General features: G+C 52.0%; 3 protein-coding genes and 1 long non-coding RNA gene across 5 annotated transcripts in view; all 4 read right to left on the reverse strand.

Moving 5' to 3' along the window:
• Nucleotides 1-987: 987 nt before the first annotated feature.
• On the reverse strand, nt 988-11800 carry Ms4a10 (membrane spanning 4-domains A10). The gene is made up of 8 exons (XM_026407579.2): nt 11766-11800; nt 11187-11349; nt 10668-10787; nt 9569-9625; nt 7726-7857; nt 6363-6473; nt 5882-5975; nt 988-1098 (listed from the first exon to the last, which is right to left on the reverse strand). The coding sequence occupies exons 1-8, from the start codon at nt 11798-11800 to the stop codon at nt 1088-1090; spliced, it is 723 nt and encodes a 240-aa protein (XP_026263364.2). The 3' UTR covers nt 988-1087.
• Nucleotides 11801-25088: 13288 nt separating this feature from the next.
• On the reverse strand, nt 25089-31780 carry Ms4a15 (membrane spanning 4-domains A15). 2 transcript variants are annotated; one of them, XM_026407640.2, is made up of 6 exons: nt 31556-31780; nt 30182-30304; nt 27762-27818; nt 27022-27114; nt 26612-26725; nt 25089-25738 (listed from the first exon to the last, which is right to left on the reverse strand). In XM_026407640.2, exons 1-6 carry the CDS (start codon nt 31778-31780, stop codon nt 25622-25624), a joined length of 729 nt encoding a protein of 242 aa, XP_026263425.2. In that variant the 3' UTR covers nt 25089-25621. The 2 variants fall into 2 exon arrangements, with proteins under 2 accessions (XP_026263425.2, XP_026263426.2); XM_026407641.2 differs by lacking the exon at nt 30182-30304.
• A 14088-nt stretch (nt 31781-45868) lies between these two features.
• Nucleotides 45869-58885, reverse strand: Ms4a18 (membrane spanning 4-domains A18). The gene is made up of 6 exons (XM_077797198.1): nt 58403-58885; nt 55910-56023; nt 50864-50920; nt 49176-49289; nt 46839-46952; nt 45869-46129 (listed from the first exon to the last, which is right to left on the reverse strand). Exons 1-6 carry the CDS (start codon nt 58883-58885, stop codon nt 45869-45871), a joined length of 1143 nt encoding a protein of 380 aa, XP_077653324.1.
• Nucleotides 58886-67818: 8933 nt separating this feature from the next.
• The window catches only part of LOC113195919 (uncharacterized), a 5339-nt gene continuing 3998 nt past the window's right edge, over nt 67819-69159 (reverse strand). Inside the window, exons 3-4 of the long non-coding RNA XR_003302482.2 lie at nt 68376-68459; nt 67819-68220 (exon numbers count right to left, since the gene is read on the reverse strand). This is a non-coding gene — a long non-coding RNA (uncharacterized LOC113195919). The remainder of the gene's footprint in view (nt 68221-68375; nt 68460-69159) is intronic.

Consider the following 69159-nt stretch of genomic DNA (forward strand, 5'->3'; position numbering starts at 1 on the left):
CGTAGGACCTGGTGGGACCAAATGGAAGACTATGTGCAAAGTGTCCCACACGGCCGTGGCACACAGAGGTGGCTCCGTACATGTTAGTGTCATTTTCCAGGCCAGATGCAAACCAGCTGGGGAGGGGCCCTCCTGAGGCCTGGGATGGTGTGCATCCTGGGTCCTGTAGACCATCTTGAGACCTTAGAGGAGGCCCCAGGAGAGGCTCCTTCAGAGGTCCCCAGCCATCCCCTGCAGAAAAGCCTGTGTGTCCCTACACAAAACCTGTGTGTCCTTTTACAAGTGGCACCTGCCAATCCTGACATCTTCCCCGGGCTGCCCTGAACCTGGGAGGGTGTGGCTGGGGCTGGCATCCTGGGGAGGGCCATGGTGACTGCCTCTGCTCCATGCCCTCCGTGCTCCTGGACCCTCTGACTCTTTCTGGATTTTTTTTAAAGGGATAGTTTTCCTAGACTTCTGCCACCTCTGTGGGTCACGACAGGGGCACAGAGCCACAGTTGGGAAGAGCTGGAGGGTGTTGCTATTGGGGTCGGGACCCCGTGTGGGAGTCGGCGAAGGGAGCAGGAATATTCCTCACTGTTTGGCAGGAGCTGGCTGCTGGCGTCAGGAGGAGGGGACTAACCGTAGAGGGAGGAGAGCTGGTTGCCTCTAAGGGTACAAGCTGGGGGACCTTGGAACATCCCTCCCCTCCTGGGTCTGTTTCCCCATCTGTCAAATGGAGATGCTGGACCAGATCATAACCTTCAAGGTCATTTCCAGTTCTATCATTCTTTGTCTTAAGGTTGGGAGCAATCATAAGATTCATTTATACTGTGATTTTATTTTTGTTTATTGAAATAGGAAAAGAAGATGTACCCCTTGTCCAAGAGTGTTCGACTCTTGGCCCCCTCTCCTCCCCAACCCCACCGAATTCCTCGTCAGGTTTCCATCATGTTCTCTGATAACCCTTCTTCTGTTTTCCTTGAGAGCGGGTTGACATTTGTGTGATGGTTTGACTCAGGCCGGGCTCACCCAACAGGGTCGACCTCGGGGGGCTGGGGACGTGTCGGGGTTTGACGTGGGGATCTGCCCCAGACGCGGCAGGAGCTCAGTTTTTTCCTGTGGGATGAAGGAAGCAGGGAATAAATGAGCCAGATGCTGACAAGCCCCGGGGACCTGCCTCCTCGGGAACCTTGGGGTTTCGCAGCGTGCTCCTGGGGTAGAGGTGGGGTTAGTTCACAGGGTTGTCTCACAGACTGGAGGAGACAGTAGGTTTGGGAGCCAGAGACTTAGGACGGGTCAGACACCGATGGGACTTATATTTCTTATGCTCTTGGGCTCCCAGGGAAGCAGGGGGTTGGGGCTAGGAGGGCCATGGGCAGAGGGGCAACGCAGAGGCTGCTGGTTATCTCCACTAAGCCCCTTCACCCACCGGGGCCTCAGTTTCTCCATCTGACACACGGGGGTGAAATGATCCACAGAGATTCTTCTAACGCAAAAGGTCAATGAGCGTAGAAAGTAGAATTCCAGGTTCAAGGCCACGGGGAAGTTCCAATCTCAACCACGAGTGCAAGTCCACTTTTTTTTTTTTTTTTTTTTTGCAAGCAGGGTGGGGTGAAAAGATCTCCTTTCTCTGTTTCCCAATCTTTCCAGTGCTACCTTCGAGATTCTTAACTATTTCTGTGTTTTGTATCATCATCATATTTATTTATTTAGTGGTACTGGGGATTGAACCCAGGAACACTCTGTCACCGAGCGACATCCTCAGCCCTTCTTAGTTTTTATTCTGAGACAGGCTCTCACTAAATTGCCCAGGCTGGCCTCAAACTTGTGATCCTCCTGCCTCAGCCTCCCGAGTTGCTGGGACTATGGGCGTGTGCCTTCATGCTCAGCTGTATCATTATTTATTTAATAAATTGCTTTAGATGGACTCATTGTTTTCCCCCTACAATTCAATAATTTTTAGAATATGTGAAATTTTGCAAGCAGGAGGAAGATAGGAGGTGGGGGAGCCCCAGGAGCTCTACCCACCCCCCTCCCCCCAGCCTCCTACAGCTTCTCTGACCCTGACCTCAACAGGGTAGCCTGTCTCTCCCGGGATCAAAGTTCACTGGGCGTTGTCTTCTCCAGGGAGTGGAAAAGCCCTGTCTGTGGGGACCCAGGCACCAGAGGCTTCTGGTCAATTTGCTCCCAGGCCCTTGAGCTGATATCTGACTGCAGGAGGTGTTGCTTAGAGACGTGGGCTATGGGGTCTTCCTTCTTTTGGCTCCTGGTTGTGGAAGCCTCCAGGGCCAGAGCAGGCAGAGAACCTGACTATCCTCCCCTTCAGCCTCCCGAGCCCCGTATGCAGACTTGCAGGTTCCCGGTGACTTGGCTGTGGCACTGGTAATCATATGTGCCCTCCAGGGAGAGCCCCAAAGGCTCTGCATTGTTGCATGCCTGTGATAAGGAGCGACTCTAAGTACAAAGAAAAGATATGGCGTTTAAGCCATTGCTTCCAACTGAGTGCTATAAAGTGAAGGCTAAATGCATTTGAAGTTTCCCTGTCGGGTGTGTTCACATATTTCAGAAGGACACATGGCAACATTCTCCTATTTGATGAGTGATGTGTGCTGTTTCATAAAATAAAAACTCTTGTAGGAAGAAGGAATAAAACTGTCTCCCTGGGCCCAGCATGGCTAATGGAGGAGGAGTGTCCCTCTCCCTGCAGCGCCCCAGTGGGGTACAGCATGAAGAATCCTCTCCAGAGTGTTCTTCTCAGCAGAGGTCCCTGCACGGGACCAAGCCCTAGACATTACTGCCAGGCTGCAGGGAGGGGGTGGGGGAGGAACAAGTGAGAGGACCCTACCAGGGGACCATCACACATTCCACAAACCAACGTGCCTCAAAAAGTCCATGTCATGAAACAAAGCAGAGAACTGTTCTAGGTAAAGGGAAAATAAAGTGGTGTAGGTGGTGGGGGGCCCCAGGTGCTCTGTCTACCCCCCACCACCCCAGCTGCCCTTGCCCCTGACCTCTACAGGGTGTATGAGCTCATTATTTCCGGAAGCCACTGCTCACCCAGCCTGTCCCTCCTGGATAATCAAATATAATACCTAAAATGTGATGAGACCCAGGCTAAAAGTTCATCACAATAAAGGCATTTTTGGTTTGGTGGGGGAAAATCTGAATACGGGCAGGATGTTAGAATTAGGGAATTATTTCTAATTTTTTTTTTTAGTGTGACAATTGAGATTCTGTAGAAGAAAAAATTCTTATCATTAGGAAATAATGCAGGTGAAAGAATTTAGGGACAAAGAGTCATTATTTCTACACCTTACTTTGAGGTAGTTTCACAAAATGGTACATAGATGTGAATTCTTGTATATGCGTGGGTATATACACAGATAAAAGAGATATAAGTACAGAAAGCGAGAAAGCAAACAGGCAAAATGTTAACCCTCTAATCTTGGTGGAGAGTTTTTAAGAGCATTTGTTGTATGATTCTTTTAACTTTTTGGTTTGTGTGAGTATTTTTCATAATAGGCCAAAATGACCTTGGGTTTAGTTTTCAGGCTGAATACCAAAGAAATATTGATTCAAAGCCGGCATGGTGGCACATGCCCGTAATTCCGGTGACTTGGGAAGCTGGGGCAGGAGATCACAAGTTCAAGGCCAGCCTGGACAAATAAGTGAGACCCTGTCTCAAAATAAAAAATAAAAATAAAAAGGACTGGGAATGCGGCTCAGTGATTGAGAGCCCCTGGGTTCAATCCCCAGTACTGCAAAAAAGGGGAAAAAAAAAAAAAAAAAGAAAAAGTTGACAAGTTGATTCAAACTCAACTCCATGGTCAAATCTGCTTGCGGTTTCCAACCTGGTGTTAGAAATTCTGCCTTCTCTGCTGAAGACACCAACGGCCCAGGTGACCGTCCTCCTCTCAGATCTGCTTATCCTGCTTGGCCTGTGGCAAAGGCCACATCCTTTGAAAGGGAGGTCATTTTGACAATCTCGTATCGACTGACCTTTAAAGAATATGAATCAAGTCACATGCCATTTCTACACCCTGCACCCCCCGCACCGCACTCTACCTCCCATACTGGGGGTTGAACCCAGGGCTTCTCATCTGCTTGGGCAAGGGCTCTACACCTGAGCTGTAGCCCAAGTCTTAGTCTTTTACTTTGAGACATGAAATCACTAATTTGTCCAGGCTGAACTTGAACTTGTCATTTTCCTGCTTCAGCCTCCTGAGCAGCTGGGTCCTTTCTATCTTCACTGACGCAAGCACCCATCTAGCACAATGTCACTTCTACAGCTGAGAAACTGGGGCCCAGAGAGGGAAAGGGGCTGAGTGGAGATCACACAGTAAGTCACTGGCAGAGCTGGAGTTAGCCCCTAGGTCTCCAGAGAGCCAAGCTGAGACTCGCTCCTTCCAGCTGCTCATCTGTAGAGAGATGGGGTTGGTCCTGGACATCCGCACGGCTTCCTCTCGCCGCGCGGTCAGGGAGACGTCAGCTTTACATTTTATTCTAAAGCCAGATGCAGCCCACAGAAACTGAGAAGCCGCAGATCAGAGTGGAGAGAAGAGGTGCTGAGTGAGCCCGTGACCACAGCCAGAGGTGACAGTCAGAAGTGGCAGTGAGGGAGGTGACAAAGCAGACAGCAGAATTCAGAGAACCCCGAACCCTGGAATATTCAGTGCAAGGGCAAATACTCCCAGGACATCCCCGCCCACAGACAGAGGCCTGCTATTCCGGACAACTAAAAATTGGGGGTGCCGTGGGCATTAAGCCCACTGGGTGGACGGGGCTTTTGTGGGCCATGAGGGCTGACTTTGCAGTGGAGCCCTGGGTGGTGGCTCCCCATAGGTGCAAATCCCCTCCCAAGTGAAAGCACCTCTTGAGGAGAGCAGGGACCATCCTGTGACTAATCTCGCATGTCAACAGTAGGTGGACTTCAGTTTGGAGCCAGGCTGCCACTGACTCACTGTGTGTCCTCGGACAACTTACTGAACTTCTCTGAGCCTGTGTGAAATGGATAGTCGCAGTGCCTGCATCCCAGGTGGACACAAAGGCCGGATGATGTCGACATTGGCTTAGAGTTGGTGGTCCAGTAAAGTGGAAAGAGTGGGCTCTGGGGGAGGAGAGTCCAGGCAGAGGAAGGCCAAGGGTGACAGCTCAGAGGCAGAGGCGTGCCTGACATGTCCAGGGAGCCTCAGGGGACCCCAGGGTGGCCAGAGCAGAGTTGAACAAGAGGACAAGGAGCAGTAGGTGAGATCTCGAGGTGGGGTGGGGAGTCACATTGTGTTTAATTTCACCTCCTCTGTGTTCTGCTGGGGTTTAGTGTCCACTTGTGGAAAGATACTGATTTCTCATTTGTCGCTGCTACAAAGCTGCCCCTTTAAAATAAGGGGCAAATATCAATTTAAGGAAACAGTAAGAACATCACACAGTCCACAAATAAGCCAGACCCATGAGCAGTTTCCCTGGATGACTGCAGCTGGGCCCTGGGGCGCGGCTCTCTCCCTGGCCTTCGCTATTCAGGACAGCCGGGTTTGGACCGAGGCTGGCGGGCCTCTGGCCGCCTCAGTCACCACCAGAACCTTGAATCCCACTCCTGACCCCCGGCCTCTGAGATCGGGAGAGGCTCCCGGATCACCTCCGCCCACTTTTCAGATGGAGACACTGAGGCTCAGGGAGGCAGAGAGCCACTGGGAGTTTGGAGGGAAGAACTGGTCACAGATTTCTGTCTGACTCACGGCCCCCTCTGCCTCCACCCCGAATCCAGACACTTGGACACACAGATTCCCCAGAAACCTCTCCTGCTGCCCGCCGCTCCGAGGAGCACAGGAGCCTGGGCCACGTGAGTTCTGAGGTCCAGGGCCGCCTGGGGCTGAGCCTCTTCACCCCCGAGTTTTCTCTTCACCTTGAGTCACATCCCCGTAGGCCGGTGGAGGCCCCAGGGACAGGCCCCTGAATTCCAGTGGCATGTCGGGAATGAGGGAGGCATCGTCCTTGTCCTGCAAAAGAGGAGTCACTGTCCCTGCTGCTGCTCATGTGGTGTGACTGGCTGTTCCCAGAGCCCTCCCCAGGGGCCATTTTGAAGATGAAAACTGAAGCTCTAGAGACTTCCGTGGGGCTGAGGTGACCGTTCCCAGCCTCCCTGGTCTTGAGGAAGGAGCTGGGGAAAGGCCTGCAGGGCTCAGTGGACAGGGCCCTCATTTCTGGTCCTGCTACCGGTGTCCTGGCCACCACAGGTAAGTCACTCGCCGTGTGCGCTGCTTACACAATGCTCAGGAAGGAGCGGCACGTGCCACTCCGGGAGCCCGGCCTTCTCTCTCCCCTTTCTGAGCCCGCTGCGGCCTCTTGTCCCCATCTCTTGAGGGCTTGCCTCCAGAAGGACTCACCTCTGCAGACTGGCGGTCTCCACTGTAGGCTACGACGGCTGTGGGTCCCGGCAGGAAGAGCTCCAGGAAGGTGAAGCAGAGCAGGCCCAGCTCCAGCCTCTGCATGTGGCTCTGGGAGGAGAGCAGAGGGGACACAGGACCAGGTCCTGCTGGGTCTCCGCATCTCCCATGTGGGCCAGGCAGGGCAGGAGTGGCAAGAGCCTCAGCCCCCGGGGGGTGTGCGGGGAGGGCAGGGCGGGGCTCTGGGGCTGGGGTGACCTTTACTGCTCCACATCTGGTTCTTGATGAGCCCTTGCTAAGGTCTGAGGGCTGGGGAATCTCAGGGGGTTCCTGGGAGAACTGAAGGTGGCCTTAGTCATCTGAGCCAACTTTTATTTATTTTTTTTAAGAGAGAATTTTTTTTAATATTTATTTTTTTTAGTTTTTGGCAGACACAACATCTTTGTCTGTATGTGGTGCTGAGGATCGAACCCAGGCCGCACGCATGCCAGGCGAGCGCGCTACCGCTTGAGCCACATCCCCAGCCCCTGAGCCAACTTTTCTTGACGGGTGGTGATACATGGGACAGAAGGAGCACCCTTTACAGTGGGGGAGGGGAGGAGTGGACTGAGGACCATGGTGCAGCTGGGTGACAGCTCCCAAGGCTGCTGACATTCAGTAGGGACCACGTGTGTGCATGTGTGTGTGCACATGCGTGTGGGTGTGAGTGTTGGGGGAGATAAGGAAGAGCGGGGGGCCATGGTGAGAACCTCTAGAACCTGGCCCAGAGGTACTGGCCTTGGAATGGCCAATCCACCTCCTGCTGCAGAGGCAGCTGTGGTGTGGCTAGCGGGGGCTTGGAGTCACGAACCCAGCTTTGAGCTGTCACTGCATCCTTGACTTGCTGTGGGGCCCTAGTCACCCAGTTTAGCATCTTGGGCCTCAGTGTTCACTCCTGTAAAGTGGGAGGAGCAAAGTAGACTTGGCCGATTCTCCAAGGCTGCTGGGAGGCTTGTAGGTGACGGATGTCACATTTAGAACACGGGGTGGGGAGCGGGCAGTTCTAGGTCCTGGCCTTGGCTTTGTAACTAACTCGCTCCTTGATCTCAGACAGCCCCCCTGGACCTCAGTTTGTCCATCTATACAAGAAGGGTCAGACTCCGTGACTTGGGGCCCTGTTCGGTTCCCTGATGCTGACACAGGAGAAGGCTGGCCATCCCCTTCCACTGTGCCTTGGGAGCCTGGGGGACGGAGCAGCTGAGGGCTCAGCTGCCTGCACCTGGGCTTCGGAGGAGATTTCCCAAGAGCTGGAAGCTCCCTCTCAGCCCAGCCCGGGGCAGCGGCTTCCTTGGGGTCAGAGGACATTTGGGGTCTGGGCACTCACTGTGGAGTTGGGGTACGGTTTCCAGATTGGCCACGGAAATGAATTCTCCAGAAATAAATCCTTGGCAATGACAAAGAGGCCAGCCAGCACGCAGAAGAAGCTGATGAGGTTGGCGGTCAGGCACAGCCCCTTCTGCAAGCCAAGAGAGAGGCCGGGCCAGTGTCCAGTGTCGGGAGACTCGGGTCTGGGCGCTCCTCCCAGGCCTGCTGGGAGCTTCCTCTGTGACTCCAGAGGGACTCGCCTGTCTCTGGGCCCGAAGCTGCTCACCACACAGGAGGCTTTGAGCTACTGACCCCTGAGAGGACCCAGCCAGCTTTCTCATGCTGAGAACCCAACAGCGGATACAGGTCCACAGAGCTTGGTTTGGAGGACTTCCCATTGCCACACCCCCTCAAAGCAAGCCCGGTCATCCTCTTCCAGATGGCCAGGGACTGGACCTGAACGGGCCACCCCCCAGGAAAGCACAGGAGTATCCCCGAAGGTGTCCCAGCCCCTCACACCTAGTGTCTGCACTCCCTCTCGGCCCGTCCCACAGTGGTCCTGTGTCCATCACCCTCTTGGGTCAAGCATTATTCCAAGAACATGATGCCAAATGCAAGCCCTTATTGAAGGAAAGACTGTGAACCCGGGGAATCTACAAACTTTCATATTAGAATGGATTTCTTGGCAGTAAGAGCTCCCTGTGTCGGAAGGGTTCTCAGTGCAGGCAGGCGAGGCCTGGGGAGGGGCAGGTCTTGCTGAGCAGCCTCTGCTGGGCTCACTGCACCAGCTGCCTCCTGATCTCTGTCTCTGAGGGAGGTAGGGAACAGCCACACCCCAGTCCAGGCTGAGGGGCACAGACGTGGCAGGACCAGGCCAGGGATTCCCGGGCAGAGGGCGGGGAGGGGCAGGAGGACCTGCCATGGGTTGAGGCCATGGAATACAATAGGCAGGTGTGGTCCTTCCATCCGTCATCTGTCCGTTTCCACCCACTCAGTCTGGTGTGGGATGCCTGCCCTGTGCCCGCCTGGACCAGTCTTGGCTACGGAGATACTCTTTCAGCCGCTGCCCATGCAGAATGTAGTGCTGACAGAGATGGGTAAGCGCAAAGAGCCGTGGGGACACAGAGGCTGGCAGGACGACCTCCAGGAGGACAGATGTAAAGCTGTCTCAGATGGGAAAGGACAGGGAGCCCGGGCAGCACAGGCAGGACGACGGTCCCATCTGCCTGGCAGAGGAAATCCAGGTGCGGGCTGGGGCCTGCTGACATTGGAGGCAAGCTGAGCGCGGGCCGGGGACCCGGGAAGGTTGACAGTAGTGGAGTGGCTTGGAGGGACTTGTATTCCACAGCAATCCCTCAGGCTGCTGTGTGGAGAGCAAGCTGGATGTCCCCTCCAGGACAGAGTGACAGGGCCAGCACTGGGGCTGAGGGAGGACAGGGGATGGCGAGAAAAGTGAGGAGCAAGGGGCGTCCAGATGCAAGCCCCAGGCTGGGGAAGGGAAGCAGACCAGGCGTGGTTCTCACACTTCCCGCTTGGGGGACTTTGGCTTCTGGGAGGATGGCCACATAGTGACCGAGATCAAAACTCCAGCAAAGCTCCCTTCTAGACTGGAGGACCAGGGTGCCGTTTCCGGATGCCTCACTTCATTGGGAGGATCAAAGCCTCTGGGCTCCTCTCCTCCCGGCCACCCTCACCTGCCTGCGTTTGGACCTTTCTGCTCAGGGGCCCTCTGCCGCTCTAGAGGCCCGTGACTGCTCCTAGCCAATCCTCCCGAGCTGCCTGTCCAGTTGCCACTGCACACAGGTGACCTTAGTTACCGCCTGCTTGGGAGGGGCGGGAATGATCTCAAGGTACCAACTCACCAGACAGGACTTGGGAAATGTCACCACCGTTAATGCCGAGATCCCTGAAATGAGAAACTGCAGGCCCCATTGGAAAGTCAAGGGAGGGAGAAGTTGGGCTTCTTGAACCCCACAAATTCCCCTCGCTCCCCTCTCCAAGAAAACCACCTGCTGGTGGCAGGCCAGGAAGAGAACCTCTCCCCAGATAAAGCCAGCTGCTCCCCAGATAAGGCCATTAGTGACCAACTCCTGCCATCTCTAGTGCACTATCACTTGCACTTGGAACGTCCTGCAGTGCCTCTGCTCCCCCTTCCCAAAGCCTCCCCTCCCCCTGGGACCAGGCCTTTTCTGGATCCCGCAGTTGGAGGTTACTAGCCTTCGGTGCTAAGGGCTCTGCGTATCTCTGTGCTCATTCCTTCAGATGTTTGCTGAGCACTTTTGTGCCAGTCCTCGGGAGCAAAGGACCAACAGGCACCGTGTGTATGGAAGGTTCTAGCATCACGTGATGAACTCCGAGGTGGGGCAATGGGGACACAGGACTGAAGTGGAAGTGGGGTGTCTGGGACGCGTGCTCAAGGGCGTCTTGTGGTGTTGAGACTCAGTGCGAAAGCTGTTCCCCCACAGGGGATTAGGGGATGGGGTGGGTGCCCTGGGGACCTGGAGATGCCCTGGGGAACCTCAGGGAGATGGCTCCTGTCTCTGTCACTGGTCTCCTCCCATCTCCCCATCGGGTCATGGCTTTGAGAGGACAGTGTCCATGTGCTGCATCCCGTGGGCTCCCGCAGAATGATCCTGACTTGGAAGTCGGGCTCCAGCAATGTGCTGTGGGGTCCAAAGGCAGCCTGGCCGTCGGAGGAGGGGAGCTGTCCCCAGTCACACAGGCCCCCCTCCCTGCTGAATGCACATGTTCCGTCAGGGGAGGGGCCGGGGAGCCCTGGAATGTTCTGGAACTCAGGAGCCATAGGGCCTTGGAAGGGAGCTAGGGCCAGTGTGGCTGATGGTGGAAGTCGAGATGGGGAGACTGGAGAAAGGGGAGGCCCGCCCCAGCCTCTAGCCTCCATGCTAGGCCTCCCAGCCCGCCCTGCCAACCCAGCCCCGGGCCGTGCTGGCTCCTACTCACAGAGGCAGCCCCCCAGAATGGGTACCAGCACTTGAGCACCACCAGGTGAAGATTCTTGACTCTGGTGATCATGTAACCCCCAAAGAACAGGTGAATCATAGCAATGGCGCAGTGGAAGACCTGGGCGGGAGGAGAGGGGGTGGCTGAGGTGGGGCGCTCGGCGGCGGACCCTGGGGGAGGCCGTCAGTGAGCAACTCCTGCCATCTCTCGTGCACTCTCAGGGTCCTAGTCTGCAAGGAAGGACACTCCCCAGCACCCGCTGCAGGGGCAGTCCAGGCTGCCAAGGCCCCATGCCGGCAGGGGCATCTGTCCCCCGGGGCTGGCTCTGATGGCCGCCACCCTGTGCCCTGCTCACACCTCACAGGGCAGCCGGTGTGGGCAAATTCTCCTCCTCCTGATTTTTAAATGTTAGGATGAGCATTAAGCTGAAGCTGCAGACCTCTTCCTCCCTGTCTCCCGGCACCTCTGATCCCCTCTCCTCCCCACCCTCCCCCAGGGGCCCAGGGGGTGGACACTCACGCCCAGTTCCTGGAGAAGGTCGTTCTTCCAGGGCTTCTCCTGGGGCCTGTTTGGAACCAGAAGCCTGGGCTGGGTGCTGGCCCCCCGTGGATCCCATGGTGGGAGCTCCTCCATGACAGAGCTGGGGACAACTGCTGCCGTGGACTCGGGCGGGGGACCCTGGCTGTGGGCCAAGGAGAAAGGCCGAATCAGCTGGTCTTGTTTCTGAGGTTTGTACTTGGGTGAGATGACACTGGTCAGTCCTGCCCTCTGACTGGGGCCGTTCAGAACAGTGCTGGTCCTGTCCGGTAGCCCCCGACCAACATCTGATCTGGAGTAGTCTGGCCCCTGGGGATGGAGGTTAGCAGCTGCTCCCAGTCTTTCTGGGTCACAAGGACACAGTCCCCATCTACTGGGCCAAGTTGGGCCAACTGGTGGCGGGGGGGGGGATTGAATTGGGGCCTTACTCCCCACAGCCATGCCCAGGCCTCCTAGGTTTGCAGGAATAGGGAAGAGAAGGAAAGAAAACTGCTGAGGACTTTGTGAGAGCTAACCCCGAGTCAGGAGGTCAATACTGGACGGTATCAACACCAACATCACCAGCGCTCGGTCTGTTCCAGGCCTGGGATGAGCATGGCGCATGCACCACCTGATTTTACCATCATTCCGGCCCTAGGAGGCAGATACTGTCTTCACTCTCATTGCACAAGAGACTCCGAGAAGTGAAGCCACTTGCCCACGTTTGCACAGCCCATAAATGACCAGGACTGGAAACATGGCAGGCTGACCAGAGCCTGTGGGCTTGAATTCTTCACGTACTGTCGGCTCAACAAATGGAAATGAATGTTCTGGATATTTTAATGGGTACCAGAAAGGGAGGGGGAAGCTGTGGAGAGGGCTAGAAGCTTGCCAATGTGGACCTGGCCACGGGGTGCATCAGCGCTTCAGGGGGCTGCCGGGGAGACAAGCTGAAGCCTTCCTTCCCCGGGAGAGCAGGGAGCTGGGAGGGGAGCAGGGAGCTGGGAGGGGAGCAGGGAGCTGGGAGGGGAGCAGGGAGCTGGGAGGGGAGCAGGGAGCTGGGAGGGGAGCCCGGGAGCCGGCTGGTGGGGATGGAGGTGGGAATGGGTTCTCCCTGACACGGGGCTCATGAGTGAATCCTTTACAGGCTGTGAGTGTTCTCAGGTTCTTTATCCTGGAAGAAATAAAATAACTGGGGGGCGGGGAGCGTTCTCCTTGATTTCCAGACTGACCTGTGAATTCAGGAGGTCCCGTGGGAACACCCCCATTTTTTAGGTTTGGTTTTGTTAGGTTTCCCACTGAGGTGCTGGAATTGATTCCTTTCCACAGAGGGGGAAAGAGCCTTGGAGGGTTGGGAGGGACTCGTAGCTCAGGTGACTGTCGTGGACAGGGAGGAGAGGAAGGGACATTACCCAAGGGACATGGCCAGCATGGCGGAGGAGGCAATTTTGCAGGCCAACCTCCTTCAATTCCCAGGAAGTGGGCCCCGTTACATAGAGGAGGAGCCCAAGGTTCAGAGAAGTCCAGTGCCTTGGCCCAGGTCACACAGTGGGGAAGTGCCTGGGATTGGAACCGTGTGTGGTCTGTACTCTATTGCCTGGGCTCTTGGACCTGGGCTGCTGGGTTGATACCTCCACGGACCAGCAGGGACCTTGTCGGGTAGTGAGTATCTGGGCTCTAGAGAGGACAACCATCTGGACATTCACTTATGGGCACTGTGGTAGGGAAAGTGGTTCAGATATCCAATAAGAATCCAATAAGATTATTTAAGAACACAGAGTGACCTTTCTCAACTATGTTCCATGGAGAATTGATCCCAACAGGTCTACAATAAAAGGGTTTCATGGTCAAATAACTTTGGGAAACCCTGGATATCATTTTCCTCTTTCACTTATTAATGGCTGTGAGGGTTCCTACAGGGGTGTACCCTTAGCATTAAGGGCATTTCCTGAACGGAACTGGCATACAACCCTTTTTCTCATGGTCCAATGATTCTATGCAGTTGGTATTCTGGAGGGTCTGCTTTTGGTCCAACTGACCTTAAACTTCCAAACCTCTGGTCCTGGAGGTTTTTATTTTTATTTTTTGACCTTCTTTGCTTTCTTTTTGGCTTTCTTGTGGGATATGTACCACGGTGGTGATGGGGATTGGCTCTGATCTCTCAGATTACTATCAACAGGAACTGTTTCTCTCCCGGGGTGGACGCTGCTCCAGGGCCTTCCTATAACAGGAGGAGAGGAGCTGCAAGCCTTTAGCAACCTCCCACCCCCACAGCTAGAGAATGCCAGGGGGAAGGCTTGGTGAAGTCTCACTGCCTCTGTGGAGACCCAGGGTGAACTGAGTCCTGCGATGTGCATATCCTGTGGCCCCGGCCCACTGCACCTGCAGGGCTGCTTTGGGGTGAAGGTCAGCTGGCAGAATGGGGGCAGGGGGGAGGAAATTCCTTAGCATTGTCCCCTCCCCAGGGACCACAGTCCAGCCAGCCTGGCATCCCAGGGATACCGAGCAGGGTTTTGGTGCTCAGTACAGGGCCTGTGAGCACCCTGGGTCCTGCACATTCCCCTTTGCTTCTGCAGCCCTGGGAGGGCAGGAACAGAGCTGGGCAGGAGCCTCTCGTCCCCCAGAAGAGCAGCAGAGTGGGCTGGACCACCAGCACTGAGAGGGGACAGGCCAGGGCCCCATCCTGGCTCTACTCCTGGGAGCTGTGACCTGGGTAGGTCTAGACATCTCAGTGTCTGTCTCTCCTCATCTGCACACAGGGAGCCTAGGGCCAGCCCTGGCGCATGGGCTGTGAGGGTTAGGAGAGAGAGGTCACAGATGCTGGGCCCGGCCCTTAGTCACCCATGTCAGCCAGCTTAGCGCCAATCTATCACATGCCTGGAATCCCGCCAGCTGGGCCCCACCTGGCCCTTGGTTGGCCCTCTGACAAGACGGGACACATCCCACCTCTGTCATTGGGAGTTGACAGTTTATTGCCTCCACCTGAATCCTGCCCACAGCAAGAGGGGCGGGGGAGCGGGGCTCCTGGGGGTGGGGGAGGTGGTGGGGAGGGACGGAGAGCTCCCAGCGGATCAAGCCAGTGTCCTGAGAACCCAGACTGCCATTCGCGGGTTTGTCTATGGAGTTCTGAACTGGACACCATAGCGCCCCTGCTGGAACCAGTGAGATCTGTCCCTGGCAGGTCTGCGGTCGGTCATGCAGGAGGAGAAAACCTGGGCATGAATAACGTGACCCTGGTCAGACTGTGCAGGGGAAGCCCAGGGGACAGGGAGAGCTTCTGGGTGTGTGTGTGTGCGCGTGTGGGCGTGTGCCCCAAGCAGACAGGTGGCAGTCAGAGGCCCCGAGTAGCACCATGTGATAGAGGCTGGTGGGGACCTTAGAGGATCGGGTTTCAGTGCTCACCAGTTAGAAAAAGGCCTGTGTATGTTCCAAGGCCACCCCCTTCAGTGCCTCAGGTTGGGGTCCTGGGGTAAAGGGGAGGTCACCTGCCAGGGGCCCCAGGGTCTGGGGGGAACAGAGTCCTCTGTTCTGGAAAGGGTGGTCCTGGACAGGTCCCTGTCCTCTGCTTTCTCCATATTGTCTCTGTGTGTGTCTCCAGGACTGGGTCAGAGCGGACGGAGGTTCCTCCCAGTTCTAAGGGCAGTGACTGGCCGCAGGATGGGGCTCTCCCTGGGGCAGAGGCTGATGGTGCACCCACTTTGCAGATCCTCCCCACAGCGTGGGACACCCATTCTCTAGCTGTGGGGGTGGTGGGTTGCGAAAGGCTGGCATCTGCTCCTTTTGGGGGACTTAAATGACACCCATCCACCTCCAACCTGACAGACAACCACTGACTCGATGGGTATGAAACTCGGTCCTCTTGCTCGCCCACCCACCAAGCCCACGAGGAGTCGCAGAGACATCCCCCTCTTTGTGAGGAGGGCCCACTCACCTGGTCTGGGGACCTCCTTTCTGAGCTTCTGCCATGTCCTGCACCCTGAGCTGCCTTGGCCCCACAGAGCGCTGGGAAATCAGAACATCTTTACAACGTTAGACTTTGGATCTCTTCCCTCCCGGACCCACCCCCTGCTTTACGCCCAGCTGCGTAAAGCTGTCAGAACTTCTCCCATCCCCAAACGTAGGCAGGGGAACACTTTAGGGCCCCTCGTGTCTTTTTTTGGTTGCAAAGACTACATGGACAGTGGATCCTGTTCATGGCACAGGACTCTTGGCGTCAAGGTGCTTGTGATCGTCACAGAGTCAGAGGCTGAGTGTTTTGAAAGGATCTTTTTAATTTTGGTAAATTTTAAGCATTCACAAAAATGGAGAGAATGATGTCACAATCCCCCCTCATCCTGTCCCCAGGCCAGGGCCGTCATTGGTTCTTGGCTGGCCTTGTTCTCCTGGCTGGTAAGCAAAACCCAGACATTCTGCCGTTCCGTTGGTAAGCACTTTGCTGTTTATTCTAAAGATTCGGACTCTTTAGAAGTAGGACCACGTGATCACCACTGTGTAACTTAAATGAAGTCCTGGAGTCCACCGAAGCATGCTCAGTGCAAAAGCCCAAAGCCCTGCAGGTCTCTGCTGTGCATTCAGAAACCGCTCGAGTCCAGGAAATACACTAGGGGTTAGAAACGCCTGTTCTCATCCCAGCTTTACTACTCACTAGGTGTAAAGTACCAAGTCCATGTTCAAGTTTATCTGATTGTCCCACAGTCGATTTGTTGGCATCAGGATCTGGGCATGGCTGGTGAATCGCATCAGGCAGCCCTGGGCAAGCTGTCTGGCTTTGCCCTGGCACCCTCTCCCACCCCTCCCCGCGCCCCTGGGCACAGTGCCAGCTCCGGGATCTGCAGGTCCTCTGTGAGCTTCTTCGGGTTCAGGAGGTGGGGAGCTGGGCTCCCTTTTCTGTCTGGCTTCTCTCTCCAGCTTCCCGTACTGAAGCAGGGAAGCACCAAGCAAGGCTTCTCAGACGGTCCCTCCCCAGTACCCGGGCACAGTGACTTCAACTTGCCGAGCACAGCCTAGCACGTCAGAGCTGGTGCAGGAATCCACCTGCCTGCATTCAAATCTCGATTCTACCACTTCACAGTCATGTGGTCTTGGGTGAGTCAGTTGAACTCTCCGGGACTCAATTTTCCCTTCGGTAAAATGTGCTAATAGTACCTGGGAGGAGTTACTGGAGGGTTAAAGGAGTTTGTGCATGGAAGATGCCCTGTGGACACCTTGACTTTAGGACTTTGGACCTCCGAACTGGAGGGCAGGAGATTTGTGTTGGGCCGAGCCACTACATCTGTGGTCACTTGTTGTTCAAGTCGCAGTAGGGGAAAAGCAGATCCGGGAGGTCAGCCTGGTTCTGGGTGGGTCAGTGGTGTGACACTGGGAAGGCGGGCATGGGGAGGGCTGGGCAGAGACCTGGAGGGGAGAGAGGACGAGGGCAGGGAAGGCCAATGGGTGGGAGTGGCCTCTAAACAGAGACCTGAAGGAGGATCGGGGGTTGAGCCGGGCAAGTGGGAGAGCAGGAGGCAGGCAGGGACAGCTTCCCAGGCAGACAGGCCTCACAGAGCTCCTTGGTGGCTGCCGGGTCAAGCGCAAGAGGAGGGTCAAGGCTGTGGGGCTGGGGGCTACCTCTCCGTGGCTCCAAGAGCTAGAGTTTGTACTTTAGCCTGAGGGCAAAGGAGAGTCTCGATGCTGTCTGGAGAGCAGTGAGTCAATTACTGTGGTGCTTTAGAAGCAGCCCCACGGCTGTGATCTTTCCAGAGATGGGTCGGACCAGCCTGGGCCAGGGGTTGGGTGGGGGGGCAGGGTCCTGAATGCCAGGATGCAGGTGACAGATAATGACCAGTGAGAGTCTCGGGGGAAGGTCGGAGGAGACTGGGCTGAGTGGAAACATCGAGAGCCAGGAAAATCCAGGGGGCAGAGGGCACGTGGGGCTGAGAGAGAAGGGACGCATGCTGGGCTTCTGGCCGGGGCAGCAAGGTCTGTCGTGACACCCGCTGTCATCAGGGACACGGGTGGGAAAGGGACTTGTGTGGATGATATAAATTCCTCCCCAGTGGGCCATGGAAGGAGGTGCTGGAGCTGCTCAGAGAAGAGATCTGGGGGGAGGCAGAGGGTGGGCACAGATGGCTAATGTGAACTCTGTGAGGGCAAGGACCTTGGCTAACATCCGCTGTCTCCGGAGCCAGGACTTATCATCGGCTTCCAAAGGCCGCTGCTGAGTAGATGGTTAGATGAAAGCAAAGCAGCTTGAGATCACACAGGGCTGTGTGCTGCGCACAGAGGGGCAGGCGACATTAAAGAAATGGCTAGAGTGATCGTGTTTAAAATCAGGGCTTTAAGGAGCTCACTGACTCTGGTGACCATGAGATCCATGACAGGGATTTCAGTGGGTCAGGAAGTGGGGACTGTGGTAAGGAGAGGACAGAAAACCCAGAGCTAGAGGGACGTAGGGGACAGGACGGTATTTTTAAAAAATGGGAGTGAGTTAAATACAACCCATATTCACACCTGCCAGGTATAAATGAGCAGAAACGTAACCGTGGTGGGTAGACTCTAAGGGCCCCCCACTCACCCTTCTCTTTGAGAGTGGGTGGGACCTGTGACTTGTGTCCACCAGAGAGCTTGGTACAAAGAGGTGGGCGGTGGCTTCCGTCATTTCATTACTTTGTTATGAGGACTGCCTCCTGCTAGAGAGGTTGATGGGGTCAGAGGTCGATGGGGCCCAAGAAGCCGGCCTCTGGGGCCACAGGCAACTGAACCTCAGAGCCAGAAAGAAGCGGGGGCCCTCAACCCCAAAGCTTCAAGGGAACGAATGCTGCCCTCAGCCTGAGTGAGCCTGGAAGCGATTCTTCACCATTTGAGCCTCCAGATGAGAGCGCAGCCCCGTGGCCACCTTGACTGCAGCCTGAGAGTCGCAAGGCAGAGGACCTCCCTGGGCTGTGCCCAGATCCGGACCACAGGCACCGCTTGACAGTGACTGTGTGTGCTTTTAAGCCATTAGGTTTGGGTTCTGCAGAAACCTGTCAGTAAGACGGTACCGCTTTCTAATTTTAGCTCCACCTTTTAAAGCAGAGGTGATAACATACAGTGGAGTGCTTAAGTGCATCCAGGTAATTTTTACTCCACCACATCCTCATCGCTCAGATCGGGACACAGAGATGCCCCACGCCCCGCTCAGTCAGCACTGCTGTTTCCTAGGGCACTCAGCGGTGCATTGTCAACATTCATTTTGGAGGCCCGTCCTCAAAATTCATATCAACAGAAGGATGCTCCCAAAGCTTGCCTTTTTTCAGTTAGATTCATCCATGTGTTAGATGTCGATTGGCGGTTCTTTCACATCGTTCCTTTTGAATATGTCTACTATAATTTAATTACCTGATCTAGGACTGATGGACATTTGAGAAGCTCAAGTTTTATTATGAGTAAAGGTGTCACCCAGAGCTCTTGCACCTGTCTTTTGGTGACATTCACTCATTTCTGTTGGGTATGTATCCAGGAATAGAATGTTGGGTTAGAACATGGGCATGGGGTTTGCTTTAGTAGATCTGGCCAGACTTTTTTTTTTCCCCAGTGTAGTCATTTTATTATCCTGTCACCAGCAATGCAGAAGAAGCTGAGTCCCCAAACCCACTGGTGTTAGAAGTCAGTCTTTTTAATGGTAGGCCTCCTGGCATATTGTGGAATCTCCCTGGAGTTTTAATTTATGCTTGTCTATTGACTAATGACATTGAACACATTTAATGGCTTTTTTTTTTTTGATACTGGGTTTTTTGAACCCAGGGGCGCTTCACCAGTAAGCCATATCCCCAGCCCTTTTTATTTTTTTCATTGTGAGACAGGGTCTCATTAAGTTGCTTAAGGCCTCACTAAGTTGTGATCCTCCTGTCTCAGCCTCCCAATCCAAGCCACTGGGATTACAGGTGTCTGTCACCGTGCCTAGCTTTAATTAATGCCCATTTGGATATCCTTCTTGGTGCAGTGGTGGCTCAAGTCCTTTGCCCACTTTAAATTAGGAGTCTGTCTTTTCCTTACTAATTCCTAGGACTTATTTACCTATCCCTGCATGTGAGATCTCTGTCAGATATTAGATATTTCAAAACATTTTCCCTTAATGGAAAATAACATTGATAACCAACAATGGGAGGTAGGACAGTAAAGGGGGGAAAGTAGTCAAAGAGGATAACAAATCAGGTTTAGTAACATCAATAAACAAATATGGATAGAAGAACAAACCATATCTCAATAATAACCCTAAATGTTAATGGCTTAAACTCACCAATTAAGAGACACAGGCTAGTAGAATGGATCACAAAACAAAACCCAACAATATGCTGTCTACAGGAGACGCATTTGATAGGAAAAGATGTACATAGACTGAAGGTGAAAGGTTGGGAAAAATCATATCACTCATATGGACCACGGAAACAAGCAGGAGTGTCCATACTCATATCTAATAAAATAGATTTCAAGCCAAAGCTAATCAAAAGGGATAAAGAAGGACACTTCATACTGCTCAAGGGAACCATACACCAACAAGACATAACACTCATAAATATATATGCCCCAAATAATGGTGCAGCCGTGTTCATCAAGCAAACTCTTCTCAAGTTCAAGAGTCTAATAGACCACCATACAGTAATCATGGGAGACTTCAACACACCTCTCTCACCACTGGACAGATCTTCCAAACAAAAGTTAAATAAGGAAACTATAGAACTCAATAACACAATTAACAACCTAGACTTAATTGACATATATAGACTATACCACCCAACATCAAGTAGCTACACTTTTTTCTCAGCAGCACATGGAACCTTCTCAAAAATAGACCATATACTATGTCACAGGGCAACTCTTAGACAATACAAAGAGGTAGAGATAATACCATGCATCTTGTCTGATCATAATGGAATGAAACTGAAAATCAATGATAAAAGAAGAAAGGAAAAATCAAGCATCACCTGGAGAATGAACAATAGGTTGCTGAGTGATCAATGGGTTTTAGAAGACATCAAGGAGGAAATTAAAAAATTCCTAGAGTTAAATGAAAACACAGACACAACATATCGGAATCTATGGGACACATTGAAAGCGGTTCTAAGAGGAAAATTCATTGCTTGGAGTTCATTCCTCAAAAAAAGAAAAAACCAACAAATAAATGATCTCATACTTCATCTCAAAATCCTAGAAAAAGAAGAGCAAAACAACAGCAAAAGAAGTAGAAGGCAAGAAATAATTAAAATCAGAGCTGAAATTAATGAAATTGAAACAAAAGAAACAATTGAAAAAATTGACAAAACTAAAAGCTGGTTCTTTGAAAAAATAAATAAAATTGACAGACCCTTAGCCATGCTAACGAAGAGAAGAAGAGAGAGAACCCAAATTACTAGCATACGGGATGAAAAAGGCAATATCACAACAGACACTTCAGAAATACAGAAGATAATCAGAAATTACTTTGAATCCTTATACTCCAATAAAATAGAAGATAGTGAAGGCATAGATAAATTCCTTGAGTCTTATGATCTGCCCAGATTGAGCCAGGAGGATATAGACAACCTAAACAGACCAATAACAATAGAGGAAATAGAAGAAACCATCAAAAGACTACCAACTAAGAAAAGTCCAGGACCGGATGGGTATACAGCAGAGTTTTACAAAACCTTTAAAGAGGAACTAACACCAATACTTTTCAAGCTATTTCAGGAAATATAAAAAGAGGGAGAACTTCCAAATTCGTTCTACGAGGCCAACATCACCCTGATTCCGAAACCAGACAAAGACACTTCAAAGAAAGAAAACTACAGACCAATATCTCTAATGAACCTTGATGCAAAAATCCTCAATAAAATTCTGGCGAATCGGATTCAAATACATATCAAAAAAATTATACACCATGATCAAGTAGGATTCATCCCTGGTATGCAAGGTTGGTTCAATATACGGAAATCAATAAATGTTATCCACCACATCAATAGACTTAAAAATAAGAACCATATGATCATCTTGATAGATGCAGAAAAAGCTTTCGACAAAGTACAGCATCCCTTTATGTTCAAAACTCTAGAAAAATTAGGGATAACTGGATCATACCTCAACATTGTAAAAGCAATCTATGATAAGCCACAGGCCAGCATCATTCTGAATGGAGAAAAATTGAAGGCATTCCCTCTAAGATCTGGTACAAGACAGGGATGCCCTCTCTCACCACTTCTGTTCAACATAGTCCTCGAAACACTGGCCAGAGCAATTAGACAGACGAAAGAAATTAAAGGCATAAAAATAGGAAAAGAAGAACTTAAATTATCACTATTTGCAGATGACATGATTCTATACCTAGCAGACCCAAAAGGGTCTACAAAGAAACTATTAGAGCTAATAAATGAATTCAGCAAAGTGGCAGGATATAAGATCAACACGCATAAATCAAAGGCATTCCTGTATATCAGCGACAAATCCTCTGAAACGGAAATGAGGACAACTACTCCATTCACAATATCCCCCCCAAAAATAAAATACTTGGGAATCAACCTAACAAAAGAGGTGAAAGATTTATACAATGAAAATTACAGAACCCTAAAGAAAGACATAGAAGAAGACCTTAGAAGATGGAAAAATATACCCTGCTCATGGATAGGCAGAACTAACATCATCAAAATGGCGATATTACCAAAAGTCCTATATAAGTTCAATGCAATGCCAATCAAAATCCCAACAGCATATCTTGTAGAAATAGATAAAAGAATCATGAAATTCATATGGAATAATAAAAGACCCAGAATAGCAAAAACAATACTAAGCAGGAAGTGTGAATCAGGCGGTATAGCGATACCAGACTTCAAACTATACTACAGAGCAATAGTAACAAAAACAGCATGGTACTGGTACCAAAACAGGCGGGTGGACCAATGGTACAGAATAGAGGACACAGTAACCAATCCACAAAACTACAACTATCTTATTTTTGATAAAGGGGCTAAAAGCATGCAATGGAGGAAGGATAGCATCTTCAACAAATGGTGCTGGGAAAACTGGAAATCCATTTGCACCAAAATGAATCTGAATCCCTATCTCTCGCCATGCACAAAAGTTAACTCAAAATGGATCAAGGAGCTTGATATTAAATCAGAGACATGGCATCTGATAGAAGAAAAAGTTGGTTATGATCTACACGCTGTGGGATCGGGCTCCAAATTCCTCAATAGGACACCCATAGTGCTAGAGTTAACAACTAGAATCAACAAATGGGACTTACTCAAACTAAAAAGTTTTTTCTCAGCAAAAGAAACAATAAGAGAGATAAACAGGGAGCCTACATCCTGGGAACAAATCTTTACTCCACACACTTCAGATAGAGCCCTAATAACCAGAATATACAAAGAACTCAAAAAATTAGACAATAAGATAACAAATAACCCAATCAATAAATGGGCCAAGGACCTGAACAGACACTTCTCAGAGGAGGACATACAATCAATCAACAAGTACATGAAAAAATGCTCACCATCGCTAGCAGTCAGAGAAATGCAAATCAAAACTACCCTAAGATACCATCTCACTCCAGTAAGACTGGCAGCCATTAGGAAGTCAAACAACAATAAGTGCTGGAGAGGATGCGGGGAAAAGGGCACTCTTGTTCATTGCTGGTGGGACTGCAAATTGGTGCAGCCAATTTGGAAAGCAGTATGGAGATTTCTTGGAAAGCTGGGAATGGAACCAGCATTCGACCCAGCTATTCCCCTTCTCGGTCTATTCCCTAAAGCCCTAACAAGAGCATGCTACAGGGACACTGCTACATCGATGTTCATAGTAGCTCAATTCACGATAGCAAGACTATGGAACCAGCCTAGATGCCCTTCAATAGATGAATGGATAAAAAAAATGTGGCATTTATATACTATGGAGTATTACTCTGCATTAAAAAATGACAAAATCATAGAATTTGGAGGGAAATGGATGGCATTAGAGCAGATTATGCTAAGTGAAGCTAGTCAATCTTTAAAAAACAAATACCAAATGACTCCTTTGATATAAGGGGAGTAAACAAGGACAGGGTAGGGACGAAGAGCTTGAGAAGAAGATTTACATTAAACAGGGATGAGAGGTGGGAGGGAAAGGGAGTGAGAAGGGAAATTGCATGGAAATGGAAGGCGATCCTCAGGGTTATACAAAATGTCATATAAGAGGAAAGGAGGGGTAAGACAAGATAATACAAATGGAAGAAATGATTTACAGTAGAAGGGGTAGAGAGAGAAAAGGGGAGGGGAGGGGAGGGGAGGGGAGGGGGGATAGTAGAGAATAGGACAGACATCAGAATACATCAGACACTAGAAAGGCAATATGTCAATCAATGGAAGGGAAACTGATGTGATACAGCAATTTGTATAAGGGGTAAAAGCAGGAGTTCATAATCCACGTGAATCAACCGTGTAATATGATGTATTAAGAACTATGTAATGTTATGAACGACCAATAAAAAAAAAAAGAAAAAAAACAAACAAACAAACAAAAAAAAACACATTTTCCCTTGTCTGTGGTTTGCATCTTCACACTCCTGATTTTTTGCTAAACTGGAGTTCTTAATTTTAATAAATTCCAACTTATCAGTCTTTTTGTTTATGAAAATTGTTTATTTTTGTGTGTGTCCAGTTTAAGAAATCTTTGCTTAACCCAAAGTAATAAAGATATTTTTCTTATCATTTTAGAATCTTGTTTTAATTTTAAAGTTTGGATCTAGGACTCATTTAGAATAAATTTCTATGTATGGTACAAGGAGGGAATTAAAGTTTATTTTCTTTTCTATACCAATATCCAATTTCCTCTGGAACCATCGATTGAAAAGAACATTCTTTCTCCACTGAACTGCATTTGGGCCTCTGTCATAGCTCAAGTGACTCAGTGAGGGTCTCTTTCTGGGCTTTGTTGTCCCCTTGGTCTGTTTGTTTATTTTTTGCATGAAAATTATGTTTTCCGAATTATTGTTTTACACCATGTCTTGAAGTCTGGTCATTTCAGTCCTCCAACTTTGCCTGTCTTTGAGTTTTTCTTGGGTGTACTAGGTCCTTTGAATTTCCACAGGAATGTTAGAATTAGCTGTCAATTTCCTCTCAAACAGACCACCGGAATTTTGAATGTGATTCTATTGACTCTCTGGATACATTTTGGAGAAGGATGACATTTTAACGAATCAAGCCATCCATGAACATAGTATATCTCTCTTCGTTTATGTAGACCTTCTTTAATTTCTTTTAATAGTTCTGTAGCTCCCAGCATTCTTCTTCTCCATGGACATTACCCCTCTACCTCCCTTTGCCTCTCAGAGCTAGAAAGATTAAACTTGCAAATTCAGGATGACCCAGTCACTTCCATGACTTCCAATTTACAAGTTCTGTTCTTGGTGACCTCTGCTGAAGTCTCTCAGTGGTGGACACTGTCCCTTTTATTTGCTGTAAAGTCTTCAAAAATCCACATTGCACATCTGGCCCTCCCTGGAATGCACGTGGGGGCACAGTCCCGGCACAGCTGCAGCCATCTTTACATTGTGGCTCCATGCTGTCGGGACAGGGGACATCTCTAGGGGACTTCCAGTCTCCTCAAGTTCCAGCCTGGGATTCGAGGGAGTATCCCAGCTCTTTAATTCCTCCTAACTAATCTGTGATATGTGGCCCCCACACAACCTTTGAGGGACTTGGTTAGCAGAGGACAGTGGGCTGGGCTGTGGTCTCAACTTGGGGCTAACCTCCCTCTTCCTTTAGTTTCTCCTTCTCTTTTCCTCCCTGATTCCTTCCCTTCTTCTCAGGACCTCTGATAAACCTAAGTCCACCCTTAGAAGTTCCTGAGGTTAAAAAAGTAAGTCATTGCCATGAGACAGACTTGAAATTTAAGCCACACAGTTTATTTTCCTCTGTGGTGTGGATGAGACAAACCACGCACCAGGACCTGTGGATACTGGGCTGAAGGTGTCGTCCACGTCCCTAGGAGACCCAGTCCAGGTCCCATGGACACCTTCAGGGACAGCCTTGTTCCTCAGGCAGTGGGGGTGGGGGAGGAGCAGGGAAAGGCACAGAAGGGTCCCCAGCCACCCTGGGAAGGGAGGACAGCTTCACTGTGTACCACAACATTCTGGAACATTCTGGGTTCTGAACTTAATGACCTTCCAAAGTCCTGTGGGCTAGGCTAGGTCTCAATCTGAGTCTCCACCGAGGTCGGGAGTTCCCCCAGGGAGCAGAGAGAAACCCTGAGCAGCACCAGGGGACATCCCTGGAAGGGTGGGCAGGGCTCAGGGACTGAAGGACATGAACCCTGGAAAGAAACCCCTGGGGAACACTTAGTGCCACCACGTGTGTGGCTTGGAGGGGACACCTGGGGAAGGGCTGCCCTCTATGAGCAAGGCGGGGGTGGGGAGAGTCGGAAGAGAGGGTAAAGGCTGGACTCCAACCTGTGTGAGTCACAGCTTGCTACTCGGAGGACTCCTTGGGCATATATGCCACATTGTCATAGGCAGGGGGCGGGGAGGCTGCTGGGCTGGGGATGTTGAAGTCTGTGCTGAAGGCATTTGGCAGGAAAATCACAGACTGCGAAGAAAAGGAACCCAGTCAAAGTCCTGGAGCCCTCTGAGGCCTTCGGGTGTGTTACAGTAGTGCCCTCTTGTGGGCACTCTGAGAGCAGCACCCTCCAGACGCATCCTGCAAGCGGGAACTGCAAGCTCGGAATTTGTCATTCATTCAGCCAATATTTAGGAAAACATTTGCTGGGTCCAACTACTACCCAGCCACTGGGAACACAGCAGTGAGCAAAGCAGACAAAAATCCCATTTCTCTAGGAGCTAATCCTCCCGTGTGATCTCTCCGGACTGTCCCTGTCCTGATTGAGGACTTCCATTCACAGGAACTGCTGGCCCATAGCTCTGGCCTCCAGTCCTCTGGACTGTTTTCCTGAACCCAGCTCACTCCCCTGCCCAAGACCTTCAGGAGCCCTCCCACCCCACCCCGGCAGCAATCTCCACCCCTTGCGCTTCATTTTCCTGCCCAGGCAGCTTTTGCTCTAAGTGGTTCCTCGACTTTGAATGCTCCCCATGGCCCCCCTTTTGATTTCCCTTTTCTCCATCTTCTCGGAAAATAAGCTCAATTTCCACCCCAGTCATGCTACCTCTTCCAATGTCCGTGTCTCCCTTATAGTGAATTCCTGGAGAGTCCCCCAATCCCAGCCCAGGCTTTGGCTCAGCCCGCAGGCTCAGCGCAGCGGCGCCCCCGCGTGGCCACGGGGTGAACAGTCTCATCTTCATGGATGTGCGAGGACTTGTTTGGGACTGGTGATGTCGCTGCACGGCAGTCCCTCCACGTGCTTTCCAGAGGGAAGTGGGAGGAGGCTGGAGGCAGGGAGCCTTCAATGCCCACAGCCCTCCCTAAAGGGCCATATATGACTTGGCGTAGGGTGGGAGTACTCACCGCGTTGGCTTGGGCACGTGTGGCTTGGCACCCAAAGTGGGTGGCAATGACTGCGATGAAGAATTCCAGGATGGTGAAGATGGTGAGCACTGCCAGATAGCCCCTGCCCACATCCTGGGGACCAAAGCCCACAGTCAAGGCAAGCCTGTGACAAGCACCTCCCACCCCAGTGGGAATACCCGGTGCCAGGTTGCCGCGGGGTGTCCCAGCTGTGCCTGCAACCACTCTTCCTGGGCCATCCTGCACCCCCTTCACCCTCCCAGGCTGCTTCCCGGTTCCCCTTGCTGCCCATTTGTGGGATCTATCAGGACTGACAGACCCTCAGTACTCTGGGGCTGCAAACTGTCACTTCCCGTCCCCTCCTGGGTGTGGCTCTACTGTTCTCCAAGTTGGGGGCACTGGCGACACACCCAGTTAGTGACACCAAAATCCATGAGCAGAATGGCCGTTCCAGCAAAGGCCGCCATGGCGCTGAGGATGTTGGTCCCCAGACTGCTCCGCACCTGCCGGACGGAGAGGGACATGAGGGAAAGGACCAGGGCAAAGAGACAGCGGAGAAAGGACAGGGGCGGCAGCTGGCCACGCCAGCCTCCTCCACCCCGCCTCAGGGACCGTGGGAGCAGTGGCCCTGCTCCCTGGGCCTGGCTGCTCTCCTGGATTGTTCTCCTCTCCTCTTCGTCCCTGGGGCCGCAGAAGGATGCCCTCTGCTTCCCTTTCCTTCTGGAAGCTGCTAGGGAGAAGGGCCTGGTCGCCTTCGTGGCCTCCCTGGGCAAGGTTGGCAGCAGGCCTCTGCCTCCCTCCTGCTGTGGAAAGAGCTCAGGTGGAGGCCTTTGTGAGAACCGCCTGCCCACCAGGCCCCGCAGGGCTGCCTGCTCTCCCAGGGCACCTCGTGTGTCTCCCTCTCTCTGGGTGACGGTGAGCGCTGCATCCCTGGTCGCCCCCTTTCTACCCTGGATTGTATTTGGAAGTGTGTCCTGTCTCCTCCTGTCCACGTGCACTTTATGTCTGGTTGCCCTGTCTCTGGCACTAAGCAGATGTCCAGGAAACGCTTGTCGAATGAGCCACATGAGGGAGTGGGCGGGTGGGGGGAGCGGAGTGGAATCCGCCTCGGCCCCCTCGGCCCCTGGTCCCCACGGCCATTCACACTTACCAGGCAGCTGGTGTGGTTCTTCTCGGCTGCCACAGAGAGGGACCCAGAGATGATGAACTGTGGGAAAGAGGGGTCCAGTGAGGCTTCGGCAGGGACGCTGTCCAGGGCACATCTTGCCAGGGCTCTGTGAAGAGGTCACGGGTACCAGGGACAGGGCAGCAGCTGCTTCCTGGCCACCAAGCTGTCTGCCTTCTGGCCAGGCACCTCGGGGTCTCTCTCAAGGGTCTAAAGGAGTCTGTGAGGGTCTGTGCAGGGAATTGGGGCCAGCGCTTCCAAGGTAGGTGTCCCACTGACATCATATCCTCACGGGGCTTCTGTCCTGCTGGGCAGCACAGACACTTCACAAACACTGGAGAAAGGTGGGGGTGTAGTGACCAGGAGCCGTGGGGGTACTTGAGGTTGGAGGATGGACAGGAGAGGCCTCTGAGCTGCAGGGAGAGGTGCAGAGTTTGTGGGGTGCAGAGGCCGGCTCCAGGGATGGCTCCCGAGGGACCTGCCTCATGGCGCCCATGGGCTGGGCAGTCGTCTCTAGGCTGGCTCTGTGACCGGCTGGACTGCGGGCAGGTGGCAGTGGCACTCAGCGGTTCTGGGCCCCGCACTCAGCAGGCCTGGCAGCTTGTGGTTCGCTGCTGCCATGCTGGAGAGGTGCAGGGACGGGTCACATGGAAAGGCCAGAGGGAGACGGTGAGGTCCCAGAGGCCCTGGGGACACAGGGGATGAGGACTAGGAGGGAGCCACCACAGCCGTCCAGGCAGTGAGCAGCAGGGTATGCGATAGCGGAGGAGAGGTGGGCCAGCGCAGCCTTGCTCTGGAGGCCAAGTCCGTGGCCCTGCTGGTGCGCTGATGTGGGAGTGGGAGGAGGAGTCCAGGATGACTCTTGGCATGCTTTTGGCTTTGGCAACTGGATGGATGGCCGTGTCTTTTGCCAAGATGAGGGAGGGGTAGGGTTGGAAACGGGGCGGGAACTGAGCTTAGTTTTGAGATGTGGAGTTGCCTCTTCAGCATCAACTGGCTGTGTCAAGATGGCACTGGATTTAGAGTCCAGCTCCCAGCGCTGGAGGCCAACAAGGAAGCTGAGCCTCAGAGAGGGGCAGTGACTGGCCCAGGGCTGCACAGAGGAGTCCCAGCTGGAGCCATGGCTCAGCTGTCCTGTCTCCTTCCTTCTGTGCCCGTGAGGACTCCCGTGAACCTCTGAGGAAAGCTATCCATGTGGACTTTCTGGGGTCCCCAGAGGCCAGCAGTGTGCAGACCCCATGGAATGATTAGGTGTTGAGGCTGGGGAAGTCCTGCCTGGGTCTCCCGACCCTGATGTCTCCTGAGCTTGAAGAGCAGGTTCTTACTTTGATTTTTCCCTTCCACCATGTTTGACGTCCCTCTGAGGCATGTTGTGTGACAGAGCCTGGCAGGAGGGAGCTCAGGAAAGAAGGGGACTCCTTTCTTTCTCCCTGTTGTGATTTTTTTTTCTTGTAAAGTGTCCAATTTGCCCACATTTTCCTCCAACTTTGGGTCACTCTGGACCATTAAGAGTTAGCGCCAGTCCCCAAGCATGGCCAAGTGACCATCCTTCTCTAGCCATGGCGTGTCAGCAATTTTGGCCTCTCTGGACCCCATTTTTTGGGGGTTTGGCCTCTTGCTGGAGGCCGCCTGGACAGGGGAAGAAAGATGCTGTGTCTGTGTTTGCCTCCCCAGGAGGCCCTCCTGCAAACCTGACTCTCTCCATCAGGGGAGTCCTCACAAACGGTAGTCGCCATTAGCTGCAGAACTTGAGGGCTAGTCACTGGCTCTGTTCTGTATCATCTCTTGATTTCCTCAGCAAACTGTGGAGTGGTCAGGGCTGTGGCTAGGAACCCAGTTCTTAGTGGAGGAAGCTGAGGCTTGAGTTTCAGTGACTTGCCTAAGGGACGTCATGATCATAAGTGGTGGGACTGGGATTCAGACCCCACTGGCCTGACCCCAAAGCTTTTGCAAAGGCGCGAACGGCGTTCACTTTGCAAACACTGAAATGCGCCTTTCTCACTGGAGATGATCAGGAGGCCCTCACCTGGTTGTCCAGCAAGGGTGGGCAGCTGGCCAGTGAGGTGTGGTCAGAGGAATGGGCGCAGGGCTTTCTGGGCTGGTCAGACTCCCTGGGGTAGAGTTCAGAGGGAGCCGAGGGGTTTGGAGGTGGGGTGAGCCTTAGGCTCAGGTGGTAGGCATGTGGCTGGGCCATCCTTTTTTGGCAGCCTGCTCCGGCTGTTTGCTGGAACCTTCCCTACCTAGGTCAGGCTCAGGTTGGGGGTCAGGAGTTGGACTTAGGCTCTGGTTCTCGTAGGAAGTGCTTTAGGTCCCAGCTAGGAGGAGAGGAGCCTAGGACAATGTGGGGGTGAGGCAGGGGGACAGGTGAGACTGGGTGGGGGCCCCTCAGATGGCCCGGCACTCACGCAGGCTCCTCCCCAGAAGGGGACGCCGCCTTCGATGAAGAGCATCCCCAGGTGGCCCCGGCGGACCATGAGCAGGACGCTGCCGAAGCCCAGGTGGATGAGGCCGATGAGGATCTGCGCCGTCTGCGGGAAGCAGCCAGGGCTCAGCCCGCGGGCCGCCGGCTCCACGCCGCCCCCTGCCGGCCCGGGAGGAGAGCGCGGCCGGCCAAGGAACTCAGATCCCATTCTTTGGAGGCGACATCATTATAACATCAGTAAGAGACAGTTTTAAGAGAAAGCCAGCTCCCCGCAGCCACGGGACCCACAGGGCAACGATCCCTGCGGGTTGCATCTGCTTTGTGGTCTGAGTCCGGGTTCTGCAGCATGGCTCTGTGGCTCTCTGGTTTTCCTGGTCCCAACACTCTGCACTGACCACCTCCCTGGCCCTTCCTGTCCCCTGCTGTCTGCAATAAACATGGCCTCGAGCATCCTTTTCATTTCGCAGTCTCTCCCTCATCCATCCCAGTTTGGGTGGGCATGTCCACAGAAGGCAAATGCCTCATCCCACCCCATCCAAACAAGCTGGCGCCTAGCTGCGGCCAATCAGGCGACATCGCCACCTGGCTCCTGGGTTCCCCTGGGGCCACTCCCGCTGCTGGGTGGACCTCCCTGAATGCCTTCTGGTTCTGACAGCTGCCCCATGTGTGAATCATTCTTCGCTCAAATAAACTGTTGAAGGTAATTTGTGTAAAGATTTTCTTCTAAGCAACACGCAAGGGCGTGTCCGTCTATCCAACCATCCAATATTTTATTCCCTCCAAGAGAATAATATCTCAACGCCACCGAGACTGGAATAGAGCGTGAAGGCCATCATTGCTGTGGATGACAGGAGCTGGCTCTTGGCTACACTGTCTTGGTCCCCTGGTCCCCTGTCCCTCCTTCCTCTGCTCATTACATCCCAGCCCTGACAACCTTCTGTCTCTGTTCTTGAACAAGCCACCTCCCTCCCACCCAGAGCCCTTTACACTTGCTGTCCCCTCCACTCTGAGGATCCTTCCCCTCACCCACCCTGGGTCCATCTTCCCTGACTGCCTTCAACCTGACATTTAGGTTTTAGCTTCAAGGTTAGCTCCCCAGGAGAACTTCCCGGCCCTAGCTGGTGTCGCCCCTCCCCCACCCTCACGTCCTCATCAGCCTCATTAGTTCTCTGAGTCATCTGTTCCCCGTGAGCTCCACGGGGCGGGGTCCTGGGCTCTCTGGTGCAGGACCCAGACCTCCTCAAGTATCTGACCACTGCCTGCTGCCCCTTCCCGGGGGTCCTGGATGCCCCGCGGCTGGGTGCTCACTACCTGCCCAGCACCTAGGCCTCCGACCTTCGGGAGTTGCTGCTCTTACCCCTAAAGCTTTGGGCTCTCCGGTCAGAAATGTCTCCACTGGACGCAGGTCGGACTGCGGGGTGGCCCTGGGCGCCTGCGCCCCCAGCGGTGGCTCCTCGAACTGCACGACCCCTGGAGGCTGGCACATGGAGGGGGGCAGAAGCGCGGGAGGCGGGCGGAGGCCGCTGGCGTTGCTGGGCGGGATGACCACGAATACCCCGTTGCTGGCGGGAGGCGCGGACATGGTGCTCAGGGGGCCTGGGAAACAAAGGCTCGGGGTAATAATGTACCGATGGAGGCTCCACGTTTGCATAAGGCTTCTTGTCTTTCCTTACCCAAGGCAGGATGTGGTCCAATCCTCTGATCCTACTGAGGAAGCCGAAAATTAAGGAATGGAGGTAGGTCCCAGGACAGGGGCTTTCAGGCAGATAAGCCTGAGACTTAACTCAGGTCTCTTTGATGTCAGAGGTCCTGACCTTAAACTCTTGTGCTGTATTATGTGAAAGGCACCCCCACCCCTTTATTTTTTGCTACACTGGAGATCAAACTGAGAGCCTTCTGTAGGCGAGGCAAGAGCTTCCCCACGCAGCTACAATCCCAGCCCAAGGGGGGACATTCTGAAGGAGCAGGTACTTAAACATACTCATTTCCCCCAGAGAGGGTAAGTGACTTTCCCAAGTACACACAGCTAGTGCAAGGTAGAGCTTAGCCAGAGAGCCAGCTTCTTTACCCTTAGTTCAGGACTTACTCTTCCCTTCCTGCCTCTCAGTCTGCAGCTGTTGAACTTGTGCAAATAATTCCCCTGGGTGGGTTCCTGCCGTGGGAGCCCTTCTCTTGGACAAATGTCATTATGTTGCCAAGATGACACGGGTTATGGAGACATTGGGTGTGGTTGGTCTGGGAAAACATTAGAGAGAAACCATCTAGTAGCCAGGTGTCGGAGATGAGTTAACCAGGAAAAAGCAGGGTGATCCGTCTGCTGGATTATATGACGTTAAACACGTCAACCTTCTTGTTGGCCTTCTAAGCCGAGTTCAGCATTTCAGGACACAGCTCCGGACCCTGGCAGATTTTGGTCACCTCCCCTTGCCTCAGTTCCCTGACCAGTAAAGTGGGGATAATAACACTGGTACCAGCCTCATAATACCCATCAAAGCCATCCCTTACCCTGCTTAGGCACAACACTCATTGCATGAAATATTTTCTTTCTTTTTTTTGGTATTAGGATTAAACCTAGGGACACTCAACGGCTGAGCCTCATCCCCAGCCCCAGCCCTTTTTATTTTTTATTTAGAGACAGGGTCTTGCTAAGTTGCTTAGGGCCTTGCTGAGTTGCTGAGGCTGGCTTTGAATTCCTCCTGCCTCTGCCCCTCCAGAACCACTGGGATTGCAGGCATGCGCCATTGTGCTCAGCTCCTGAAATAGTTTCTTAAACATAACACATGTATGTACATGTGCATCTGTGCGTGCATATATTCCACTGTATACACATGTGTGTGCCAGTCGCTTAAAATGAACAGCAAGTGTGTGTCTCTAGTGCCCTGAGAGCTATTGCGCATGTCCACGGGAGGCAGCTGGCTGCAGGCTGTGCGGCAAGTTCTCTGCAGTCCTGACGAGGCCTGGCGGACCTCGTCCTGGCGATGCTGGGGTCCTTGGGTTCGCCTCCTGTGTGTCTTCTGGGCAGCCTGTGCCGTTTGCTCTGGGACAGGTCTGAGCTCTGTTGGAGGACCTGCTAGGCAAGGGTCAGGGTGGACCTGCAAGAGTGAACCAGAGGGAGAGCAGCCTGGGCTGTTGGGCGAGGCCTGCAGGGACTGGGGACTCGGAGACACCGAGGACACGCTGGGTGACAATCTGCGGCCTCGAACATTATCTGTTCACTGTAAGTGACTGGTTTATATGTCTTAAATTTGAGGCCAGTGGTGTTATAACCAACCACATGGAGAACGAGGTGTAAGTCACTGTACATTCTGAAGGGCTGGCTCACAAGGCTTCCTCCAGCCAGGGTGCTGTGACAACACGTGACAGCCGGAACAGGTCTCCATGGGGATTATGCACTGACCTGCCACGCAGCGCTCACTCTGTTGGGGGCTCTCATCTGCATGAACTCACATTAAAATGATCATTAGCAGGCATGAACATTGATTAGAACAGGATTAACAAACTTTTTCTCAATCAGTGAATATTTGGGGCCTTATGGAACCACATAGCTTCTGTTGCAATTAGGAAACTCCTCTGCTTTAGCGCAGAGCAGACATAGGTGGCACACACACAAATGGGTGAGGCTGTTGTTGACAAGAGCAGGCGGTGGGCCATGTGTGATCAGTGGACTGCAGCGTGCCATCCCTGTTCTTAGAACACGGCCTGGCACATAGTAAGTGCTCAGTGAAATTCACCTACTGCTTTAAATAACTGCTGCGTACAGTGATTATATGCTGGGCAAGATGTGAATGTGCAGTGAGCTGCCCTACCTTTCTATATAATAAGGGGAATGACGGCTGCTGCTATAGTTTGGATCCCAATGCTCTTTTGTTAAATGCCTGGTCTCCAGCTTGGTGCTCTTGGGAGATGGTGGAAGCTTTAAGATGGCACTTGGCCAGGCGCAAGCTTACAATCCCAGCAGCTCAGGAGGCGGAGGCAGGAAGATTGCAAGTTCAAAGCCAGCTTCAGCAACTTAGTGAGGCCCTAAGCAACTTAGTGAGACCTTGTCTCAAAATAAAGAATAAAATGGGCTGGGGATATGGCTCGGTGGTTGAGTGTCCCTAGTTCAATCCTGGTACCAAAAAAAAAAAAAAAAAAAAAAAAAAAAAAAAGAAAAAAAAAGGAAAAGAAAGAAAGAAAAAAGAGAGAGAGGCGGACTTGGGGGATGTCCTTAGGTTATTGGGGGTGTGTCCATGAAGGAGATTGTGGGATCCTGGACCCTCCTCTTCCTCTTTCCTTCCTGACTCTAAGGGGCCTGGTCTTCCTTTGCCTCATGCTCCTGCCATGATGTGCTGCCTCATCACAGGCCCCAAAGCAACAGGGCCAACTGATGGATCATGGACTGGAACCTTCAAAACTGTGAGCCAGAATAAACCTTTTGTCTTTATAAGTTGATTGTCTCAGGCATTTGTTACAGTGATGGAGAGCTGGCTCATACAGCTGCCCTCTTGCCTCAAAGGTTGTTAGGATCACTGCAAAAATGGACAAGAATGTCCTTGAGGATAGGAAAGAGCAGTGAAGGGCTGTGCTCAGGGTGACTTGGCTAGTAAATGGCAGGGTGTGGAGTTAAGCTCACGCGTGTCCCAGCCAAAGGGGCTGCCTCCGGGGGCAGTCACGCTGTTCTTTGACCATTGGTCTGGCCCACATGTTCTGGTTGCCTTCAGGTCAACATGACTTGTTTTGGTTAAATGAGTGTCTGAGCCGAGGGTCTAGTGGTCAGTGCAGGAGCCCACAGAGCTCCTCTTCCCTGTGTCACAGTGACTAGCAAAGTTCCATGCAGAGGGCCTTCTATTTACCTGGGCCCCTGAGTAAGCAGGACGAGGAACCCAAGGAAGAGATCAATCTTTGTTATTTTAAGCCATTAAGATGTTTGTTACAGCAGCATAACCTGGCTTCTCCTGACTGCTACCTCCTCCAGAAATGAATATCTGTAACACACACACACACACCACAGTCCATGCCCTTGAGGAGCCTAGAGTCTGGAAGGAGGAGCAAGAGGAATTTGCAATTCAGTCCCACAAACAATTATTGAGCATTTACTGTGTGCACTGGGCTCAGGTCCTGGGAGTCCCTGTGAAGGAAAAGAGGCCACTTCCAGGAGAGAGAGGCTGGGGAGGCGTCCCGGATGGACCTCAGGGATGTCTTCAGGGGGGACAGGGCCTAAACCAGCGACCCTGAGACTGCTCTTCTTACCCCCTCCTGCAGGCTCCTTCCCTTCCTTCCGTCTGTCTGTCCTACCCACTGGGCTTTTCCCTCCCTGCCAGACATATTTGGGAAGATGAGGCAGTTTCTGGGGACATCAGTAAATAAAGACTGCCTGCCCTAAGAGTCCATGAAAATGGGATGAGAGAGACCGAGGGCAGGAAGATGGAGAATCTATTTGAGGATGACCCACCCCATCGACAGGCTTTTGACTTTCTCAGATGTGAATAATGGACAGTTACAGCCATCATCTCACTCTGAGAGAGAGTCCGGCATAGATTATTAGCTGTGCTTTAGAGAGGAAACAGATTCAGAGAGGGTGAGTGTCACCCTCCTGGTCACACAGCACCTCGGTGGCAGAACTGGGATGGATCTTAGAACACCACTTCTCAGTAGGAATGACAGTGATATTACGGGACATTATCATACACTTCTGGGTTAGAAGCAGGCTTTCTTGGAGTGAGGGGACTGATGCTTGAACTTGACTCCTTGGAGGAAGGGTTCTAAGATGCCAGGCCTTCCCAGATCATCAAGTTAAAAGCCAGTGAGTGCATCTGCCAGCTCCGCCTTCTCCGAGGAGGTTCATTAAGGCAAAGCCGTGTTCTCACTTTCATCTGGAAGGACATCTTCACGGCAGCAGGGCGGGAAGGACCCCAGTTAAAGGAGCAGACCTAACTCCTCCAGGCTCACCCCTGGGTGGATGCCATTTCCTGGGGACAGTTGAAATCTGCATCTGAGACCCACGGTGGGTGGGGGGTGCCCATGTGGACCTTCTCTGGGGCCAGGAGGGCTCTGGGATCGCCTCAGGCTGAGCCACCCAGAAGGAGACGCCTGGGGCGGGGGGGGGGGGGGGGGACGAGAAGACACCTGCAAAAATAGGCTCCCTGCCCCAGGCAGGTTACGTGGCAGTCACAAGCAGGAAGGTGTCACAGAGTTCCTGAGACTCAGGAGCCGCTCTCTCCCCACCCCCCGCAGCCCTGGGTGAGGGATGGGCCCATCTGCTGCTTCCGAGACCCGCCTGGTCTCTGTGCCATCCCAACCGACCGACCGCGGGCCCCAACACTGCTGCGTGCGTGCGTGGCAGGGACAGGCAGGTGGAAACGAGGGAAGGTCACAGCCCTCACCTCCAGGAGTTACGTGGCAGCCTCCGTCCTGTACAGAGACAAAGGAAACCCCCTGACCTAGGTAGACATGAGGGGTCAGCTCTGGTGACCGCTGTGACGGCCCCTTGTGGGCACAGCCCTTCACAGTTTACGAGCTCTCACAGAGACCCCTGTAACAACCCTGAGAGGCCGGTGGGCTGTGCCCACTCTGCAGTCTGGCAAGCTGAGGGTCCGAGGAGCAGTGTGGAGGGGGGCCAGGCTGTGGGCCTTGGAGGCTGAAGGTGTCAGAGACGTTCGCACTGAGGTTTCGGCTGAGACCCTGGGGTGAGCGGTGCCACCAACGGCCCAGAGGGAATTGCAGAGAGGAGGTGGCTGGGAACCTGCTAGGTGACTTTTACACCTTTCCCACAGGGTGGGAGTGGGGTGGAGAGCAGATTTGGGGAGAGAACATTTAGAGTGGGGGGGGAGGGGGACACACCCTCGTTCTCCTCAAGGGTGTAGGAGGCTGTGGGGCAGAATTCCTGTGTAGGCCCCGCGTCGGGACTCCAGAGTTGAGCGAGGAGGTTTGGGGTGGGTACCCAGGGGGGAGACCCTCAGTGATGGGCATCTCTGCAGAACCCGTGAGACACTCCTGAAACAGAACCCGTGAGACACCCCTGAAATAGAGCCCATGAGACACCCCGCAGAGAAGGGCCAGCCTCAGGGGGATTTGCCAGCTCAGAACAGCCCCCGGCGAGCCCATGAGATCGTCTTCTCCTTCCCCATCATCCAGCCTCTCAGTGCCACCCGAGCCAGCTGGGCCGCAGGGCAGGCCGGTGGGAAAGGGAGGGGGACCACGCAATGCCCTTCTCACCTGCCACACAGTATGGGACTGGACGCTCTGAGGCTCTGAGCCAGAGAAGCCTCAGGACTGCCCCGGTCCCTTCTCTAGTCACTTTGGCTGTCAAAAGAGGGGGATGCCCATCTGGTGCCTGAACCTGGCACGCAGGAGGCCTTGGATACCTGCCGGCTTCTGCTGGGTTGGCGACCTTGGGAGCAGATTCTGTTACTGTGCCCGAGGTCAGAGGCAGGCAGTGGGAGGCGGCCATGTCCTGGCCTTGCTGGTGCTGAGCAGCCAGGGATCCCCTTGGGGGCCCTCTCAGCTTCCTCTTTATGCCCAGGCTGGAGCTGCTGCCTAGGGAGGTGCTACAGCTGGGGACAGAGGCTCCAAGTGGGGAATCTTGGGTGAAATGCCCAGGAGCACAGCTCGGGGCGGCAGTGGTCAGGCCACAGGCCCTTGGTCAGCCTGGGGAGCATCCATACTACCCCACGTGGGCTTAGCCGGCTAAGTGACTTGGGCAAGAGGCTTCACCTCTCAGGGCCTCGGTTTCCCCGTCTGTCAGGTGGGTGGCTCTGGTGTCGGTCGGGGTGGGGTGCGCCAGGCTCCCGAGGATGCTGCTCGACTCCCCCACTGCCAGCCTCGCTCCCAGGACCCCACAGGACTTTGCTCCTTCTGCCCGAGTCCCACCCTGAGGCATTGGACTCCCAGGAGGCTCTCCTGGGCTCTTGGATGTCAGCCCTTCCGGGCGGGACAGACCTGGGGAGGAGGCCAGCACAGGCCACCTGGACGGGAGGCAGGCTCCACCCCAGGGACCGCACCACGCCCACCACGGTTCCATGCATCCAGAGGGGGGTGGCCAGGCAGCCCCTTCCTTCCCTGGGTCTCCATTTCCCCCTGAAAACCCCTGCTGAGCCCTCTCTTTCTCTAGGAGAAGGGCAGGGCAGGGTGCCTGTGTCTGGGTTAAGATGATTCCTCTGGCCAAATGGCGGATGGTTTGGGGTGGGGGTGAGGTTTCCCTGGAGGATGGCTAGGACCTGGGGTCTTGGGGGATACGTGAGTCATCTCAGTCCCTGGCTTTGAGCAGAAAAGGCAGATGCTCCTCCTCTGCCCCTACCTGCCCATGCAGGAGGGCCCCAGGCCCTGAGCTGAGGTCTCCGTCAGTGGGTGGCCCTGGGAACAGTCCTGTCCCCCTCAGTGCCAGGTGAGGGGGAGACCCGCGGGCCTCAGCCTTCTCTGTCCAGTGGTCTCTTCCTCTCCCCCCCTGGGGACCCCATGTATCCCCTTTCCCATGTCCCCCATCATGTCCAGGGTTGGGAGGCTGGGGCCAGCCTCAGGAGGCCGGCGGGTACTCACCGGGCTGCCGCGGCTGCTCTGCTGGCCGCCGGCTCCCTGCTGCCTCTGTTCTCCCGCATTCACACATAGCTTTGTGTGAGAGCTTTGCTATGTGCGTGGGGCTTGGAAATCACTCTGCTTGTGAGCCGCGCCTCTGGGGAGTGATCAAGTCCCTCCTGGTTCTGAGCACCCCCCTGCTCTGGGCCAGCAGAGTGGCTGAGGAAGTCGCTCGGGGGTCACTGGTCTCCCAGCCTCAAGGGCCCTGGGGGAGCATCAAGCCTTCCACCCACAGGACGCTGAAGCCCACAGAGGCCGGCGAACTGCTGGGGTTCCTCTGTTCATGTCATAGCTGGGAGGGGTCTCCATGTGGCCTTCACCTCCTCCCACCCAGGAGACTTGTGCAACCTTAGATCAGGGACCAGGTGGCCCACGGCGTTCCCGGCAGGAATGGAGGGTGTGTGTGTGAGGTGTGTGTGTGTGTGTGAGGTGTGTGTGCGTGTGCACAGTGTAGTCAAGCGGCAGAGGAGGATTTGCATATCAGTTTCTAGGTTCAGATTCTTGCCAAAGTACCTTTGCACAGGTGTCTCTGCACAAAGTCTGGGAGCCCACGCAGGATCCACAGGCTCAAGGTAGCCTTGGGGACAGGCCTGGGCCAACTCCCAGCTACTCAGAACAGGGCTGAGTGCCACACTGACCCTCACAGCTCTCCTCACCCGTGTGTATCCACACCTCTGGCGGCAGGGACTGAAGTCCATTTTCTCCAAACCCTTGACACTGGGCTGCCCTGGGGCTTCCTGTGCCCCCGGGAAGCAGGAGGGGGCATGTCCCTTCTGAGATGAGGCTCTGCAGGGCCTTGCTGGCCCCTGGCTCTCTGGGTACTGTGAGCAGCATGACGAGCCTGCCAAGCCCAGGTGGGATCCGCCAACCGATTGGCTGCAGGGAGAGCAAGTGCTCTCTGCGTGTGTGTGGGGCTTGGGGCTGTTTGCTCCGTGTGCAGTGCGTCTGTGGAGACAGCCGCGGGAAGCAATCTGTCCCTATGGTGGCCTCATCGCTCTCATATAAGCAACTCCACAGGCCAGGCACCAGATAAGGCAGCGTCGTGGATCATAAAAGGACACTTCCAGGTGTGGCGCTGTGGCCTCCCCATGCTTCCAGCAGGGGACCAAGGCCTCTCTGGCCTGGCCCTGCCTTCCCTCCCCCGCTTCTTATGGAGAGCAGGGAGGGGCTTTCTCTGAAGTCCCATCTGCCTCACAACAGACCCTCCAAAGCCCACACAATTGTCGTAAGCCCTCTCCCTCCATTTCATCAACCAGGAAAGACTTACTGTCACAGGAGACTGAAGGTCAATGTCACAGCTGTCACAGGCTGTCACTTAATCTCCTGTAGACAACTTTTATTACACACAGTGAACTTCATCTGCATAAGGAGGCACCGTGGTCTACACTGTTTCCACTGTGAGCTCTCCCTCCTCTCTTCTCAGCACAGAGCCTGCTGCCCGCTGCCCACCCCCAGAGCCCAGACCTGTGATTCTGCAGCACGGGAAGCGCCCAGCCGGGGGGCCCTGGCACCAGATGGGTTTTGTGAGATCCTGTGTGCGCACTCGTAATAAATTTGAATATCTTCTCTCCTGTGAATCTGTCCACTGTCAGTTTATTTTATAGTATCATGGGGGTGCCAGAGCAGTCCCCAAAGATGGGTAGTTTTATTTTTTTTTGGTCTGATGATGAAGCTGAGTGGTTCAGTCCATCAAAGATGTCACTGATGTTTTCATTGTTGCCGTTGTTAGTACTCTTGATGGTCCAGTTAGTCCCTTTTTGGCCTTAGCTGGATCACTGAGGACATCTACCGTGGAATCGTGTAGCATGGGATCTTCTGGGGTTGCCTTTTTCACCAGATGGTGGTGTGGACTGAAGGGAGGCCGTCACTCCCAATACACCTCTTTTTTTTTTTTTCCAAGAGGCTTTCTCCAATCTATTTCTTTGGGAAAGGAAAACAAAAAGTCTTTCCATCCTATATGGTAGAGATGTATATTTATATATAATTTCTTTTGTGGTTGGACATCCCAGAGCTGAGTCCAACTAGGCCTCTTGACATAAAGTTCCTTTTGAACTGAAGGCAACTGGGCAGCAGCCAACACCAGGAGGCGGGTTTTCCACCCTCCCCGCCCTTTTCTGCCTAGAGGCAGGAGGCAAATTCACCTTTACTGCAGATGCCTAGGACCTTCTCAGCGCAGAGATGGCAGGACTGCTGCCTTAGCAATCTCTGCGTTTGGAAGTCTAAACCTGCTTGTCCTGCCGGTTCCTCTAGGAATTCCTCATCTCTCCACCCTCCCCCACCCAGGACGCTGAGGCTGAGTCCTGCAGCTCCCTGAGCTTCTACCTCGGGCTGCGCCCCAGCCTGTTCTTTGCTGAAGATGCCCAGTTCCGAAGGCTGCCTTGAGTTACTTTATAGGAAGAGAACCCAGGAGTGAGGGTGCCTTGGCATGTGGTAAGTGCGTATTTTACTTTTTAATGATCAGCCAGAGTTTTTCCCAGAGTGGCAGCGCCATATGCAATCCCGACAGTAGCCTAAGGGACTCTGGTTGTTCTGAGTTTTCTCTAGCACTTGGTATTTGCCCGTTTTCAGTTTGAGCTATTCTGACAGGTGAAAGTGCTGTTTTGTCATAGGGTCATGGCTAATGACATTGAACTTCTTTGCATGTACTTATTTGCAATCCCACATTTTCTTTGTTAAACTAGTGAAGTCTTTATTCCATTTTGTTATTAGATTGAGTTTGGAGAGTTCTTTATAGTCTTTGTCAGATTTGCAAACATTTTCTCCTAATTTGTGACTTTTTATCATTTTTTTAGTACTAGGATTGGACTCAGGGGTGCTTAACCACTGATCCACATTCCCAGCCCTTCAAAAATTTTTCTTTTTACGTTTTGAGACAGGGCCTCTCTAAGCTTCTAAGGCTGGCTTTAAACTCATGATCCTCCTGCTCCAGCCTCCTGAGCCGCTGGGATGGCAGGTGTGAGCCACCGAACCTGGCAACTTTTAATCTTTTCTATGAGATGTTTTACAGAGCAAAAATTTGAATTTTAAGTTCAATTTATCGATGTGTTCTTGTTCAGTGAATTGTATCTTTGATGTTATATCTAAACACTCCAGGTCTCAAAGGTTTTCTCTTACATTTTTTTTCCTATAAACTTTATAGTTCTACATTTTGAGATTAGATCTACATTAATTTTGAGTTAATGTTTTGCATAAGGCCTGAGATTTAGATTGAGTTCCTTTTAATTTTTTGGCCAAGTGCCAAGTTGTTCCGATACCGTGGGTAGAAATGACCAATCTTCCTCTACTGATTTTTTTTTTGTGCCTTTGTCAACCTCAGTTCGTGTAGAAGAGTGGACCCAGACTCTCTGTTCTGCTGTGCTGACAGGTGCCAATGTCACACCGTCTTGATGAGCATAGTCATATAATACTTCTTAAAATTAAATACTGTGCTTCTTCCAGCTTATTCTTATTTTTCAAAATTGCTTTGGATATTTTAATTCCTTGGCCTTTTCCTGTAAATTTTAGACCCAATTTGCCTCTACATACAAAGGATCCAGCTGTTATTTTGATAGTAACTGCTTTACCTCTGTCCACCAACGTAGAGAGGGTTGTATATATATACACACACAATGTCTGTAAGAATATCTATTTATATTCATCTCTTTTCATACAAAAGTAGCGGACTATTTATATTATTCTGTGCATTTTTTCCACTTAAAAAGATATCCTGGAGATCATCTCAAGTAGATCTGGAGATCATGTGAACCCTTCTTTTTAAAAAGAATTATTTATTTTAATTAGGTATATATGTGCACTCCTCTTTACAGCTGCTAAGTTGTCCTTGTTGGACCATGTAGCTTTTGTAGTCCTCTAGTTCCTACCAAAGGACATTTTTTTTTTCGGGGGGGGGGTGGGTAGCCAGGATTGAACTCAGGGGCACTGAGTTCACTGAGTCACATCCCCAGCTCTATTTTGTATTTTATTTAGAGACAGGGTCTCACTGAGTTGCTTAGCACATCGCTTTTGCTGAGGCTGGCTTTGAACTTGTGATCCTCCTGCCTCAGCCTTCTGAGCCACTGGGATCACAGGTGTGCCCCACCACACCTGGTCAAAAGGACATTTTGGGGTGTGTGTGTGTGTGTGTGTGTGTGAGTGGTGCTGGGGATTGAACTCAGGGGTGCTTTGAGTCACATCCCCAGCCCTTTTTGTTGTTTATTTTTAGACAGGGTTTTGCTAAGTTGCTCAGGCTGGTCTCAAACATGCGATCCTTCTACCTCAACCTCCTGAATAGCTGGGATCTGGGATTACAGGCGTGTGCCAACACACCTGGCTATTGATGTTTCCAATTTTGTTTGATCATCAATAATGGTGCCATCAATGAGCTCAGTGGTTCTTAATGGCATGGGGTAGGTGATAGACCCAGCCTGATTTTCTCTTAAAATTGGGAGCCGTCTCCCCACAAAGCCATGAAAAGCTAATTTCGGCTTTACTATAAATTACTGCAAATTCTGCACCTGCTTGGAATGCCTGCCCGGGCCTTGAACTCACCCATGCCTGGCTCTCTGGCCAGATAGCAGCCCTCTCTGAAACTTTAGTGACGCCTCACAAATCTTGGCCTTCCCTGGCCAGACAACGACCCCTTCTGAGGCTCTAATGACCTTCATAAATTCTGATGTCGGGGCCAGCAAAAATGAAAACCTTTGTGTTATGCTCGTCAGAGTTTTGTTATCTGTAACCCGCCCCCCCCCTTGTGTAACTTTCTGGGCTATAAAGCTGGGCTGCAGGAAAGCTGGGGTGCTGTCTTGTTCCCGTGGTTTTGAGTGGGAGAGGCAGCCCGGCCGGTCGAAATGTTAAGCTTGCTTTAATTTGATTTTAATTGGAGTCAGTGGTCTTTTCTTGCATCCTGGTCTCACATAGAAAGGTCACCTCCTCTGGGTCCTCCACCAGCAGAGGGTGGCTGTATCAGCAGAGGGGGGGTGGGTGCATGTTGCTAAGTGGTTGCAGGTGACATTCCTCAGGGGAGTGTGTGTATGTGTGTGTGTGTGTGTGTGTGTGTGTGTGTCTAGGTTTGCACCACTGCCATCTCTTCACACCTCTCTGCTTGGCCTCTGCACTGGAGGGTGAGGTCCAGGGGTCAGGGCCGTGTTCAATTTATACCCTGGGCTGATATGTTGCTGGGAAACGCTGTCACAGAAGACTGGTTACTATAATATTAAAGGGCTCTCATTCCACTTATCCAAGCCCTGGAGACCCCCTACCCACCTTCCCAGTGCTCAGTCCCCTCCCCTGACATAGCTTCTCCTCTGCATGCTCCAGCAATGGAAGGGTTAATCCTGGGCTACCAGGGACCCGCCAGCGCCCTGCCCCAGCTCCTCAGCCTTTTTCCACTGTGATTTTTCAGTGTCTGTGCATCCGTTATGAAATATCTTGATTCCCACTCCCTGGTTGTACCCTTATGATCTAGTACAGCACCTGATACAACAAGAATGGAGGGAAGCTTCTAGCACCCTGTCCAGCACCTTGTAGGTGCGGCATGGACCTGCTCCCCTTCCCTCTCCTGCACCCTCCGGGGCCATGCTCTGCACTGGGGCCATGCTCTGCACTGGGGCTGCAGGTCGGGGGCTGCTTGTGGCCAGGTCCTGAGCAGAGGTGATGAGGAGCTTGATGCCTTGAGCTGAAGGCGTTGGATGCCAACCTCTAGATGTGCTCAACAGTGGGTGACAGTGGACGCCCCCCACACAAGGACCCAACCCCCTGCTCTCCCAGGAACCATCTCAGATGGCTCCCAGTCATGCTGCTTCCCGGACAGCGGGGCGTGTCTTCTCCTGCCTGGGGAACAGAAATGGAGACTTTTATGGAAAAGGGAAACCAGATGAGCCGGTGTCGGGTGGAAAGAGGGCTGGCTGTGGGTCAGCAGACAGGGAACCCTGCATTGTGTCCACCCCTCAGTGACTGGCTCAGAGGAGGGATTCCCTCAGCCTCAGTGTCCTCATCTATAAGATGGGTTCACATCCACCTGTACTACCCCTGGAGATTCAATACCTGCGCTCAGTGAAGTACAGGTGCCGTGCCCATGGGAGCGGCCCACTGCCCTTACTCCCCAGAGTGTGGCTCTGGCGTGAGAGTGGTCTTGGGAACCACATCCTGGCGCAGTGTGGGGAGAGCATAATATGGTAGTCTCAGGGCCCTCTGGTGACTGGTGACACAAATGTGTCTCCAGAGGAGACTGTGGGGAGCCTGTGGCTGGCACTGCAGTAGCCTAGGGGTTCACTCATCTTGTTGCCTCCCCTCCTCGCTGCAGGTGGAGAAGAGGTGCCCGAGCACAGCTGGTTCCAGAGGACGGCAGGGGCATGGCCACATGAGCAAGGGCGAGGCTCCCTGGAAGATGCTTCCAGTGGAAAGAACCCTGGAGGGAGCACCAGGCCTGTGGCCCCACATCCTGACAGTGTGGCCTGTTATCACACAGGAAAGAAGGCAGAGGGACACCAGAGAGAGGAGGGAGCAGTCATGCAGCCAGTTCTCAATCAATGGGCTGGACTGCTGGCCACAGAGCACCTTTGTGCAACCGAGGGAAGGACCTTCATGCGCAGTCTTGGATTCCGCGGGCACCTCCACCATGGCCCATCCCAAGCAGCTCTGTCTGTGGGGGAGGGGTGCCATGCGTTCTGCAGCCCCAGCGGGCAGCCTGGGTGCCCCTTGTCTCCTGCTCACACACCCAGGGGTGCTGGGGCACACGCAGATGGCTGGCAGTGCACACGCCCTGTATCACGTTCCCTCCCCCTTGGGGGTGAGACTGTCACGGTCAGAGTCGGGGGAGGAAGGTTGGGAGTTGGACCCCCACCAGACTGCAGACCAGTCTAGAGCTAGCCTCTCCATAGGGTGCACAACTGGGCCATGGACTTAAAAAGCACCTCGCAGTTCACCGTGGCTGAAAGAGATCTAGAGCCAAGGGGGAAATATGTATGAAGTAAAAATATTAGTGACAAATAAAAATTAGGTTTAGGAATGAAGAAGGGAGAAGATGGTGGTTGATACTGGCCTAGCAATGAAGCTAGGGTCAAGGTCATGGGAGGTTCAGGAAGTAAGGAGTCTTTCTTCTGCAGGGCCTCCTCCTGAGACTTGGAATAGGCACCTTCGACGTCTATCTCCGGCCATAATCAGGTACATCTTGGTACATGGGTTCAGGAGGAACGTTGTCAGGGCAGCTAGGTTTGGCAGGACCGGTGGTAGGGTTGGCAGGGCTGGTGGTAGGGTTGGCAGGGCTGGTGATAGGGTTGGCAGGGCTGGTAATAGGGTTGGCAGGGCTGGTGGCTGCGTTGACAGGGATGTCAGTAGTGTGGATGTGGCTGGCGGTCATGTTGGCTGTGTTGAAGCTGAATATGCTTGAACCTATTGTCATGTTCTGAAAGGCAAAGGACACAAGACCATCATCTTCTTCTGTAGTAAACGGTAAAATGGTCACTAATTCTTCCCCTTCCTGTTTCTATGCCTTGGTGGACCTTCTCTCACCGATGCTGGGCTTAGTCACAGGGCTTTCTTGGGACAGGGATGAGCATATTTTGCATGTTGTATAAGTGCTAGTAATTTGTGGAGAGAGGGAAGACTTATCAACTGCAAAACTGATTACAAAGCCAGGTAAATGGCTTTGGCCCAGGAAGATTAGCAAGTGTGACACAAGTGAGGACAAGAGAGCTTGCTGAGGGAGCTGCCATGTTTTACGACTCTGTGGAATGGTCACTCTGTGAAGGAGATCAGGCTGGCCTACCAGAGGATGAGATAGCCCGTGGATCAGAGAGGAACTGTTCCATCAAGGGCTCCGTACACAGGTCTTCCCACCTGGTAGCTGGCTACAGATGCAAGAGCGCGTCCATCTAAGACCAGCAGACGGACTCACTGATGATTGCCCAGATTGATTATATTCAGAATCAAGAGCTCAATAAATGGTTGCTTTTTTAAATCACTAAATTTTGGGGTCATTTGTTATGCAGCAAAGCTTAACCGATACGTTCTTTCTCAGGCCTCATTTGTCTGTCTTTGGTCATGTCTTGCTACTCTCCCTGCCCCCCGCCCCCCCCCCCCCAGGAGCACGCTCTGATTCCTAGGACACTGACCTCAAAGCGTCTCCAGCAGACAGCCTGGCACCCAAAATGCGAGACCACACATGTGAGGAAGAACTCCAAGAGGACAAAGGGCAGGAGACTACCCACATAGGCCTTCATGTTCACCTAGAGGCAGACAGGAATGGAAGCACTTTAGTCCTTCGGGTTGACTATCTAGGTGACACTCAGGGCTCACCTTAGACAAGTGCCACATGCCTCATATGGAAGGCCTGAGACTCTCTGCAGTGGTCTCTTGAGCAGATCCTCTGGGCACCCCTTCATGTACCTTCCTGTCCACTTAGTGGACCTTACCTGGTGCCCAACCGTCAGGACCTGCATTCTTTAAACTAATTGTTGGATTTTTGTCCCTTTGACATTATAAAGGACATTTACATATACAAATGGACCATCAGATGGAGACTCACAGAGGGCAGGGTCTGGAGGGTCCCAGGCTCTGTCCCTGTGGGGCTGGGGTGCACTACTCTCCTGCACATGGATGTGTTCTTGTTTGCTCGTCCCCCCCCCCCACGGACACCCCTGAACACCTCTCTTACAACACCTGCCTTTCTCTGCCTTGCGGCTTCCTCTGGCCTCCAGAGCCCACGCTGCTATTGGCACAGCAGGTCTGCAGCTCAGGAAAGAGGCCCCTGGAGGGCAGCCCTCTATTAATGACCATCAGTGTTCGGTGTATGAAGACCCCAGCTGCCTTGCCCCTTGGGTTCCTGTTTGCTTCTCTCCCAAATGAACGATATGTCTCAAAGTCGCATGAGAAGAACCCAGGCTGAGACGTGCCTCAACAAGCTCACAGACCAGGTGATTGGTGACAGGGGCTGTTGGGACAGACACCAATGAGGGTGATCTCGGCTCTGCTTGGCTCCTGGCTTCTGTGGCCTGATCCCTATGATGCTATATGGATGCTGTCCTTGGAAGGTGGCCATGGGGACTCAGAGCTTGAGGAGCTTCTGCCAAGAGGGAGGCCAGGACAGATCAAGAGACCCCATAGAACTCGGTGTCATTAGGATCATGTGCATCCCCAGTGGGGTGGGGGGGTCATGGAGATCATCCTGTGGTCCCCTCTACACTCCTCCTCTCTGTGGCAGAGAGGACTGGCCCCTTGCCTTAGGAAATTCCAAAGCCTCTGGGTGCCACTACACCAGCAGTCATTCATGACAGAGGTCACGATGCCCAATGACTGCTTTTAGGACCAGTAGATGTTGGCCTCTTGATTCCCCAGGACCACAACCCACTCTTGATGAGAACATCCTGTCCCACCCTGGGGACTCCAGAGGCAAATACCTGGCCTGGTTTGTGGCTTGCTGCATCCTCTAGATGCCACATTACATCAGCAGAGTCACTTCATCCTAAAGCCGGCTGGAGCCCTGTCCATAGGGAGCACCTCACCTGCACACAGGTCTGGATAGAGACCCTGGGCCCTGCCAGCCCTCCCTGCCTGCTCGGTTAGTCCCGAGGGAGGACAGGGTCACGGCTCACTGGGGAACAGTTATTCTCCCCCTTGCTCCTCAGGCCTGCTGAGTACTGTGTCAAAGTTACTGAGGTCCTTCCTGGGTCCCAGTGGCCCTATTTCTGCCCCCGCCACCTGTCTTCCAGCCTCATCACATGCCCGAGGGCCTCCCTTGGCCAGGAGACTGCTTTGCCCACGTGCAGGGCAGACAGGAAGCACCTGGGAATTGGTGGCCTCAGCAGCGGTTTTCAACCAGAGACTGAGTGGAGTTGGGAGCTCCTGCCCGCTCCCTCGCCCAGCGCAGGCCAGAACTGAGATGCCCACTCCTCACTCTGCCAGACCCCCACCAGGAGGGAGCTCCTGTGGTCACCTGCCTGACCACACCCTTCATCCTGGCTTCCTCCCGCCCTCCTTGCTCTTATCACGTCCCCCCTCCCCTGCTGCGGCTTCCTGGGTTCACCTCTGACAGAAATGCCCTGCACCTGAGTCTTGCTCCTGCATCTGCTTCTGCAGCCCACAAATAAGACAGGAAGCTAGCTTCAGCACCTCCTCTCCCAGTGACTGGCTGCCCCTCAGTAGGTTCCCGGGGCAGGTCATCTTGTGCATTCCATTGTGGATATGAGTGGCAGGTGCCCTGGCTGCAAACCTGAGCACTTGCTCCCTCTAAACAGGATGTAGGGTGGGTAAAAGAAGGGCTCAGCTGTCTGCTCCTCTCTGTCCTCTCTGTGAAGTGAGGTTTATGATGGTGGCCTCCACAGCCACAGAGTTTGGTGAGGGTCCATACTTGGTGGACACAGTGCTCATCTTACTAGGTTGGAATTGTGTTGGAATTCCCTCCTGCTCTGGAATCAACCTTGTGATCCCTCCTGTCCTTTGGCAGCATGGGCCCAGGCAGGTGGATTGCTCACCTCACTTTGAAAGGTCATATCTACAATGAAAATGGAGATGCCCGTCAGGGAGAAGACCGCACTGACCACGTTCATGGCGATGCTGCCGTTCACCTGGAGGACACAGAGGGAGACAACGTGAGCAGGGCCCAAAGCCCAGCATCTGGCAACATAGGGAGGTAGGAGAAAAGAGAAAAGTCTGTGCAGGAAAGAGGTAAGAAGCCAGTGGATTCCAAGCAGAGTGAGTGGGAGTTGTTCGGGAATCACTGTGCAGGTCCCCTTAGGACCGGGGCCCCCTTTGCTTGGCCAACACCTCACTAAGTAGAGGGACAGGAAATGAGGTTCGAAGACTGGGTTGGAAAGACACAAGGACAGGGCCCAGGTGCGCTGCAGGGAGCTGAGCAGGGATCCCAGGCTTGCCTTGGGAGGAGGGCGTGGGAGGGACGTGGCTCCTGAGGTGGAGGGCTGCAATCTGGGCTGGAGGGTGACAGGGGAAGGTTTTCAGGGCCAGAAAGTCTAACGGTCAATGTTAAGGGATCTGCTTCTCCGTGATGAGATGCTGACGTCCTGCAGTTGTTCACACCGACTCCTACTCACGCTGCCTCCCTGAGGGGTATGGGGAAGGAGACAGGGGCTGTGGGCCACATTTGGGCTGAGCCCGGGACAGCTGTGGGACATAGAGCCTGAAGCAGAGATGTCACTCAGATGTACACAGCAGAGCAAGGGGGTTAGGGGATGCCCAGGAATTGGCTCTAGACTCCCCAGAGTTTGGGGGACAGGGTTCAACCAATCTTGTTGGGACGTGAAGAAGCAGTGTGAGCTGAGCCGATGTCGGGGTATCTGGGGGGTGCTGGCTTTGGGAGGGATGCAGTAAGGAAGGCAGATGGGGGCAGTGGACATTTGTCTTGGGGAAGGAGATTGGTGTCTGGGGACACTGCAGTGAGATCAGCCAGCCCCTCAGCCTACTGTCCTCTTCACATGGCGGGAGACAGATCCGAGGCCTGCAGAGGGGAGAAGGGGTTAAGGGGAAGGAGGGCTTGGGGCAGGGGTGAAGGGGGCCACCATGGAGCCCTGCACTCATTCCCAAGCTTCTTAGAGGCCACAACAAACTCAACACATGAGCAGATGTTTTTCTGGATGTTGAATGACACCCCAAAGGCCCCAGGGAATGCTATGCCCTGTGCCCTGTGGCTGGGACTCCACGTTGTTCAAAGCAGACTTCCCAGGTCCAGCCAAAGAGGAAGACAGGAAGTGCCAGGGAGGCGGCTGCCAGGCACCATCCCCTGTGGCCCAGGCCTGGCTTCCTGCTTGACGCAGAGCCCCCCGCAGGCACCGCTCTGCAAACTCTCACGGGTTTCCCAAATAGCCAAGTGGTTTTTAGCAACTGAATTCTTGTGATAACTGGAAGCACAGGTTTGGAATCAGCGCTCTAGGTCCAAGTCCCAGCTGTGCCCTGTATTCAGTGTGTGACTTCACATAAGACCTGTGACCTCTCTGGGCCTCAGTTTCCTCATCTACAATACAGGGACGACAGAACTTCCTAGAGTCGTGCAGACTGAATGGAGTGAGGTGGGTGAAGGTTCTGAATGGAGTGCTGGTTCACAGCGCGACTCTGGGATCGGTTTCCCATGATTAGAAGAAGAAAATGCTAACACTCAGGGGTCACCAAAGAAGGCATCAGAACTTACCACACATGGGCTGGGGTCCTTCTCAGCCAATACAGACAGGGATCCAGAGGCAATGTACTATGCAGACAAAAAAGAAGGATACGTTTGGCAGAATGTTAAAAATGACAACCATCCATTCAGAGGTGGATCTTCCCTAAGTCTGAAAGTTCTACACATTTTGTTCCAGAAAAATATGCAAACTGTTTACTTCTTTCCAACATTTTCCCCATCCCAGTGGACGTGCCCAGCGTACTGAGTGCTGCGATGCTCTGACCCCTGTGAGCCGAGTCTAAAGCCTCCCTTCCTCTGGCAGTCTGAATCTTGTTCCAGGGTGCTCTGTCTCATTATCATCACCTTCTAACAGGTTCTCCTTGAAGATGTTGCCTGGGCATGTCACTGCTCACTTATTGCTCACTCTGCCTAACATGGACTGGATCTTGGACAACCAAAGTCAGGTTGGTGTGGTAGACAGAGCCTTGGTCACAAGGTCACAAGCCTGCTCTACTTCTGTGACTGGTCACCTCACTGTGCTCCAGGACCCAGCTTGAGAGTCCCAAGTAGCACTCCATGATGCAAGGCAGGTGATGGGCATGGAACACTCGAGGCTGGACTCTAAGCTCAGTATAATTAGAAGAGGCTGAAGTAGGTGCCTGGACTCAGCTCCTTCTTCCAGAACTTTCTGTCTATGAAGATGTGATGGTAGCATCTAACCTCTCCAAACCTCAGTCTCATTATCTAGACAATGGACATGGATAACGATCCCTGCCCTGTCTACCTCCAAGTGGGACATGTTATTCAAGTGGGAGAATTAGAATGGTATTCTCAGTGGGGAGGACAGGGAGATTTCCAGGGCATCCTGGGCTCTCTTAAAGCTTCTCCTCCAAGAACTCACTTCCTGTGCCACTGTGGGAGGCTAGAAGGCAGCAGGGATAGAGCATAAAGTTGGGCCTGGCTTGGGAGCCTGCAGCAGGGCTCTGGCAGAGGACAGGAGCATGGGGCGGCCTTGATCATCCCGCCATGTGCTGATTGCAGCCCTCGGCCTTCTGGGACTTTCCTCACAGGGGGACTTCATTGTGTTCCAGTGGTTTCTCCAAGAGACACTTATTCCTGTCACTGCTGTACAGACTTGGGCTTGCAGCTTGGGTCAAGGTTATGAGTGTGCAGTCGTTGCTGACACCTTTGGTCTTGTCAGTCCACAGAAAGTGAGAGCCAGGATGTTTGAGAGGGAGACTTCATGCCTGCTCTTCTGACATCAGTGCTGTGACAGGACTTAAATCCTAAAATCCCCCCGGAAATGGCTTGCTGTTTGCACTCAAAACTGGTTCTGCATGTTGATACATATGCACATATTTCTGGAACAAAGTCTATCTTTAATATTCTTTTAGGCTACAACAATACAGACCAGATGTTCTGGACAGGCACTTGGCCAGCAAGGCACCTCCACCACTGAGCCAAGCCAATTGTTGCCTTGGCTCTCGAAACCAGTGAACTTTGTGTCCAAGCCACCTATGTGGATTTCTCTCGTTTTGCTCATAAAACTTGCCTTTGCCTCAATCTCCTTGACTCTGCCCACAGTTTGCTTTGGGCTGAGTGTCCCCACTGCAATGCTCTTCGGTACCCAGATATTGTCACTATTCTTTGGCAAACTTCTCTCTGGCAGTGCCATTGCTACAGGTAACAGGTGAGTGCAGAGTCTGGCTGACCCAGTGTTATGTCCTGGGGGCACTGTTGAGCATTCTATTTGTCCGTAGGGAAATATATATGCTATCTACCTGATCTGAGTGTTTCTTTATGAATTTGTGTTTTGCATATAAGTCTTTCTAGGCCACTATATTTGAATTTTTAGTCAATTCAGTGTCAGTAGTAGCATTCAATCGGTGGCAATCAAATAGGTTTGTCAAACAAATTTAAAAATGCCAAGTCTTAAAATAACCCAGTGGATTAAAGAAACTACTGGACATATCTGATGATCTGTGACAGTGCTGAAAACCATGCCACCAAAGTCCCCTGCAGTTCAGGAAGGATGTCCTGGGAATAGAATAGTGGCACAGATAAGAGATCTCTGTGAATTTCTGTTGAAGCCTCTTCCATTCCTGTATGTGTAAAAAAGACTTTCTATTTATGTTACCTTTAAAAAATAGTGCTGGGGATCAAACCCAGGACCTTCTACATGCGAGGCCAGCCCTTTACTACAGAACAACAGACCAGTCCTCTATTCTATTGACGAGATGATTGAGATGCTGTATGAGAAATGGTTATAACTGGCCACTGCTCTAAGAACGTGTTTTGTCTGATGCTTGTACGTTGGAAAGGAGCTTTGAACTGGATGATCTGAAATCCTAAAAATGATAAGCTAGTGCCAGACAGTTGCATCTAAAATAGCCGAAATGGGTACTAGCCTGTATGATAAGACAAGAAAACGAAAACCATGAACAGATTGAGCATGAAGAACTAACAGGGTGATTTTTAGTACATATCATAGTCTACACAGAAATCCCAAAAGATTCTAGAAGCAAATCACTAGAATTAATAAGAAAGTTTAGTAATTTCACTGGATGTGAGATCAATATGTAAAAGTCAATTGCATGTTAATATACTACCAAGAGTTGTTTGAAATGAAGAAAAAATTACAGAACAATGTAATAAAGATATGAAAAATTTTAATGTAAAAATTAACCAGTGTTGAAAGATATTAAATTCTGATGCCTATTCATAGATCAGAAGAATAAATACCAGCAAAACATGAATTCATTCTATGCTGATCTGTGGCTTCAGAATAAATTCAATTGACCTGATTTGATCAGCACAAAGTCTATATGTACCAAATTATCGCATTGTATCTCTTAAATTTGTGCTGTTAAAATAACACAGTCAATAAAAATATCTATCAAAGTATATTGCAGCCTAAAAAAAAGCCACTTGGAAGAATCGGAAGAAAATTTTTAGTAGAATGTTTCTTGGAACATGAAATATAGATGGATGATCAAAAGCTAACATTAGTTTTGGCTCCCCTGGCTAAAAAGGAAAACAAATTCCAGGAAATTTTAGATATAAAGATTTAGCCTAAAGACATAGTAATCAATACAGTGTAATATAGAATTACAAAGACAGATCAAGCAACGTGGAACAGGAGAGAGGTCTCAGAAGCAGACCCACACATATTCATATGTGACATATGATATTTGGCTTTTTAGGTCAGCAGACAAAGGAGAGCCTAGGACAATTACTAATTCACAGAGACAAAAAAAAATCAAAATTGGACATTAACATAACATAACCAGAGTCAATCCCTAATAAATTAAGGATTTAAGTGTAAAAGTAAACTTTAAACAAATTCAGAGGAAAACATAGAAGAACCTCTTTATGACCTAGGACAGGAAAAGATTACCTCGACAAGACACTAAAAGCACAGAACACAAAAATTTTGACAAATTAGGACACATTCAGATTAAGATATTGTGTCCATCAGGAGATACCATAAAGAAAGGATTAGTTAAAAATCAAAGGATCAGTCAAAAAACTGGAAGATTATTATTATCAATAAAGAAGAAGCATGAATTTACAAAGAATCCCAATGAATCAAGGAGAAAAAGACAAACAACCCAAAAGAAAATAAGAAAAAAGAAAAAGAAAATTGGCATGTTGGAAGAGAAGGGAAAACTGAATGTTCAATAATGAAAAGATGCTCAAAGCGTTGATAATTAGATGGAAATTCAAATTTCCCACCAGACTGGCAGAAGTTTTAACGTTTGCCCTGGTTTTAATTGCCCTGATTTCCACAAATCTCATTGGGCTCTGGGGCAATATCTCAAGGCACATCTGGGACCACTTACAGTGTGCTAACACAGGAAGTCCTGCCCACGTGCAACACACAACCAATTACAGTGGCACGGTTTGCACTGCCCAGAACTGAGAACAACCTAGACATTTGTTGACAAGAAAATGGACAAGTAAATTGTAGCATATTCATGCAGCAGATCAGGATCCATCAGTGCAACATGAACTATGGCTGCTTGTAGCACAGACAAATCTCCAAAACAGAGTATACAGTGGGACAGAGCGAGCTGCGTGAAGATGCAGCACGCTTCATTCACATGGCTTTATACCCGTGCGAAGGCACGCCGTGTGGGTGCATGTGGCTGGACCACAAAGAACGGGAATGAGAAACACAAAATGGAGAATAGGGGCCACTTCTAGAAGCAGGGAGCGGATACTCTTGGGGTTTTAAAACTTGGTGATGCCTCGGGTTTTGAGTTAGGTCATGGAAACCTATCTCTTCATTTTAAAAAAATTTTAATTTTTATTCCCTTTAGACACACAATCCTAAAACTCATTCCAGCCACCTTTGAGTGTGCAGTTCACCAGCACTGTGCAGCAGCAACACCACCATCCACACCCAGATCCCTTTCCTTGTCCCACACTGAACCGTCCCCATTCAATACCACCTCCCCATTGGATAGCCTCTGGAAACCACCGGGCTACCTCTCTCCCTATGCATCTGACTCATCTAGGTGCCTCACACAAGTAGAATTACTCAACATGGGTGTCCATTTCTCTGTTAATTAACTTCTTCAGTTCCATATTCTTAGTGGCCTGTCAGCAGAAAGGCTTCCCCTCTGCCTGGTGAGGTGCCAGTGGTTTTGGAAAAGACTCTGGTTTGCAGTATTTGCTGATTTCTTTGGTGCAGAACAGCGGATCATTTGATGACAAATAGCTCGGCAACCAGTTTACCTAATTCCTGACAATTTTACAGTCAGCTGCCGTGACTGGCTGGCAGGTGCTCTCGACTGGATATGCTCTGATTTACCTATGAGATGTTTCCTAGAAAGATCCCTGAGGAAGTGCAGTGGAGAAGGCATAAAGCAATAAAGGTTTGTGTCCCAAATGTGCCCTGGAGGCAGGGGCTGCTGCTGGGCAGGTGTGAATTGGATGCTGACCTTTTGCTACACCTGTATGTAGAAGTGGAGGGCTGGCTCTTGGCTCTGAACAGTGAGTGGAAATTCCTGCTCTTTCTTTATGTTCTCCTTGCCCCCCTTGGGTGACCCAGGAAGGAGGCTTTGTACTCACGGATAATCCTCCCCAGAACAGATACCCTGACATTCCAGTCACAGAACGATTGGAATACAGCAGAGGGTTGATCCCAGAGAAAATGTGCATCAGGCCAATGATGATCTGGATGGCCTAGGAGGAGACCAGAGGATGGTGAGAGGCAGAGCTGGGGGCCACGGGCTGCCACGCTGCTCTTCCAGCCACGCTGATGCTCCAGAATGACTCGAGGGATGGATGGTAGGTGTTGGGGCTCCCCCAGACTACCCTACCCTCTCTGTGCCCAGGTTTCTTTCCTCCTAAGATGGGCTCTCAGAAGCTGGCCTGCAGGGCTCGTGCGAGACTGCAGTGCACATGAAGCTCGTTGGCCAGTTCCTGCAGGGAGGTGTGTGGAAGCCCTACACGGACACTTTCCCACACCCGAATTCTCTTTTCGGCCATTCCCATGACTAGCCAGTTTCCCTTGGCAATGGATGCCCTGGGAGACCTCCTGTCCCTCTTATCCTTCCTTCTTTTCTAACCTTCTCTTACGGATCACCTAAACCTTTTCTGATGACCCATCAGAATGGATCCCCTCCTATTTGGGCTCCCACGGCATGGATATTCCTGAGAGGTGGGAGGTGGCTCTGGACGTCTCTGGGCCTCAGTTTCCTCAAGGGTCAAATGACCAGGGTTGAGCAGATGCGTCCCACTCTCCTGGCCCATGTGTCTATGAGTTGGTGACAGATGTGCATTTCACACGATCGTCCCTTCACAAGACAATGTGCTTGATTTTTGTCTGTGTTCTCATTAGGTCTGTATTTCAGAAGCCTGGCATAATTTTCGCATTAAAAATGAAATTCAGTCCATGAAAGACAGCCCACATTTTTAGCTTTCACTGTGGCTGACCAGGATCCCCGGGCATTTGCTGACTCAATTCTGTTTTGAGAAATTTTCAAATTCTTCCAAAATATCTTAAAATCACTGGAAGCCAAAATGAACAAGGATTTATCCTGTATTAATTAATAATGAGAGTAATCATGTTACAAAATCCCAATCACTGTGCAATATCATAGGCTAGCTCTACCTTTTGAAGGGTCCACACACATGTCTAATCTCACTTGATGCTCACAACCAGCATTTGTTTTCTTGACACTGTTTTATGGAACTTAGTCTAAGATTGATTTTGATAAGTTTTGTCATTGGTAAAACCCACATTTCTATTCCTGAAGGATCAATGAGGAGGGATAGATTGGGGTGTGTGCTAGTCTGTTTTCTGTTGCTCCAACGGAATACCTGAGTCTGGGTAATATGCAGAGAAAAGATGATTATTTTTCACAGTATGGAGGCTAAAAGCTTAAATTGCATGATTCAGGATCTGGTGAGTCCCCCCTGGCTGTGTCACATTGAGGCAGATGGCATCATGGTGGGAGCTCATGCCAGAAAGAGAGAAACCAGAGAGGATGGGGAAGGGCCACTCTTGCCATTTTGATCAGAACCCGCTCCTGACATCTAATCAGAAGCCCCACGGGGACTATGCTATTCTCTTCTGAACCCAATGACCCAAGCACTTCCCCTGTGCCACACTTCTTACAGTTCCTCATCAGCTCTCAACATCGCCCTGCTGGTGGGAACACAGTGTCCAGCACATGGGCACCTGGGGGGCCTGCGCTAACCATACCCACCCACAGGGGGGTTCGTGAGTCAGCCTCTTCCCGACCTGTGCTTGCTCTCTGGCTTCCTGGCCTTCCAACCTCACACAGAAGCTCTCTGGGCGCCCAGGATGAGCGGTGCATGCATCCTCTGGCCACGCCAGAAGCTGTTATAATTGCAGTAGCTGCCACGGAGTGAAGACCCTCCTTGGTCTTTGAGGGTGGTGTCCTGGTCAGCTCTGAGTCCCTGTCACACGGTGAGTGTGTACAGACTGAGGATCTGTTATAAGCCAGTCCCCTTGCTAGGAACTGGCTGGGCCGCCAGTCCGCCACAGGACTGATCTGGCTTCTGCCTCAAGAGGAGGATGACCGGAGCTTTTCCAGGGGCCAGATGAGGCTGGCGGAGGCAGGTCAGGGTCAGGATCCCTTTGGTTGAGGAGGGGATCACAGAGCCTCAGGGCCTGAAGGGATTTAAGAGAGGATCTCACTAGATCTGCTCCCTTTAGCGATGAGAAAATTGAGGCCCAGAGAGGGAAGGATGTGCCCGAGTCTGCCCAGCCTCCAGCCAGCCCCGAAACCCGGATCACATGACTTCCTGGTCGATGGTCTTTTGAGTGAAACTGATGTGGACCTTTGGCCCTGACAACTAGGAAGGGGATGGTTAACCAACTTTACAGCCTCCCTAAAGACCAGGGAACTGGTGGAGAGAGGGAGGGAGATGGGGAGGGGGACTGCTGTCTGTGGGACCTCCCGGGTCCAGCCTCCAGAAACTGTCACCTGCTTTTTTCTTTGCTCTCCAGATCTTCACCTTCCTCATCTAACTGCACCAGACAGAAGTGGCCTTATGAAGTGACCCAAGCAGAAGAAAAGACATTGCACTTACCCCTAATGTTCTGACCTCATCATTGATGAATTTCTTGGGATCAAATGCAGGAAATGATGCAAATGACATGTTCCATGCCATGTTCGACGGGGACTGGCCTGAGGTGGGGGTCAGCCCGGGGATGGCGATGGCAGGATTCTCAGGGTCTCCAGGCAGGGTCTGGACACGGGCTGTTCCCAGTGGGTACTGGGTCACTCCAGGCGAAGTCTGCAAACCGGGCCCTCCTGCTGGAGGCTGGAGCACAGTGAGCTGGCCCTGTGCACCGGTCACCCCCGCTGCATTCTGGTACACTAGGAATGGCTGCGCTAAGTTTGTTCTTCCTGTATCACACTGGACCACTGTCATGGAGGGTGGGTAAGTGGTGAACCCTGAAGGTTGCTTGTGGCTTTCTGAAGTCACCGGATACCGGGGCTGGATGACATGGACACTTGTTGGGGCATGAGCACTGGGCACATTGCTGGTTCCACTCTCCAGTGTGGACATGGTGTGCAGCTGCCACAGAACACACAAGAAGGTGCATTTTCCTCCTCTGACAAAATGCATGACCCATCTGTTCTCATTCTTATGTTCAGCTTCATTCTCATTAAAATGGAAACCACCTACCACGCTGCTCTACCCAATAAGCTACTTTCCTTCCTGGGAGTCCATGTTCTAGGGACATTCTATTTTCTGTATGTGGGGGTGGATTTGGAGACTAGGTCTCCTGGCTGCTTAGCTCCTGTCGACCCTGGGTACCTTTTGGCTGGTGGTTTTGTTCAGGCCTCTGCTTACCTTGAGTGTGCAGAATGGGCACAGGCCCTCCTGCCCCTTACCCTGGCCACTGTGGGTGGCTCTGGGGATGCACAGCTGACCTTGAATGGCTGATAGTTCCTTTCTCCTGGGGACTTGGGATTGCACTTGAGGACTATTGTGAGATTGTGATACAGAGCTGGAGGGTCAAGCACATGTCATGCGCAGTGGGGAAGAGATAGCCCTTCAGAGTAAGGAGAATGAGGACCACGGATGGAGGGAGCAGGAGGGGAGACTTTGATTGTGCCCTTTTAATTTCTGGTTCAAGGTTCTCATCAGCCCCACCTACTTTCGCTCTTGGAGTCTATGAGCAGCTAGCTAGCTCTTGGGTTTAATTCAGCTAGTTTATGGATGGTTCCTTAACACTCATTGGCTTTAGAAAGAAAAGGCAGACTGTCTTTCCCAGGCTCCATGTACCCTTGCCACCCAGGGGGACAGTGGACCAGGTGGCCTGGGAATGCCCATCTTGTCCCCTCTTCCTGAGGGTTGTCCACCTGGTGTTGGGATCAGGACCACAGAGACGCTTTGTTGAATTCTGTTGGTCTGTGTTTAACTGATGAATTTCTTGGGATCAAATGCAGGAAATGATGCCAATGACATGTTCCGTGCCATGTTCTGGGGTCCTAGAGGGTCTGAGAATGGCCAAACCCTGAATCACACGCAGTTTCAATTGATTTCTGAGTAGAGGAGGCAGTTGAGAAAAGCGTGAATGTAGTCCTGGGTTGACCTCAGATAACGGGGATCTGGAGAAGCTCTAAACTCTTGTGCTGCTCAGCTCAGCTCAGCAAGCTTGCAAAGGGCACAGGCCGATGTGTGGCCTCCTGAGACCCTTGAAGCAGCACTAGGTGGGACGAGATCCCATGCAGAGCAGGGGAAGGTAGCTTGTGTGATTCACCTGGGGCTGTTGGTTGTTTTGGTTGCTGGGCTTGTGTCACCAAAATTGTATGCTCCTTGCTGGCAGAAAACCACCTCTCTGGTACCAAATGCTGCAGACCTGATCCAGCCATAAGTGCTCAGGAGGCTCCTGCCCTTTCTACACCAGCCATAAAGATAAAGTGAACCCATCCTAGAGCCCAGAGTCCCAGCTGCTGACAGAGTGAGAAACACTGTGAATTGCCCACAGCCAACTTGGGTTTGGGGCTGACTGAAGGATTGATAGTGTTTAATGTTTAATCGTCTAGAAAATAAAGGCGCAGACAGCATGGGGACTACGAGATCAGATAGCCCTGGGGTCATTTCTCAGTTTCTCCATTTAATTGTTTCATGACCTTGAGCCCGTGGCATAGCTCTCACTCTCCTATCTATGAAGCAGAGATGATAAGAAGTTCTCGGCCTCTTATCATGGGTGCTTGCAGCACAGAGCCTGGCCCAGGGGAAACACCCACTTTATACTCGTTCTCTGTTGAAGTAGAGAGACCGTCCACAACAGAAGGCCCCCTGTTTTGAACATTTTTCCTAATTAACCCCAAAGTATTTTGTTTGCAATACTTACAGTAGGGGATCTCAAAATGTGGTCTCCAGGCCAGCAGGTTCAGGATCACCAGGGAACTTGCTAGAAATGTGAATTCTCGGTCCACTCCACAGACCTACTGGATCAGAGACTCCAGGAGTGGGGATTTGCTGCAGAAGATTGAGACCCATGACTGTTCAGAAACACCCCCCATTTCTCCTTGTGACTTCCCTTTCCTTGGATCCCAAATGTCGAAAACGTGGGCTCTGCAGGAATTCAGGAAATTCCTAGCTTTCCCTCTTCTACCTTCTAGCTGGTTTCCAAGGCCCGTGCAGCTCTGCTACTGCTCAAGAAAACACCTGTCTGCCACCTGGCAGCTGAGCCATTCCCCAGGACTTCTTGCTCAGGTGGCTCTTACCCACATCTCTGCAAAGCAGGGAGAGGAGGCAGTGAGCCGGAAGGGCCCGCCTGTGCATGGTTAGCTCTAGTAGTGGCCTCGGGCCTCAGACTCCTCCTTCCTGGCTGCTAGGCACACTTCAAGGTGCTGTCACTGTTCTAAAGGGATCTTAGATCCACCAGGAGACTCCACAGTGCAGACGGAGGCTTTGGCAGGCAGCTCGTGCAACCTCTTAGACCCGAGCCCTCCTGGCTTTGGGAAGGAAGGGCAGGGTTCCTAGGGGAGTGGGTCATAAGAACAACCATAGCCACCACCAGTGCTTATGCCTCTCAGGCCTGCAGGGGGAAGGCGGTTCCTCCAGTGACCCATTATTACCAGGATCATTTTGCAGCTGAGGTACTGGAGGCTGAGAGAGGTTAGGTAACTGGAGCACAGACACACAGCTAGGAAATGCTGATGCTGAGGTGTGAATTATGAGAATTAAAGCTTTTGTTTTCATGAATACTGTGCTGCATGCCAGGCTCTGCTTCATGACCTGAGACAATGGATTAGTTCTCTCTTCCTTTTCAGAGCAGGCTTCATTCTTCTATGTGTGACAAACAAGACAACTGAAGACCTGACAATGGGCACAGAAGACTGAGCCCTGTAAGGGGCCCCCGAGACCCATTCAGTTCTGCTTCCTGCCAGGAAACCATCAGGAGCTGCTGCGCCCCTCCCCTGACTCAGGCAAAGGCAAGGCCCTACTGAGGTGGATGGCACGAGGCGTCCATCCTCTGGAGGAGCTCAGTATGTTTCTGGGAATGGGCTGGTTTGTTTCTGTATTCCTTTAATAAGTATAGTTGTGACTTCTCATAGGACCATTAAGTATGAAGGAAAAAACATGACTTCCCCTATTAATGCAACTACTTCTAAAGAATAGATCTGTTTGCTCTAAATGCAACGATTCAGCTGTGGAGCATAAATTGTTAATGTTTAATGAAAAACTCCCTGTATTCCTGTCAGGGAAGTTTTTGAGAAATTAAATTAAAATCTAGAGAAGAAGAATTAATGTTAAGAAGACAGATTAGTGCTTAGTACTGGGCAACTTGTTCTTGTTCCTGTGCACAATGGTTTGTGCTCTTACTCTTGTTTGATAAAAATTAATAACAAGTGAACCACTTGCTGTAACCATGGCACCGGTTCCAGTCAGTAAGTCAAGAAAGAACAGTCAAGGTATAAGCCAAGAGTCTGGGACATTTCTAACTATTATTAAAAGCTAACTAAGCGGAAACAGCTCAAAGCAAAACAGGAACTGAAAGTAAAAATGCTTGCTTATGCCTAAGCCAAGAGACATTCTTCTTATCTAATTGTAGCTACTTAATATTTTGTTTCTTTGAATAATGATTCCTGTTTTGTAACCACAAAGTATTGTGAGCCTGCCAAAATGAAAAGTATATATGATTAACTTCACAAGTAAAGATTGGGATTCAGCACCTTCACTTTGGTGTCTGTGTTATTTCTCCACCCCCCTTTCAACAACTCCTCACCATCCGTCTCCAACAGGGGGTCTCCTGAGACCCCCTGTTGGAGCTGGTCTCCGGCAAGGAGCAAAGCAGGAGGTCTGTCCGAAGGCTTCCTTGCATCGCCAGCTCCAGGCCCTGAATAATCCTGATCACAGGGCACCCAGGGCTGGACTCAAGGGGTCTCCCAGAACATGCAGGTTTTCCAGGCTTCTGGGGGGAGACTGCAATGTCCTTGCAGAGATGGGAACTAGCCTCAGGGACCTGTTCTGACTCTCGGTTACCTCCCAGGTGGCCTGGCCCCCCTTTTCCAAGGCCAGGTAGCTGAGAGGCCCCATCAGGCTGGATTTGCTCACCTACAGGAGGATCCTGACTCCCTGCAGCTCCCAAGAGGCACTTCCCAGGTCCTGTCTAGGGCCCAGGTCTCTCCTGAAGTGACCCGGTCTCTGTGTAGGCTCTCAGGAACTCCCGGGAACCTTACCTTGTGTCCTGGTGAGTCTTCGGGGTTCCTTCTTCAGTCTGCTGGTTCTTACAGCTGGTCCAGAAATTCCAGATGAAGGAACATATATTAGGTTTCTCTTTCAAGGACCAAAGTCCTCTTTGCAGTTTCAGGTAGAGTCAACGAGTCCCTTGTCTAGCACCCAGGGAGGGTTTATTTACCCCTGAGAGAATTTATGGCCTTGACTGCTTAGGATTCCATGGGAGCTCCTTCCAAAGTCTGTCTGTGAGAAATGGAGAGATTAAGAAGTGGAGAAGTGGGCCATGAAATTTACATGAGCCCACAGATTACACTGATGAAGCAATCAGCAAGTATTTATTGAGTTTCTGCTGTGCGCAGGTTGGAATGCTGCGCACTAGGATATAAGGCACTTGTGTTATCTTTTCATTGCTGTGACAAAATGCCCGAGAAAATCAATGTAAAAGAGGAAAGATTTATTTTGGCTCACAGCTTCAGAGGTTTCAGTACAAGGTCATTTTGCCTCAATAGATTTGGGCTTTTACTGAGGTAGAACATCATGGCGGGAGAACATGGAAGAGCAGAGCTGCTCACCTCATGGTGGCCAGGAAGCAAAGAGTGGGGCAGAAAGGGTCACAGGGGGAACAGGTAACCTTCTAGGACACTCCCTCAGTGACTTGCTTTCTCCAGCCAGGTTCCACGTCCGGTAGTTTCCATCACTTTCGAGTCGTCCATTCAGTTACGAACCCATTAATGGGCTAATCCATGAGCGAGATCAGAGGACCCATGACCCAGGCTCTCCTCAAAAATCCCAGCTCTGAACATGGCTGCCTGGCTGACCCAGCTTTCCTCACAGGAGCCTTTGGGGGACATTGTAGCACAAGCTCAGCTAGGGAGAGTCAGCCAGATTATCAGTGACGAAGTGGTGGGAGACGTGTGACAGCAGCCCCGAGGTTTGTTGAGTGGCTGAGCATCCAATGGGACACCCAGCTGAGGCCGGACTGTGAGAGGAGAATATTCCAAATTTTTAAATTTTTAGTTCTTTCTTGTCACCCCTACTTGCCACGAAAAGACTCTCCCCTAACCATGGTCCTGCATGTCCAGATCCCACCTTAAGGTGTCTCACCAGGGAGCTTCTGGTCATCAAGAGCAACATCAGGGTCAACATCAAGGGCAAGAGACCAGCAGGTGGGTCAAGACCATCATGATACTGCACACAAAGAAGAACCTCGTCATCGTCCTCATGGCCACTAATGTGTGCTTTCTTTGTGTCCTGTGCCCAGCACTGCAGCCATGACAGGATACAGTGGCAAAACAGCATGGGCTCTAGAGAAGAGGGACATGGATTCCAATCCAGTTTGGCACCAAGGACTCTCAGTGTGAATGAGGGCAATTGCTAAACCTCCTGAGCCCAGGTTCTTCAGATTCCTTGTTGCTAGAGAATAAATAAACCTTCTCTGCACTGTCTGAATACAAAGTGACATCATTCCGAAGGAACGGCATTGAGTAGAAATAACAGGACAGGGATCTACTCAAAAAATGTTAATTGCTTCCTTTTGTTTTCTAGAATATTGTGTCCACACACCAGGTGTTTATTGGACAGCTTTGGATAGAGTTTGAAATGTCACATGCTAGAAACTTGCTGTCCAGGTAACTGTATTGAAAGGTGAGGGGCTTCTAAGAGGTGGGCTAGCGGGAGGTGACTGGTCATGGTTTCCTTTGTGAAGGGATTAGTGCTGGCCTCTTGGGGTGGGTTAGGTCTCACAGGAGTGGATGAGCTGCTGAGAAGTGGGGAGTTATTAAGATGCCCTCACAAGGCCCCTCCTGGTAAAGGTTCCACCACCTCCCAACAGTGCCACCTTGGGGACTAAGCCAGAGTGGTGCTGACATGAGATAAAACAATCATTTGAGAAGATGCAATGGATCAGTGCTTCTCCAACCTGAGTGTGCTCCAGAATCGGCTGGGAGGCTTGTGCAAAGACAGATTGCCTGACCCAGCCTAGAGGTTCTACTTCAGTGGGTCTGGGTGGAGCCAAAGAATTTCCAGGTCTAACAGGCTTCTGAGAAATGTGATATGGCAATTCAAGGTCAAGTGTAGACGATTTCCATGCCTCAAATCAACATGAGACTGAATTTTCTCTAAATTCTCAGCCTCCTCTGAGATTCTGTGCTCCTATAAGTTCATGAGGGAGAGATCACTAGAGTGTTGGCTTTTCTCCTGAAGACTTCCTACTCCCGCCTTTCCCCATCTCAGAACATGACTGTCACCCAATTTTCTTGAGCCAGAAACCTGTGAGCTCTCTTCAATTTATCCCTCTGGCTCTGATCCCACTATGCATTTTCGTCCACCCATAAACCCTGGAGATCTTGTCCGAAAACCATGTCCCAACCTGCCCCCTAGTTTGCACTGCATCAGCCAGTGCAGGCATTCAGTCTGTCCAGCTCCACCATCCCTGGCCACTCCCTGCACCACAACTGTGTGCTTACAGATTCTGTCTTCATGACATGTGCCAGGAAGCCTCTGGTCATAGCAGGCAGGGCAGATGGGGGTTTGGTGCATCTCAACCAGCTCATCCCCACTGTGAGGAAGTGACAGTGACTCACAATCATGATTCTGGTGCACAAAGAAGGGGCTTCATCATCATCATCATCATCATCATTGATCTCTGGGATTACAGAACCTTTTCTGCAAGGGCCCAGTAGTAAATATTTCAGCTTGACAGGCTCTGTGGTCCCTGTCTTGATATTAATTCTGCTGTTGTAGCTCAAGAGCAGTAAGGGACAGCATGTGAACAAATGGAGAGGGTGTGTTTCAATAAAGCTTTATATACAGGAACAGGAGGTGTTCTGGATTTGCCCCCCAAATCTTCCTGTGGCAGTCCTGGACTATCATAGGTCCTCCTGCTCCCCGGAATGTTCCAGGTGTGGGCAAAGCAACCAGGAATAGCCCTGGCTCTTCCCAAAGGGAAGGATGGAGAGGCCTGGGGCTCGGGGTCTGCAGGGTGGGATGGCTTGGCAGCACCTTCAGACATTGATGAGCCCACTTGACTCTCATGGGAGCCCCCCGGGAGGGGCTCAGGTCCAGGGCCTGAGAAGCAGACCAGGGGGAGCAGCGTCCTGAGGCCCGAGGGGGGAAAGGTCTGCTCATGTGAGACAATGAAGAGGAGCCTGGGGAAGCCGGGCAGAGCCAGGAGACGGTGCTTTAAGGAGACAGAGCTTTGGTGGGTCACATGCAGTTGAGGGCCAGTGAGATAAGGTTGGAAACTTGCCCTCTGGAGTCCTGGTGCAGGTCCTGCCTGTGGTCCCAGCTGGCTGATGACCCTGGGGACATCTCTGCCCCCTTACCTCTGTGCATTCTCTGCCCAGGTGTGGAGTGGGCCACAGATTCTCAAAGACACTGAGTGTGCTGTTCTGCAGTTCTGGAGGGGAGGGGAGGGGCCAGAATCCTGCAGATGGATGGCTTTTGGGAAGGTGCAGAGAGACCAGAGTCTCCTCATACACAGGACGGGCGCCTGTCACTCTACGTTGATGAGGGGTCCCTGGAGGGAGCTGGGAATAGAACAATGGTAGTAGGTGGTAGGACACACAAGAAGCATGTTCCAAAGCCCCACGGTGGTTTCAGCGAGTCATTGGGTCATGCCTGGTACCCCTGTCCAGAGAAGCCCCAGCTGCTTTCTCCAAGAACCAGGCTCCAGAGGTGAGCCCTGTTGGCAGAACCTCAGTGACGTCTAGGTCCAAACTGTGTGGAAGGAGGCTTTGGGGACACAGTCAGGGGTCAGGGCCTAGGGCTAGGGTTCTGTAGAAGGAGATGGTGTGGAACCTGATGGAGCCCTTCAGGCAGCAATGAGGAAGGATGTGGAGAGAGAGGTGAGGGGACGTGGTTGCCCAGCCCTCAGAGAATGGCCTGAGACGTGGCCCCTCTTAGGAGCTCAGTGTATTCCTATCCTGGTTTGCAGAACAATCCAAGTAGGGCTGGTCTAGAACGAGGAAATGATGTGCCCCCTATTTCCTTTATCAAGATCTACTTTTAGTGTCTGGGATTTCCTATTTCCAGGAATTGAAAAACCCCTTGAGGCAAAGGGACAATTTCAAAGGAGCCTCTGTTCTTGGAATCACCCGGTGCCTGGCGCGCTGTGTCCCCTCTGACCTGCCACGGTGCTGTCACGGTTCTCCATGGCGTTTCGTGTTTCGTTTACAGGTGAACGTGAATGTCAGAAATGACTTTGGAGGAGGCCGGCCCTACTCCAAGTCCTCTAGACGCAAGAAGTGACATCCACGATGCAGATCAGCAAAATGGAAGATTCTAGAAGAATCTTTCACTGCAACAAAAAGAAGACCACTCCCCGTTCTCTGCTTTCATAATCTGATTCCTTCCTTTCCAGACAAGCTGAGGGCAAAGTCTCCCCCTGTACTTCACCCTGCACTGCACCCTTCAATTCCAGAAGGGACCACTGTCTTCCACAAGGGTCCCCATGGTTGGCAGCACCATTTGCCATGATGTCCTCCTTACAGCAGAGCCCGTGTGGCTGCCAGGCCCTTCAAACTTCACAACTATTAGCTGATCTCTCCTTTCTCCAAAGGTGGCCTCTCTCTGGCCTTTTATTACGCTAATAAAAACTTGACTAATAGGCATGGTGGATGCTCTTGTGTGTTCTTGAGGCCAGAGGTCCCTGGAGGTCAAGGACCATGTTGGTCATGATGTTTACCCACTTCCTGCCTTGAATCGACCTTGAAGAGTCTGAAATCAGTTCTCCGTATGCTGTGACCACTGATGCCAGAATGACACATCAAACGGACAGATGCTCAATCCAAATTTATTAATGAACGGATGATTGAAAGAAGAAGACGGGTGCCTGGATATTTTCCTCCTCACCTATAAACCCCAGGCAGAGAAGTGCAGGTGGTGGTTTGCGAGAAGCCTGCGAGAGGATGTCCACGCACAAGCACACAGGAGCCGGCGCCTCAGGGAGGAGCCTGGTGCTAAAATACATGGAAAAGCCCTCTGCCTTTCAGAAGAAGAGCAGGAGGCAGCAGGCTGAATTGAAGGGTGCAGCGCAGGGGGTGAGCAGACAAGCCTTGAGCTTGTCTGGAAAGGAAGGAATCAGATTATGAAAGCAGAGAAGGGGGGTGGTCCTCTGATCTGCAGGCTGGATCTCACTTCTTTCGACTAGGGGGCTTGGAGCAGGGCCTGCCTCCTCCAAAGTAATTGTTGACATCCACCTTCACCTGGAAAACACAATGAGATGAAAGGAGACCGGCAGGTGCTCGGCCCTTGGGCCACCAGAGCCCTCCAGCCCCTGGGCATGGAGTGAGGCACTGAAGACCCTCTAGCGTTCACCCAGCTGGGGTCTCTCCACCCACTCAGGAGGCCCACCACTCACCTGAATGTGAGCATTTATGGTCGCAAAGACTGTGATAACAGCACAGATGGCGACCATCCCTCCGCAAATCATCATCCCAGAGATCTGGAAGCAGACGGGAGGAGAGGCCGTGAGGGCAGCTCTGGGACCCACACATCTCAGCTGGAGTCGGGTCTCAGGATGGACCATCCCTGGCTCCTGTGAAATCCCCGTCCCCTCCCAGGCTCAGGGGAGAATGTCTCCTGGGGCTTCTGAGGCCAAGGGGGGGAAAGAGTTGCTCTCTGACCCCTCAAGGCCGGGCTACTGCAAGGAGAGGATGTGGCTGCTGGGCCAACACCTGGACGGTGGCTTCAGGTGACGGGGGAGGTCTCGGGGAGCAAGACAGTGACCAGCTAGACTGTCCTGTGTGGGCAGTGAACAGGGCCCTGAGGGTTTGGACCAGTGACAGCGAGGACATGGAGGTGGCGAGAGCAGAGGTGGCACCCAGCAGCGTGGGCGGGCGGAGCTGCAGAAACAGGCTGCTGGGGGGACTGAGGCACAGAGCAGGGGCGGCTGGTGATCAGGGCTGGGCAGATTCTGCCTCTGATGGCAACCTCCCCTCACTCTGAACCTTCAGGGAAAGTGGGCCCCTGAGACAACCTCGAGGTGGGTGACAGTGGCGTTTTGTTGGGGAAGTGATTAGGACCACCACTCTGCCTTTGGAAAAGAGCCAGTGAAGTGATCCCCATCTGAAGTCACTGAGCAGCAGCAGGAGGAGCCAGGGAAATAGAAGCACTCTGCCTGTGGTTCCCGGGGGCCCAGCAGC

The sequence above is a fragment of the Urocitellus parryii genome, chromosome 4 (assembly GCF_045843805.1).
Source record: "Urocitellus parryii isolate mUroPar1 chromosome 4, mUroPar1.hap1, whole genome shotgun sequence".
NCBI classification, from domain to species: domain Eukaryota; kingdom Metazoa; phylum Chordata; class Mammalia; order Rodentia; family Sciuridae; genus Urocitellus; species Urocitellus parryii.

Coding starts and splice junctions, on each gene's coding strand:
- Ms4a10 (XM_026407579.2), bottom strand. CDS start 11,800: ATGCTCATCCCAGGCCTGGAACAGACCGAGCGCTG. Junction 11,350..11,765: donor CTGGAACAGACCGAGCGCTG/GTGATGTTGGTG, acceptor CTTGGCCCACAG/CCAGGGTCCCCCGCCCGAGT. Junction 9,626..10,667: donor CATTCTGGGGGGCTGCCTCT/GTGAGTAGGAGC, acceptor TGGGGCCTGCAG/TTTCTCATTTCAGGGATCTC.
- Ms4a15 (XM_026407640.2), bottom strand. CDS start 31,780: ATGTCCGCGCCTCCCGCCAGCAACGGGGTATTCGTGGTCATCCCGCCC. Junction 27,115..27,761: donor AGAACCACACCAGCTGCCTG/GTAAGTGTGAAT, acceptor TCCGTCCGGCAG/GTGCGGAGCAGTCTGGGGAC. Junction 25,739..26,611: donor CACGTGCCCAAGCCAACGCG/GTGAGTACTCCC, acceptor TTTTCTTCGCAG/TCTGTGATTTTCCTGCCAAA.
- Ms4a18 (XM_077797198.1), bottom strand. CDS start 58,885: ATGTCCACACTGGAGAGTGGAACCAGCAATGTGCCCAGTGCTCATGCC. Junction 56,024..58,402: donor ATGAGGTCAGAACATTAGGG/GTAAGTGCAATG, acceptor GTCTCCTCCTAG/GCCATCCAGATCATCATTGG. Junction 46,953..49,175: donor TGAGCAATCCACCTGCCTGG/GCCCATGCTGCC, acceptor GTCTGCCTCTAG/GTGAACATGAAGGCCTATGT.